The sequence below is a fragment of the Clytia hemisphaerica genome, unplaced genomic scaffold, assembly GCF_902728285.1.
Source record: "Clytia hemisphaerica strain Z4C2 unplaced genomic scaffold, Clytia hemisphaerica genome assembly, whole genome shotgun sequence".
Lineage (NCBI taxonomy): Eukaryota > Metazoa > Cnidaria > Hydrozoa > Leptothecata > Clytiidae > Clytia > Clytia hemisphaerica.
Window position 1 is genome coordinate 142619 of NW_027104412.1, and position 58198 is coordinate 200816.

Here is a 58198-nt window from a genome sequence, read left to right on the forward strand (position 1 = left end):
ACTTCATTTTAAAAATAACGAAGATGAAAAGTTACCGTCGATCCCGCGAGTAAAAGAAAGTATTCCGACTAGTCTACGAAAAGTGCGCTTGCACAGCGAATAGAATACCTCGCAAATTAATATATGTATAAAACTGACAAAATCCTTTCTTTTTTATGCTTAGGCGGCAATCACAAATATCTTCATTTCGCGTTGGTCTGTGAGGCGCTAAAAGGTAAAACGGCGTTAACTGAGGCAGCAGGAGGTCCAGTCACGTGTATGTTTTGCGTGGCTTCAGATTATGAAGTTTAAACACTGTAACCTTTGACACATAATGGCACGTGTAATGATAAACAAAGTTAAAATGCTGCGAATGCGCTAGAAATCGCTCACAAAAATCAGCAATAATAAAAATTTTGAGCAAAGGAAACGTCATCAAAACAAAAAGTTCGAAGAATTTACCGACTCAATTTTACTCAATTTTCAGGAGTCGGTCGGGCGACGCGAAAACGAAGATATTTGTGATTGTCGCCTAAGGTGACGTCACCATCGATCCTGACTTGACAATGGAGAACCAAATTTGGCAATGCATAATTATTACAAGCGGCCGAGAAAGTTTGTGTGACGCAAAAATTGCGCGATGAACTAAGCCCTAGAAAAACGCCCACTGAAAATTGAAACTAGGAATTTATTGAATATTTCACTAATAAAGTATCAAACTTTTTGTTTTTTGTAATTATTATAAATTCATAATTTTTAAATTACTATTTTTTTAAAGTCAAAGGACAATTTAAGAGAATTTAAGCTGATTGGGTGGATATTGGGCGGACGGGCGTTTTGCACGTTCCGAGATCAGAAATTAAACCAGAGTAAAAGACGGGGGCGTCTTAGTATGTAATATTAATTCATTATTATTTTATTTTCATTTTTCGCGAATGAAAAATGAATTTTTGATTTTTGAATTAAGGAAATATAATATAATATATTATATTTGATTGTCAATGCCAAAAGATATTTCTTTACTTTCCAATAATCTGCTGTGTTGCTTCGCCACTTACCCCCGGATTGTTTTAGTAGGCACTTCGGTCACGTAAATGAAAACACGCGTATATGTTGAAGCCGACTGTGGACTGACCGAAATTGCAATTACATAAATCATTGTGGAAGTGAACGCTTTAGACAAATGTTTGGGAAATCAAAAAGACAACTTTTGTGAGAATGTTGGAGTTTTGTTTATATGGCTGTTTGTGACGCACTGCTAATAACATGAAAACCACAATATGATTCTTTTGACTATATCTTTTTTTATTCCATATATCGGACGGAGGATCGAGAAAAAAATACCATTTAGATGCTAGAAATTTCCAACATGTTTCGGCCAGGGCCGTTTTCAAGGTATATTTCTAGCTAAAAAGATTCAGTTTTTTTAACAAAAAAAACAAAACATTTTGACGTCAAATAAACGCTTTTTTGTGACGTATATTTATGAGTCGTCTGTAAGTGATCTTTTTTTTTTATTCAATGATTGAAGCAATTAACTTTCAAGAAATCCAAACATGAATAGACCTTTTCGCCTTTCCATCCGCCATCTAATCTTGAATTGTATGCAAAAATACAGGAACGAAAAAGCCGTGGTTGGATTTAGTTGGAAAATATGCAAAACATATGCAAGTTTACACAAAGATTAAAAAGACAACAAAGCATCTTATAAATAAATTTTATAATCATTAGAACAATAAAAGATGGAATTTCTTAATCCAAAAAGAAATATTTACCGAACAACAAAAGCCTTTTAGAAATTTGTTCTTAAAGACATAGTATATTCTGTTTTCATGCCATTAAGAAATTCCACGAAGACGGAGTACACACATCAACTTTCAAAACACGCAAACGGAAAGCAGTAATTATGACGTCACACATTCAGCGGGTTCAGATCGATGTTTTGATTTGATCGTTTGGCGGTTCTATTCCCAGGAGAATAATTTACTGTCAGCCGAATAAGGATTATTTTTGTACCTTCGCGGGTGATTTTTCAGCTTGAGTTTATGTCTAATGTTATGGTTGTTTGAAGTGCTTGTTCTAAGAGATGGGCGAATTTGATTATTTCTAGTTTTCAAAAGAAGCAAATTTAATCTTTCTTCTACAAGATTACACTTTAATATAATGCCAATTATGCATGTAAGTTTTATATTAATACTTTCTTTTTCCATATATGTTTTGCATACTTTCTAAGAGAATTTCACCACGGCAATTCAGCCACCATAATTTTTGCATACAATTCAATATAGCAGATGGAAAGGCGAAAAGGTCTGTTGCATAGCTTTTATACTGTACCAAAAAATAGTACTGTAGCTTAGGCGGTTATCACAAATTTTGCGTCCTCGTTGGGTCTAAAAAGTGAGTTGGTCGGTCAGTTGGTCGGTTGTAAAAGTTTTTGGATTTTCTTTCCTCCATCATCCATTTTTGGAGTGTATTCTTGAAGGAAACTGCCAGCCAGCAAGCAGCCAAAACAACCGCGTGTTATGGGTGGTTTCAGATTATGACCTTTGAACACTGTGATCGTCGACCCAAAATGGCGCACATAATGATAAACAAAGTCAAAATGCTGCAGATGCGCTAGAAATCGCTCACAAAAAATTGGCAACATTAAAATTTTTGAACAAAGGAAACGTCATCAACAGAAAAAGTCAGACAAATTTACCGACTCATCGACTCAATTATATTCGTGATTGCTGCCTTAGAATCAGAAACAGTCAAATACCAGCTTTTTCTAATTTTTATTTAGTTACAGCCGTTCCTTTTATTGTTTTGATCTGAAATTTTCAGGAGAGGTAGCCAACCGTCCTTTCTAAGTACCGTCAACTGCTCTAACTTGGGACTATCTGTCAAAACATGGGACGGAAATTCGCCACCATTTCACCGAACCTCCAAAGTCATCTGATTTGAGTTAATGAACGGCGTATTAAAAAATACACAATTTCTCTTTCACTGAGTAGGCTTTTAAATCGAAATATGAAAAAAATCTGTAGTGAAACCCGATGGAGCGTATGATGTTACTCACGCAGCAAGTTACACACTCATTATTTGTTTATCCCATCGGGCAATAGGCGGTTAGGTGGCGGGCGTTCTCTAATTCTCCAATCGGCGTTCAGTCATTTTGAATGAAAACAAAAAGTTAAAAAGGGCACGCTATCAATGAAAGTTATTGTGACATGTTATGACAGAAAGTATGATTTATAAACTTGGTGGAGTTATCAAAACAAATTTGTTGTCAAAAAGATAGACCTTTTCATAAATTACGTCACGAACATCACTTGCCTCGTATTCAAACAATTACCATGGCGATTATGTCCCTTGAGACATTAAATGATTTTTTTATGAATAGGAAGTAGTTTCAATAAAATCTGCTGGGAGTTAATCACCATGGCAATAATCTCAAAATGAGGCAAGTGATGTTCGTAACGTAATTTATGAAAAGGTCTATTTAACAGTAAGTGAAAATACAGGCCAGATTATCAACAGTCCCATGTTTTGACTAATCGTCCCAAGTTAGAGCAGTTGGCGGTAAAATCTTAATTATAAGGGTAATTTGCACGAAATTGTTTTCCAAATATATTGAGCAGGCTGTAAGATAATTAAACTTTTTTTGGCCCAAAATTAGTGTAACTGGGTTGTTTTGTTGGAATAAGCAAAAAATTCCAGGTGATTATCTTGAATGGGAGTTTTTTTGGATTTTTCTCAAAATTTGTCCTGTATGCGACGGGGTTTAGCAATATATGTAGTTTTTAATGTTCAATGTGCCTTTCCTGACAAATTTACATATTATAATACCTTGTTATGCATTTTTCTGTAAGCATACTATTTAGGATTAATTCAGAAAGCCAAATTTTTACTAACATATATTTGGGTTGGATTCTAACATATACTGCCAGGACCCTTGGACCCTTGGACCCTTAGCAGGCTAAAATTAAGGAAAAATTGGAAAAATTTTGTGTATTTTACGACCCTGATTTTGGGACTAATTTGAGCAAATTTTTTGATGTTTTCCCATATACATCATAATTTTTACAAGCGCCTCTCATGCTTAGTTTTTTCAACTCGCTTCCTTCTTTATCTCTTACTTAGTTTTATCAATCCACTTCGTTTTTTTACGTGATTTCCACTAGTCTTTATAAGACTAATTTCATTCTGTGCTAACTAAATAAATAGAAACGTTAACTTTACTTTTCCAGCACTGTGACCAATTTTATCAATAAAGCCTTATCAATACAAAACAGCTTATCGGTGAAGAATCTACAGTTAGAAAACAAAAGTGATCATTTTCCCATCCCATGGAAGTTCACATATTTACACTACTTAGTCTTTACTGCCTTTCTTGGTTTTGTTCCTTTAATGTCTGGGGTTCTGGGATTCAGCCAAAATTTTGAAAGGAAAACAGTATTTCGAACCACTAGAAACACCCCTAATAGGCTAGGCTAGGCTAGGCTTTACCTCTTTTTTCTTTCCTATTTCAACAATACAATACTCACATGTTGACACGTAAGACACATTGACAGAAGTAATAGTTTATCAAAATCTGCAATAAATTGAAAGTGGTCTCTTCCACTCAGTGACTTCCTTAAGTTGCTACATTGGAAAATCTTTTTTAAATTTCAACCAATGAGATTGTTGCATACGATGATGACAACTGGCCCTAATTTTTGGCACTAATGGCCTTTCATTGACTTGGATGAAGAGCGATCGTATAACTTTATAATTGTTGATTCGAAGGGTTAATTTTTTTCTTATAATATATCTTTAGTTCTCAAAATATTTGGGGCTTTTACGAGTGTTTGCAATTGAAGAAAATAAAACAAATAAAATATTTTCCAGGGGGCAAATTTTCTCTTGTTTTCTTCATTTTTGCTAATCAGGAAAGCTCATGAAACTTGCTAACTTTAATATTGAGTTTGGCAAATCCTCAAGTTTGGCAAGCAATCATTTTTTGCCACTTACCGCTTTTCTCTTTAAACTTTTATTGGTTTCTTTTGTTCATTGCTTGCCTCATCGATGACTCACACATCATTTCTTGAAATGGAAACTCACAGATTTTACAAAGCTGACAATAGGAAATGAAGGTTTCAGAAAAAACAACATTAGAAATTGAGCAAAATATTGTGGAAAATTATAAACTCCAATTTTTTCCCTGCTGAAATTAATCAAATAAACAAATCCTTACCCAAAATATTGAACTGGCAGGACTACATCCATATAAAATAATTAGAAATTTAAGAAAATGAAATTATCATCTCCCATGGGGGTTTTGTATTCAAAAACAAACTTCAAAATAAAATTCTTAATGGCCTAGTTACTTAAAGTATAACTAATTTATATTATTTTATCTATGTTATAAAAGCAATTTCTTTAATGGCAGATGTTTACATTCTATTTTAGCGTCAGCTGACTGCAAGGCTTACCTGCAAAAAAAAACTTTTCTCAAAAATTTGAGCTTCCACATGAAAACGTTCACCAACATTCACCACTGATTCTCATAAAAACAGGATGACACAATTAAAGACCTTTTGTAAGACGCAATGTCATATTGAAGAGTTTTAAATTATTAAATCATGTTCAACATTTTGCCATCCTACAAAAGGTCTTCTAGGCTGCACTAATTCTAACATTTTTTACAGTCAAAAAGATTATTCCTAGCACTTTGATTTCAGACAATTATTTTTCACTTTATTAAAATCTGTTAAAATAGACATTATTTTTCTATTCCAATACCACTGGTTTCATGCATTGATGCAATCTCCTGCTGCATTTTTAGTAAATGAATTTACCTTATGAAAGATTGTACAAGATTTTTTAAATTCAATAGAGAGTCTTCATCTTAAGAACAGAAACACCACCAGAAAAATGTACATAATAAAGTGGTACAGCAAGATCTGTTCTTTACATTTATTTTTATTTTGGTAAATTATGTGATATATAAAATTAGACTTTTCAAACGTACTGACAATTTCTTTAACTTTTTGTGTTACAGGTAAACAATAAACAATTACAGGTAAACAATGCTTTAAATTATTGGAATAATATAAAAATGACTTCCATTATTCGATTCACACCTTTGTCAGGTGCACAAGATGAGAAACCATTGTGTTATCTCCTTCAAGTGGATGAATTCAGGTTTCTACTGGATTGTGGATGGGATGAAAATTTAGACTTGGAAGTGGTTGAAAATATACGAAAGTGAGTATGAATCAACTTTGTTATGCTTTGTTATGTTTAATTTTTTTCAGTAAGGCGACACCAATTTAATTTGTTGTTCTACGGGCCCAACCGACCTTATTTTGCTAAAATCAAAAAAATAATAATGAATTTCCACTAAAATATATTTCACACACTAGTTATTTGTAAGAATTAAATTTGAATAAATCTGAAAATTAATTCAAGAAAATTTAGAAAATGAAGCAAGCATTCCATACACTAAAATTTTATTATGATCTTCATCGAAGATAAAAAAGTGAACTTTTGAATATTTTCAGTACCTTACCAACCCTGATAAATAAAAAATTTATTCTTACTTTACCGACCGACCGACCCATATTTTTCTAACGATCTGCCCGTAGAAAACAAATTAAATTGGTCTCGCCTAACTTAACTTCGTCCGATTTCTATCCGTATAAAATTGTATTTTTATTTCTGATAAAAATGTTAATTCGAAATTCAAATTTTTACCGTTTTTAAAATACTCCTGGCACGAATGTTATTTAACTTAGCCCGTAACGTAATCATAAGTTTAAAAAATTCAATTTTAATTTGATTTCAGGCATTTGCATTCCATAGACGCTGTTTTATTATCACATCCAGACATATACCATGTTGGTGCACTACCTTATCTTGTTGGAAAATGTGGTCTGAATTGTCCTATTTATGCTACTATACCAGTTCATAAGATGGGTCAAATGTTTGTCTACGATTTTTACCAGGTATTGTGAAGCTTTATTTAGCTCTTTATACTTTTTTGTAATTTTGTTCGGGTACAGACAGATTTGAATTGTTTAGCTGTACTTTTGTTAAGTATAGATTACTGTAGTCCCTTTTTACTGGAAAAAAAATCTTTTGATCCACCACCCTGTGTTGACTAACTTCTTCCCTTGTCATTTATTTTTGTGGGGAAACAGTCTTTTAAGGCAAGATAGGGGTCTGTACGTTAATCAAATAGTTTCATTTTTCTATTATACTTGCTTCACTTCAGTCTCATCATAATTACAAAAACTTTGAACATTATACTCTTGATGACGTCGACGCAGCTTTTGACAAAATTGAGCAATTGAAATACTCACAACACGTCAGTTTGAAAGGTATGATTATGACCACCTTATAATTTTTTTTTTTTCATACTTCAAGCCCGTTTTCTAAATGACAACTTTGAGCAATCCCAAATAGTGAACAGTCAATGGCAACAGAGACACTCTACGGAAAAGAATTTTGAAATTTTGAAATATTGGGTCTGTTTACAGACAAAGTTTTTTTGGCAACTTCATTTTGTATAATGAAATTAATTTAGTGAGTTTTGAGAAAGAAACAAAAGTCTGACAAATAAAATTTTCTTTGAACTTTTGCTCAAGCTAAATAAAAAATCTTATGAAATAGCTATTATTCGTTGGGTCAAAAACCATTTTTGAGATCCTAGTGTGATTGGACTGCTTCTGGAGGTGCTATCAAACGGTGTAAAGGTCTTGACGCTCTTAGGTGCCTACACTGTGTTTCCTGTGCACTGTGTAGGGTCGTAACCATAGTCTTATGGGGAAAGCTTCATCTAGCAAGGGTAAGGGATTCAACTGAATAATTATTATTCTAGGGGTTACACTAAAAGAGTAAATCAGTTTTATTAACTATTTGCATGTTTTACATCTAAATATATTTATATAGTTTAAAGAATTCAACCTGTTTTTTTTGAGACAGTAGAGCATGTTTAAAACAAAGCTGGAAAATTCAGGAACAGTTTTGAAGTAGATGAAAACTTTACCAATGCTGTTTAAATAAATCAATCCTCTAGAAAACACCTCAATAATGAACAGGATTTGATAGGCTGATGATTAGACTGGGAGCTTAGCTATGTTCAATGCAATGGGAAATGCGATGTACAAGACTTTCCCCAAAACAATTGACACCGTAAATAAACCGATAAGGAGTTTTAACGTCGCCAAAGCTTTCTGGTTTCGTTCTTTAGCTCTCCAGTGAGGTGCATTTGCAAGCGCCTTTGAAATTCTATAGTAAAACAAGCCAGTCAAGGTGAAGGATAGAACAACAGTAATGGCCGTTGAAAAGTCAGAAATTATGAAATGGACAAGTTGGTGATCTTGGTTAAACATTGGTAAAATAATATGTCCATGGAAAGAATAAATGATGCCACAGAAATGCCAAATAAAATGTTGCTTCTTCCATTTAGCTTTTACCAAAGGTTGCACTTTACGTGTCTATTTTCCGACTCTTTGTTTTACTTTGAGCATGTTCTTTCTCACCGTGATAATGATTCACTAACCTTTTCTCTAAGTTCCAGTTGACGGCCTTCACAATAAGACTCTTTTTTGCTATCTTAAATTAATTCAAATTTGATTAAAAATTTGGTTTTTATTTACCTAATTACAATCGAATGAATATCGTTAGATTTGACGTCAAAGTATGATATATTAATAGATATTAATAGAAAATTAATTACTAGAAATACAATAAAAAGCGATATGTTTTCCTTTTGAACGGTTTTTAAGAGGAAATTTTCCAATAAGAACTGCATGTGGTATAAAGGAAAATAATTGTTTATTTTTCATCGATCAATATCAAGATGATATTTGGATATCTTCAAAAAAATATCGAGAAAAAAAGGTGAAGAAAAGAACAAAGAATCTGTTGTTGAGTCGCGGAATTTCATCAGACTTTCCATGTCAAAATTTATTATTTTGTTCTGAAAAAGAATTTGTTGAAAGAATTTTGTTTTCAGTTTGCTTGACTCAACTTGACTCAGAATCAACCAAACAGAATTTCTATCAAATACAAAAAAGTTGGTATTCTCTCATATCAAGCCATTAGTTATAGAGGAACATACTTATCAACGAATAAAGAATTAAACGTCTAAAAAGCTAAAAATGGTATTCAAGGTACCCAATAACACATTGAGAGACATTCTACAGAGCAGAAATGACGCACTGGATGTAGTTATCGTTCAGATGCATAAAGTCATCAGAGTTCTTGAAGTTTGCGTAGCGTTTGTTGGTCTTGTCGGCAATTTGATCATTCTTTACTTCTTTATTCAAACGAATCGAAGAAAAATGAGAAGAATGACTTCCTACCATTTCCTATTGATTCAATTGGCAATCATCGATTTTGTGATTTGTATCGGAGTTATTGGATCCTCCCGCTATTTATCTGATAGCTTTGGTGAAGTGTACAGTTCAGTGGTTATCAGCCTATTGAAGGTCTTCTCATTAGATTCCAACTTGGTATTGATCATAATCTCGTTCTTGAGATTTCTGACTTCCTTGGCTATATTTATACCGTTGTTTAATAATAATCACCAAGCTGACCAATTCACAGCTTTCGACTTGTCTACTGTAATTGTGACCATATTTTCCCTCACCTTGACTTGCTTGTTTTACTATAGAATTTCAAAAGCCCTTGCAAACGCACCTCACAGCAGAGCTAAAGAACGAAATCAGAAAGCTTTGGCGACGTTGAAACTCCTTATTGGTTTATTTATGGTGTCAATTGTTTTAGGGAAAGTTCTGTACATTGCTTTCTCGATTGCATTAGACAGAACAAATTTCACAGTCGATGCTATCGGCTATAAAACTCTTTCAATGCTGGAGAACTTTTCTAGAGGATTGATTTATTTGAACAGCGTTGGTAACGTTTTTATCTACCTCAAAACTGTTCCTGGATTTTCTCGATTCATTTTGAACAGATTCTTTTGCCGTAAAGAAAAACAATGAAAAGTCAGAAGAAATAAAAAAGGATGTCAAACTTCTTTTTTTTTTGTAACTAATGGAAATAATTATATTTATGTCTTACTCTATGTGTCATTGTGTGAACTTAACTTTATGAATCACTTTGCCCCGTCCCTCTCTTCTACTTCCTCCTTTCCTTCCCTCTTTTCTCCTCTCCTTTCTCCTCTATTTCAGTGTTTTGCTTACCTTATTGGAACTAATTTTTGCGGGAACTAATTTTCGCGGTCGAAAAAAATATCCGAAAAATTGCATTTCGCGGGTTTTAATTTTCGCAATTTTGCATTTTTTTGGACAAATTTTTTTCATTTTCCTGGGGATTTTTCAAATTTTTCGATAAAATTGGAAAAAATTGTGTTTCGCGGGAATTAATTTTCGCGGTTTTTAACTCCCAAAATTATTCGCGAGTTCAAATTTTTCGCGATTTTGACGAAAAACCGCGAAAAACGCTAAAATTAATTCCTGCGAAAATTAGTTCCAATAAGGTAAATCAAGGCTTGGAGTGAAAGACACAGGTTAGATTCCCTCTCCACCCCTGCGGTGCAAATAACCAAAACAATCATGTTCTCTTTTAGAGTTTGAGCATTTCTCCTTATCATGCGGGGTATATGATAACAGAAACAACCATTTTCTCTTTCTAAGGGAGTGGTTATGGGTTAAAAACACAACCCTTTACCTAGCACGTTACATTTCTTACCTAATGCAGCAAATAAACTAAAAATCAATGTTCTCTTGTCGGTTGTGTTGACGGGGTTGACTTGCAGACTAATATTAAATCTCAGTCACGGTTTCTTTTTAGGGCGTGGTCACGGGTTAAGCATCACCCCTTACCTTGCGGGACACATGATTGGTGGAACAATGTGGAAGATCATGAAAGAAGGGGAAGAAGATATTATTTATGCTGTCGATTTCAATCATAAAAAAGAAATGTAAGGTTTTCTCTTGCTTTACAGCTTAAGTACATAATATCTTATTTTGTAAATAAAATCTGTTGTCTTGCATGACTTTTTGATTGTTTCGACTGAACCCAAAGGGCCATAATAGTGGGTTTCTGTGTATGTGTTTTCGCTTTTGAGGACGGAAGATTGGCAGAAGCGATTTGGAACAACCCGCAGTTTTGACCCGCAAAATAAAAGACGATAAAAGAGCTTTCCGTCCTCCCCAGTTATTCGGGATCTAAGTAAATGAAAATCAAATCACCTCAGCCTGCAGAAAACAACACGTGCTTGAGTTTCACCAAGCCTCATACCGCAATAAGATCTTTAATCCTAACCAAAACCAAGACATTTTTATTGTATAATAGTAATAAGAATGTCTTGGATTTTACCATCTAAAATGAAGAATTCGTTACCCTGCCCCTTCGCAAGGGGCTACTATTGTATTTTTTTTCGTCTTCTTTTCAGACATTTGAATGGAGCAGTTTTAGAAACACTAAGTAGACCAGCTCTCTTGATCACCGATGCTTTCAACGCCGTTAAACAACAAGCCCGAAGGAGAGAACGTGATATACAACTCATGAGTATGTGGCCCCATTTCTCCATTGATATTGTCCGTCGTTTTATTTTCCTTAATATTGCGTGAAAAGACCAGATTTTCCGGTCAACTGTTACAGCTATGATAGCAATATCTTTGAAGGTTGACCTTTTTTTAGCCCCTTTTCAAAGCTTCGAATAACGAGTTTCCTTTTGTTATTTTTTTTTCAGATCAGATTTTGACGACAGTGCGGAAAGATGGGAACGTTCTCTTGGCTTGTGATACGGCTGGAAGGATATTGGAATTAACACAGTTGCTGGTAAGTAAGAGAGATTCTTATTAAATTTCAAGAAGCATTTCCCTTATTAACTCAACTGAATTTCATCATTTTCATTTTTGACTTTTGTTCATCTTGCAGCCGCCGGGAGTGAGCGAGTCTAGCCGCTTTTCTATATTCACGCTAGACTTTAGTTATTGAGATGGTGTACAACCACTACTCTCAGCTCTCAGTATACTTACTTTTTATATAACATTACTTCATCCGAGCTTACTTATTCGGTGAGTTAGGCTCGAACCCGGCCGAGCTACCCGCTCATTTTATAGGTGATCAAGATAACGGACGTTAATTTAACCGATCATCTCTAACTTTTAACGTCATCGAATGCAACCGAGTCATTCCCCTGTACAAACATCTACATTCAAACTTCAGATTTTTCTTTGATTTCAGGATCAACTGTGGCGTTCACAAGATTCCGGTCTTTCTGTTTACTCTCTAGTCGTCATGAACAATGTGGTTTACAATACCGTCGAATTCGCCAAAAGTCAGGTAATAATGATGTTTCTCAAAAATTTATACATCGAGTATAGTCGGGTTAAACTTTTCTATGTGACGATGTGCGGTTTGTTTTTGTTTAAAATTCTTGAAGGATCGATATGAAAAGGCTTATTCAAAGAATATATTGGAATTTCCTTTTTTGCAATTTTCGCTGAATTGTCAAACACGATTGGAGATCTTTGCTCAATTGAATCGCCTGGTGTTTAGGTTTTGGCTGGCCAAGGCCTCTACTGGCGGTTTCGTAACGTACCCCTTCCTCTGGAATGGCCATTTATACGAATAAAATATTTTTGTCTCATATAAATATGTTAAAACTTCTTCTCAGTCGCCAGCCACTGACTTACCTAGATTTTTCTAGATTTCTTCTTCACTTGCTCAACAAGTATAAGTTGTCTGAAAGCCGGTCTCCACTTTCGTGCTTTCTCTTAACCTTTTATGCCTGAAGAAAAGATTACGTCATAAAAAAGTTTCGTGTGAATAAAAAAAAAGTCGAAGGAAGTTCTACTTTTTTCATCCGTTACTTCAATTTCGACCAATGGAATTGCTTCATTTTTTCAACCGACCAACGACCTTACAAAAAGTCAAAAAGTTTTCGCTCACACTGCGCGGAAGTGGAGACCGGCCTTGAGGTACTTAACCAGCATGAAATAATGAAATCAATATATTTCGATTCATTTCCCAAGGTTGAATGGATGAGTGACAAGATGATCAAGAGTTTCGAAGCGACCAGGACAAACCCTTTCTCTTTTAAGTGAGTCAACTGACCCTCTCCGTTCTCAGTTTACGTTTTGTATTGTTTCAGAACATGCTTTTCTCATGGAAGCGGGCTTTGTCTATCTATTCGTTATTTTTTGTTCATATGTGTCCACAATGATAACCTTTAAGTCGGCTACCATGATAACACTTACTCAGGAAAATCCTAGAGGAAACAGGAAGTAGTGGAGTAATGGGAAAAAACAAATTTGAGCATGGGTTCCATATGGGGCGGTTCAAGGTTAATTGTTTGTTTGAGCACCCCTTTCGTTCGAGGGCGTAAAACCTTTCTCAGGGTTTTGAAAAAAGTATTGGCTTCAAAATATTCATTTTTTTTGTATTGGATTTATGATTTGTATGTACAATTGATGAACCATCCTTTTTTTATTGCAGGCATATTGTCCAATGTCATAGCATCAAAGAAGTTGAAGATGTCCCATCTCCCAAGGTATGATCAGTAAAGTAAAGGGACTTCGGAAATTAAATTTTGGACGTACACACGTTTTTCCTTTCTTGTGCTATTGTGCGTGTAAACAAAAAAAGCTCTCAAAATAAAATACGTTCCCTTGGTTACAAAAATAGATATTGTTACTCTCTCTAATTCTATCTTCAAGGGACTGTGACTTTTCCCCGAATTAGAAGATTCCAATTTTATAGATTATTTTAAACTAATTTGCAACTGAGGGGACCAAAGTTTTAGTTCGAATTACAGACAGATGCGAATTATAGAAATTCGAATTAGAGAGAAGGAGAGAGTTTACTGTATGAAAATGTTAATTAAACAAAAAACTCTACAAGTTCACCATGGTTGGTGACAACGAAGACTTTTGGGCATCTCGGGTTTTGCAGAACGGCTGGCACCTCATCTATAAAAGGGCGGTGATTTGAACCGACTTGTGTAAAGGCGAAGCCTGGAAGGGTCATGGAGTATATTGTGTGCGGTGTCCTAACCATGACCATCGTTTCGGCGTTTCCTCTACAAGTATGCTGGAACTCCTTGGAGAGGATAATGGCTGGCCCAAATGAGTGGACACCGTTCGGGCGAGAGCCTACAGAAAAGGAAAATGGGTTACCACTCCAAGTATGGACTTGATTCCTGACAGACACCACTAAGACTCTGGTCACGCCATTTCTGGTGCTAACGGAAAGACTTCGAAGATTGGTGAAGGATGGTCTACCAAATGAATTTTCCCACAAAAATTGTGCGTTGTTTTGGCCCAAACGGAAACGATAGAGTTGACCATTGTTGGCGATGGCGTAGAGATGTGTACCGGTCATGCCGACATCGAATCCTCCACTCACGATCTGGATAATGAATATAAAATTGTTGTTATATTTCTGAATACAAGTAGACTGGAGTCGTTTATAATGCGTGTGATACTAATAATACCAATACTAATAATAATACGGGATTTAGTTTGTATAAACTAAAAGACTAAAATTGTTCCATTCATTACTTTTTGCTTTATTTCTACTATATATGTATAAATTAGTCGTCTAGCTTGCTAGACTAGAATACAAGTTACACACTTTAAATTGAACTCTCACAGTTCAAATAGATATGAACTACAACTCTCAGAACATCGATTAGTGGCCGAAGTTTCGCTCCGAATACCCTTAAATTATTTACCAAATCGACAGAAAAATTCCAAATGTGAAAAAACAAATTAGCAGCTTACCCTGATTCCAGCACCATTAGGCCTGAAATGAGCTCTCCAACGCCAGCCACCAAAAAGTCCAGGGACCCATCTTAACTGGTATATCTCTCCATCGGTACCACGTGCAAACACTCGGTCCATGTTGTTACCTACGTGAGTAAATTAGTATTAGTAATGATATGACTTTGAGGGAAATTTGGGATTAATACCCCGAGTTTCATTTTGAAATACTTTGAAATAGCACGAACGAAGTGAGGGCTATTTCAATGTATTTCAAAATGATACGAGGGGTATTAATCCCAAATTTCACGAAAAATCATGTCATTCCTGGTTAATTGTATGACCGATTTTATTTAGCTAAGAACAAGTAACATGGAGAGTGCATCTCAAGTCCTCTCGATACGTTTTACGAGTCACATTTTTTTCTATGTTTTTTTACTCCTCTAGCTTGTTTGCAATGCTAGAGTTCCGCATTTTTGAGACGACCGTGCAACGAGTTTATCCCCTCGAAGTTCTTGATCTACAAACTAAGACTCCACCTTCATAATGTACCTACCTGGAGAAAACCAAGCAAGAAGCTGTATATATGTAAAATGAGAACCAAGTGAAATAAACAAAATAGTAAAATCAGTTCAAAGCCTTACAACTGATGTTATAGCCGTTATAGCATCCGTAACTTATGTAAACTACACTAAAGTAAAAACAAAAACTATAAATTTTGTAAAAAGTTTCCTCGAACTTTCGACGAAGTTCTTTCTCTCATTTTCATTTCCTGCTCATATATCAACACCAACAACATTCGAATTGAAAATCAAAACATTCGGTTGTCTCGCCGCCCAACTGCAACGTCTTCTTTTTTCTTTACGCGACACACCCGGAGCATAGCAGCAAGGAACTTAACTGAGGGGGGATAATACAAACTTTTCACAGGGGTATTACAAATTGAGCGGGGTATTACAGAATAATAACCCGCCGAAACATAAGGACGCGCAAGCTAAATAAAATAGGTCATACAATTATTATATAAATTGTTTCTGGCGTATACCGGTAGAATAATTTAGATAAATGTTCATTTTTCACATTGATATCCAAAGCACATTCTTAGGACGATGGAAAATCTATAATTTGTGGTTTTCCAATACTACTCAAACCTCTGGATTTTTTAACTGACGCCACAGTAGTAAAATTTTCGACTTTGTTTGAGCTTCTTAGAGGGTGTTGTATGTAGGTTTTTATCTGTGAGTAAGCTTTAATCAACAAAATTGATATTAGAATTAAGCGGGTAGTGATAGTTCTAAAGAGTCTTTATGTAGCGATCGTAGTGCAGTGGTAGAGCATCCGGCTACGATTCGCAAGGTTGATTCTGCTTGATTCTCAGCAATTAAGAGAAGGATCAAGGGTAAGTGGAGCAATCCAGGGAGAAAGAGTGGCGCCCTCCCCTACCTTCGGGTAGATAGCTATCGAAAGAGGAGCCTTCGGGTTGCCTCCGACTGCGGTCGCAGATTTACTTATACTTAAGAAATGTAAGCTAGAGTGAAAATTGTTTAAAATTTGTCACTACTTGCAAAAACCGGACTGTTCCTGTAGAAAACATTACGTCGTGAATATCATCTACAAGGTACAAGGCAGTAAGAAGCGCTATAAAAGTCTATCAATCGTCAAATTTCAGCCTTCTTACCTCTACTTGCTACACATTTGGTCGGATCCAGATTAACGCGTTGTCTGTTGAAATTCAATGGTCTGCCATGAAAAACCCAATTCCATTGTCCATTACCCCAATGTCTCTCCCACAATCGACCTGTCAATCAAATTGATCAGAAATATAGTTATCTAAACAGTTAGGTTACAACACGTGGCAAACAAAAGTTTGTGAAGCGTACATTACACTTGCAATTAACTGAGCTGTAGATCGTTTTAATATAGTGGACACGGACCGAAGAGCTGAATCATCTTGAAAAAAAATCTACGGTTTTCAGACCCAGTTAACTGTGGACCTTGGAAATACATGATATTATTATATACCCGAAAAATTATCTTGAATTCAATAGTCATAATATTTAAAGGAGTTATTGAAGGAAAAGTATATGTGTGAATTGATTTGTACCTTTTTTGGAAACAACAAACAACTTTCCATCCCTTATGACACAAGGAGTTGATTCCAGTTTATCGCCGCTCAAAAGCATGCCGGGTGGCACCCAATGATCTACCCAATGCCAAGAATTGCTTGACCAAATCCTTTCCCATAAATGTCCATTGAGCCCTACACCGAACAATTTTGTCGTACTCGATGGCATGGATGCCATTCCACTGATCAAGTTTTTAACACCGTGGTTGTATTTGTGCCAGCTCCCATAAGCGCTTCTTGTTGTGACCACGAAAAGCAGTGATAACAGGAGCAGTGATGTCTTCATTTTCAGTTTTGTGTTTTTTTTTTTTCGTTTGAGCTAGAATTTAATCTTAAAAGATTAAATTTTAGTTCCTTCGTTTGGCAATTGGATCGTATCACCTGGAAAGAAACCTCTACGCATGATAGTTCGTTTGAAGCCGAAACTAGATTTTTGCTGTTACACTAAAATTATTATGTTAACCTCAAATTTCGTGTTCATTGGCACCAAGATCCCACAAGTCTATCTGTCTAACTACAACTGTCCATAACAGATCTCTTAGCTCTGGTTGTTCAAACACGAGAGGTTTACAGTGAAGCTTCTAACTAGCGTTTTCAATTTTTGCGCTTTTCCACCATGAAAGTCAAAAGCCTCTTCACGCTAACATCGAGATCTTTGTACAAATTTAGTTGTCTCACTATTCATGATGTGCACCATTGCAATGTCTTCTAACATTACAACACAGACCCAACAGCTGATTGGTTGCAAGTGACATAATTTATGATATGCACCATTGCAATGTCTTCTGACATTACATCACGGACCCAACAGCTGATTGGTTGTAAGTGACGTAAAATAAGTCAATACATCACCTTCAACCAGTCAGCTGTTGGGTCTATGGTGTGATGTCGAAGACATTGTAGTGATGCGTATTATGAATTGCTGCCTTTTTCATCATTCATAATCTTAAAAGAATGACTACTAATTCCATCCATCTTCGATCTCTTTAACCATCACAATTCGAAGGTTGAAATTTGAATGTAAAGAAAATGTGTATCTGGACGCGTATTTATAGTTTTTTCTACGGAATGTCTCTGCATTATTACTTAGTGGTTTCTGATTTTATCCGGGCACTGGAGACAAGAGAAAAATTGAAAAATCATATTTGTAATTATGATGTAAAACATAATCCCACGTGCTCCTTCCTTGGAGCTTATCTCTAGACTTACGTTAAGTCTTATTAACATCCAATTGACGTCCAGTATGTGACGTTTCTTGTTTTTCTCGATTTTATCTTCCGCTTCGAGAAAAGCCCACTTTCAGCTCTTTTGAATTTGATAATCTTTACAATAATTATTCGAAAGTGTTTACACAGAATAATGTTTTCAAGAAATCTAGAGCCAGATTCTTGACAGTCAGTACACATTTTTTTCATAGGCAAACACAATCTACGGCTCAGGGTTGGAGTTTTGTACAGGATTTTTATTTAGTAGTCACCGAAATACTTTTTTGTACTTGTCTTTTGAACATAATTGATCAGAATCTATTCCGCGCCGTTTGTGTTTGGGATAAGATTTCATCCTTTCTTTAATTCGTTTATAGAAGGACACCATGAAATAATTTACTCTCAAATCACGTTCACCTTAAATTTTTTGGAAGTTTCAAGTAGTAAGGATTAGAAGGAGAATGAGTCTATGTCGTTGAAAATCCAAAATTAAATGAACACGGTTGCTTGTAAACAGAAATTATTGCTCTCACACCGAACGAGCAGTAGATTAGGCGTTTTCAAACAAACTTGCATCACGCGCATACCACTGAGGCACAGGCACTTTTTCTTTTTCAAGAGTGTACTTCTCTAACTTTAAGTTGAAACATATGATGGTTTGATCTCACTTGCTCTATCAGGGCGTTATACCTAACCATAAAAATGGTTTCTTAACTGTCTGCATAACTACTTTTGGCTATCTTCCAAAAATAGATAAAGAGTTTTGAAAATCTGAAAGTTTCGTTTCGGATTTCCTAAGGTAAGACAATACTCCCCCGTGACAACATGTTGCTCCTAATTACCTTCTAATTGCAGCTAATTAGTCCAATTAAAGATGCTACGAAACTGTGTCTCAGTAATGAGGCTCGACTCAAAACGCACTTAGCAAACCTACACATTGTACAGTTCGTTGATAAATCCACAATAATTAACTGCAAAAGATTATTATACAGTCTGGAGAAACAACAAGTGGGAGTTTTTAACAGATGCCTGAACTTTTTTCTTCGTCCTCACTTTCTTCATATAAAAAACTCATAAAAAGTTGTTGCCCCTCGAATAATTAGCGAGATTATGTATTTGCACTTTTCCGAGGACGGTAAAAGTGCTGATTTACATCGGCATCGTCCTCAGTTGGTCAAGATCTACCGTCTCCTTCGTTGAAAAACACACATACATAAATCGGTATTGAATCGGCAGCAAACGTGTTTTAAACTATCTAAAATTATGCAAAACTTGCTTAATGCAAGAAATCAGTAAAATAATTTGACTCAAATTTTCATCCTACCTTTTTCGTCTTAGGTTGTGTTAGCAAGTACAGCTGATTTGAACAGTGGTTTCTCACGTGAAATCTTTATCTCATGGGCACCGGACCCAAAGAACACCGTCATTTTTACTTACTCTACGGCCCCTGGCTCTTTGGCACGACAACTGATCGATAATCCTGACACGAAAAGTATCGAAATTGAGGTAACTACCTTATATAACTAATCAATTTTTTGACGCGGAAAAAATAAATGCGATAATTTATCAACGCGAAAGGCAGAGTTTTCGAAAAATTACCAAGGCTCAAATTTTGTCAAATGGTTGTAATCAAAGCGAGGTTAACCGATTCGCGTTAATAACTTGAGGAGTTATATAAGTGTAACAAGGTATTGAATTTCTTTCAACTCTTCAAACTCAGTGAAGTATTTTAGCGAGCGAAAAAAAAGAAAATATTTTTGACTGTTTGGCTAGGTTACATAGACCTCTGATTGATATAGGCCGGGGGTCGAAATTTTACTACGACATGAAATTTAAGTATCTCATGGCCGAAAAAGTGCTCGTCAAACGGGCTTATGCGGGCTTTTATGGAATTTGATGAAAAAAGACTTTGCTTAATTTTTAGACACTATTTACAGAACATTTTATGGACAACACATTCACCAGGAAGATGTTCAAAGGGGGGGTAATTGTGTGTATGGAAGGGAGTGAATTTGGAAATATATTTCCAATCTCAAACACGAGTCTCTCAAACATTTTTGGTGAGAGATTTTAAAAATTATTTGGGGTGTTTATTATGTAAGTAAAGATTATTTCTTTCTCGTCAGGTTAATAAAAAAGTGAAACTGGAAGGTGCTGAGTTGGCAGAATTCCTTGAGAACGAGAAAGAAAAAGCTCGATTGACACGGTTGACTCGAAAATCTCTCACCAGTGAAACGGGGTAAGTACCAAGAAAATGAATAAGTACAGTTAGATAATTGCTCTTCGAGTCCTTTTTATGGGATTTTACCATCTTTCTGCTTACACCTTTTTAAGTCAACCTTCCTGGCTGAAATGAGACGCCCGCTAGTGTAAAGATAGAAACTTAATAACTATGACGTGATGTCGTCCGAATTGTAAAATGATTCGCCGACTCAAATATACGTACGGCTGATTTTTTTATCATGTCATTCATTATGTTCATGACGTAATGTTTTGTATGGAAACACACCGGTTTTTCCCTGCCAGTAGTGGAAAGTTTAAGAAATTTAAGCTAGAAAAAATTGTTTGAAATTTTCCACTACTTGCAAAAGCCGGGGTGTTAACGTAATGAATATCATGAATCATGATATCATTTTTCCAGGGATAATGTATTCAAACAAGAAAGTGAAAGTGAAGACGAAGAGGAAAATGCGCTGGACTTGAAATCCAAATACGATCTTATGTTGACCGATGAAAAGGTTAGTAGTATCCTTCGTGGGGACAATATTTTATATAGCTTTTCTCGGCAAAAAAAGTGAAGGGCTAAATCTTCCTCCTCGCTCCCTGCTCCATGTTAGAGATATCCCTAGTTTTCTACCCAATGATATCTTAGTATTGAATGTGACGCTGCAATATAATAATGTTCATGTAAAAACGTAGTTCCCTTTCATATTATAGACCATGTTCACAAGTTACGGTACCGTTTCGCTCCAGTATAATTTTCGTTACGGATCGAGCGTGTTCATATTGGTTTCGGAACGTTTCGGAGCAGCAAAACGGAGCAGTTCCGTTCCGATGAAAAAAGTGTAGCAAAACCGTTTCGATCTGTTTTGCTTTGTAACGTCTTCTTTTTTTGACGTTTTGAATTTTGACGTTCACACATTGTTTTGGAACTGTTTCATTTCGGAACGATACGGAACCGTAACGTTTGAACATGGTCATAGACTAAAGTCCATCAAAAGCTTACGGAGAGGAAATATCATAAACATACCATAACAATTTTCTTTTTTTTTCAGCTTCGGTCGAAGAGTAGTTTCTTCAAGCAAGCCAAGATTTACCCGATGTTCCCTTATAAAGAAGATCGTCTGAAATGGGATGATTACGGAGAGGTTATACGGTAAGTACAGCGGCGAAAATGTCGTGAAAAGGGCTTACTTTCTTTGACATAGTGTTGGTTGGCCTAGGTAATGCAAAGTGAACTCAAAGATAAAACAGCGTAGAACTTATTTGCACATGATCTTGGCCGTTTCTCTCTTAAGACAATTTCTTGTGGAAATGGGTCTGGAGGGGGGTCTGCAGTGTGAAGTTTTCAGAGAAGATATACACATCAATCTAAACTAAACTCTGTTATCTTTATAAATCATCTAAGTCTATTGGCATGACAACAGCGTCGTCATTTTTTTATAATTAGAGATCAAATAAAAATCAAACCGTCACTACAAAACCACCTCTCAACAATCGACCTGATCTCCTGAGAAATAATCTGTCTGTTTTGAAATTCCCTTTTCTCACAATGTTCAACCACAAGAGAAGTGTCATTCAAAACTGTTTGATATGCTAATACTTCCAAACTGTGATCAGTATGTGGTCCGAAAGAAGTCGGTTATCATATGAACCCTCTCGACAAGGGATCCTCATAATTCAATGGGTGATGTTAGAAACCCCGACTTCAAAAGCCCTCTGGGATTGACTGCATTTTAGTTTCCTGGGAGTTATTTCCGCAAACCAGACCAGACCAGTTTTATTATTTACTTTTATCCTTGTTTTTTTTTAACTACAAGTAGTCGCGCGGCTGAGGTCGAAAAAAGTGGCTAGAAAATGATTTTCGTGATACACCTCTTAGATTCCACTTTTTTCGATGGAAACTCTCGAATTAGTATATGTAGATTCCAAAATCAAAAAGTTTCCACGATATTATCGTGCAAGTAACGAGTAATTGGCGATTTTTTGCGTTTCCAGGCAAAATTGCAAGGCCTGGAAATTCATGATTTTTAGGGGGTCTTCAAATTAAAAAAAGACCTATATCACATGATAGAGCTCTTCAAACTGAGCAAAAAAGTGTATTACACCAAAGTCCCAACTTCTCTAGATCAAAAGTTATGGGCCTATTTGTGGTAAAAAACTGATGGAAAACAGGGAATTTCCCCACAATCTGCATTAATTTATGCAAAATTAAACACCTTTTTGACCTCAAATAGGCCCATAACTTTTGATCTAGAGAAGTTGGGACTTTGGTGTAATACACTTTTTTGCTCAGTTTGAAGAGCTCTATCATGTGATATAGGTCTTTTTTTAATTTGAAGACCCCCTAAAAATCATGAATTTCCAGGCCTTGCAATTTTGCCTGGAAACGCAAAAAATCGCCAATTACTCGTTACTTGCACGATAATATCGTGGAAACTTTTTGATTTTGTAATCTACACATACTAATTCGCGAGTTTCCGTTGTTTTTTTTGGAATCTAAAATATGTATCACGAAATGAAACGTTTTTCGACCTCAGCCGCGCGACTAAAGTGTGATTTTTCAGAATATTACCGACATGCAATGCGGCCGATAAAAAGATTAGAGAAAGTTTTTAGTATAACCGCACTGAATCGGAGGGAAAAGTTATCTTTTTATCAGACAAGACTAGCCAGACCTTTATAAACGATTTATCTGCATTAATTAGAGGACGTTTTATATTCGAGAAATGACGGTAGATGACTAAAACTTCACGCATTCGATTATTTTTCGATATTCTTAGTTCGTACAAACCCAATTATTTCGGGAAGTCAGAAAATATATTTGTCTGTTTTAAAATTCCCCATCGCCATAATTCACAGCCACAAGGGAATGAGGACGCAAAAATGTTCTCGTTGCTACTAGAAAATCATATTATTTCAAACGTGGTCCAATAGAGGTCGGTTATCAAATAAACCTTCTCGCAAGGAGACTCCCATAATTCAATGGGTGATGCTAATCTGAAATACCCCGACTTCATAAGCCCGCTTAGGGATTGACTGCATTTTGGGATATGCTGTGTTGATAGGTCCAAGTATCTTTTTCTTATATAAATGCAATTGAGGAAAAGTATTCGACGAATTTTAATGTTTTCAAATTGCCTTGGACAAATTAGTATATGGAGTCTTTTGTGAGCTGTGCCTGAGTAGAATTGTTGGAGGAACTATCTTTATATCCTTGGGGAAAAGTTGCTCCTAAGAACTTTCAAAACTTTACAAATACAATACTTCAATTTATATCAATAAACTAAATAGATTAATTTTGCTATACAATTTCTACCATGTTTATCATGAAAAACCATCTTTAGCGGTCTTTAGAGTTTATTTTAAAATTTGTTCAGATGGAAAATTTTCAAAAGCATAAAACATTTAACAATCACTTCTGCAAAGTCAAAAATTCCTACCTCCGACTAATTTCTTAGCCACAAGTGAAGTCTCGATCAAAAGTGTTCACCTTGCTACATAACCCTCTTATAGCTCTAACTGTGGTCCGTCGTGAGTTGGTTATCAGGATACTTCTCGTTCAAGGTTCATCTGGACTTAAATGTCCAGGGGGTCGTCTATATCACCCAAAGTTAGACAAAGTTCGACTCTAAGCCCTCAGGGAAGGATCGACTACTCTTTTCACTCAGATCATCTACACGCTTGTTCTTTTACATGTTTTTTTTTTTCATAACAACTGTTACAAATTGTTTGTATGAAATTTGTCTGATTTCGATGATCGAAAAGTTTACAGTAAAACTTTGTAAAGTAAGGACTTCTTCGTTCTAGAATATCAGTAAGTTATTGGGTAGAAACAACAACAAATGTCTTCTCTCTAACATCAGCTCTCATGCTTCTTTTCTTTCCCATAACTTGCACTGATGATTGTGAATCATCATCAATGCAAGGCAGTAATAAATACAAATCTAACAAATCTCTAGAGGCGTAATGATAGCAAATTTTAACGCGATAAAATATAATATACAATAAAGAAAACTAATTGTCTTAAGAATAGATCCTTTCTTAGGGAATAATCGTGCGTACAAAGACTAATATAATCATGCCGTAAAATTGATATGAAATAAAGTATGAAATAAACCGAGTTCCGAGCTCAAAATCCATAAGCAACTTTTGGACGGAACTTAAGCCCTGAACCGAAAATTAGGCTTACTTATAAAGAATGTTTATAAGAATGCAGTCTATAATATTCATGAGAATTAGCCAAAAAATTAAAAATGTGCTAAACATATCTTCATCATAGAATTTTGCAACTGAACCTAAAATTACCTTTTATGGGCTTTACAACTGTGAGGTTGATGATGATGAATAGTAAACAATAATGAATAATGCAAAGGAGGTTGGGACTGAGCCAACACGATGTTAATGAACTGAAAAATTAATAGACATCAATAGAGTGGGACTCAGGCCCTCGAGCTCAGACCTCTGAATAGGGCGAGAGATTATGAGTGAGAAAAGGAAAGAAATCAAGGACTGGAAAAGGAGAACTTGAAGGAGAAGGACTTGAACAGAGACTATCGTTAATTACATGCCAGAGTTACTAATTTATTTGATGTCATTATATCTTACATTTCTTGATAATAATGTGACGAAGGGAAGTTAGGCGATTGGGATCACTCTTTAGTTATTGAGGGGACCTCTCAGATCACTTATCTGTTCCTTCGATCAGGGTATTCCTTATTGGGGATAAGTCTATGGACACGTAGTAAAGGTACGCTAATAGATTTCAATCAACATCAATTCTGTTTCTCCAATCAAGCAATAAATATCAAATAAGCGTAACATAAATAACATCAAATAGATTAGTAACTCTAGCATGTAATTAACAATAGTCTCTGTTCAAGTCCTTCTCCTTCAAGTTCTCCTTTTCCAGTCCTTGATTTCTTTCCTTTTCTCACTCATAATCTCTTGCCCTATTCAGAGGTCCGAGCTCGAGGGCCTGAGCCCCACTCTATTGATGTCTATTAATTTTTCAGTTCATTAACATCGTGTTGGCTCAGTCCCAACCTCCTTTGTATTATTCATTATTGTTTACTATTCATCATCATCAACCTCACACAACTATACTACAACCATTTTGCAATTAGGACTAGGAGGTAGTGTCAATTAGACTAACGTAACTGGGAAAAACCTCATTAACAAACAACAGTCTGTCTTATAAAGTCTTGATAACCACTAGAAGGTTTTGATGCAAAACTGTTCGATATGCTAATACTTCCAAACTGTGATCAGTATGTGGTCCGAAAGAGGTCGGTTATCATATGAACCCTCTCGATAAGGGATCCTCATAATTCAATGGGTGATGTTAGAAACCCCGACTTCAAAAGCCCTCTGGGATTGACTGCATTTTAGTTTCCTGGGAGTTATTTCCGCAAAGCAGACCAGACGAGTTTTTTATTTACATTTAACCTCGTTTCGTTTCCTTTAATGCGGCCAATACAAATTAGAGGAAATTTTTATATGCACTGAATTGGAGGGAAAATAATTAAAAATCAGACACGACTCGTCATAACTTTCAAAATAATTTATGTGCACTAATTAGAAGACGTATTATATTTCAGAAATGTGGGTAGATGACTAAAATTTCACGCATTCGATTATTTTTCGATATTCTTAGTTCGTACAAACCCAATTATTTCGGGAAGTCAGAAAATATTTTTGTCTGTTTTAAAATTCCCCATCGCCACAATTCAAAGCCACAAGGGAATGAGGACGCGAAAATGTTCTCGTTGCTACTAGAAAATCATATTATTTCAAACGTGGTCCCCCAATAGAGGTCGGTTATCAAATAAACCTTCTCGCAAGGAGACTCCCATAATTCAATGGGTGATGCTAATCTGAAATACCTCGACTTAATAAGACCGCTCAGGGATTGACTGCATTTTGGGACATGTTGTCTTGATAGGTCCAAGTATCATTTTCTTATATAAATGCAATTGAGGAAAAGTATTCTACAAATTTTAGTGTTTTCAAATTACTTTGGACAAATTTAGTATATTTTGGAGTCTTATGTGAATTGTGCCTTAGGAGTAGAATTGTTGGATATCAATGAGCTAATTAGATTAACTTTGCTATACAATCTCATGTTTATCATGAAAAACCATCTTTAGCGGTCTTTAGAGTTTATTTAAAATTTGTTCAGATGGAAAATTTTCAAAAGCATAAGGGATCTTCTCAAAAATAAATTCGCTTAAATAATCGAATTTAAGCGAAAAATTCGCTTAAATAATCGAAGTACTTCGATTATTTAACAATCGAAATTAAATTATTTAGTCACCTCAGTTCGATTATTTAGTCCCCTCAGTTCGATTATTTAGTCCCCTCGGTTCGACTATTTAATCTTATTATTCGATTAATTAATCCTTTTGATTCCAAAATATAATCGAATTTTTTCCAAAATATAGTCGAATATCGGTTATTTTTTCTTACGTAGATCGAAAACAGCGCAAACAAACCTTTGTCTACTGTGGATTTGAAAGACAGAAGAAAAAATATTTTCAAAAAGCCGTAGTCAAATCAACCAATGACTGCATAATTCTTCTTACCTTTAAGGATTTTTGATCTACCAAGGGGTATCATAAATTATGAAATGATAGAATAATCCTTTTGGGAATCACATTATCGCATCATCTTTAAGTTTCTTAATGTTTGGATAACAATTCCACGATCTCTCCACGATAAAGTACTTCTATCTTTTTCCATCTTTTTAATTTCCACACACTTCTGTTATCAACCTCTCAACACAGTTGCTTCTTATGTCTTTATTATTGTTTTTCGATTCGAAAATAGCACTTCATTGTTGTGTTCATGTTCAAATCAAAAAGGGCAAAACAAAAAAAAGATAAAAGGATAAAAGGGAGAGCGCTCACAAGATCAAGAATACGTCATTACGTCATATAAAAGCAGGAAGAAAACATTCTTTTGCTCTATTGTTCTGTTCGCAAACGTGACGTTTTTATTGGTCAATGCAACATTTTTTTCTTACAAGTTACGTCATGCTCTATTATTTTGTTTGCAAAAATGGATTCGAATTTTACATCCAGGTTTTTTTGAATGGCTAGATAAGGGCATACTGGAGAAGTGGGACGTGGGACGGTGGGACGCTCAGGTGGGACGCTCGAGTGGGACGCTCAGGTGGGACGCTAAGGTGGGACGGTAGTGGGACGCTAAGGTGGGACGGTAGTGGGACGCTCAAGTGGGACGGTAGTGGGACGCTAAGGTGGGACGGTAGTGGGACGTTAAAGTGGGACGGTAGTGGGACGCTAAGGTGGGACGCTAAAGTGGGACGCTAAAGTGGGACGGTAGTGGGACGCTAAGGTGGGACGGTAGTGGGACGCTAAAGTGGGACGGTAGTGGGACGCTAAGGTGGGACGGTAGTGGGACGCTCAAGTGGGACGGTAGTGGGACGCTAAGGTGGGACGGTAGTGGGACGTTAAAGTGGGACGGTAGTGGGACGCTAAGGTGGGACGGTAGTGGGACGCTAAGGTGGGACGGTAGTGGGACGCTCAATTGGGACGGTAGTGGGACGCTCTTTTATATGTATTTTGTCTTTTTCTTTTTATAATACAGTGAAGAGGGACAGGTCAAGTACTTATAAACAATACACAGATCGATCGAAATGTTTTTGACTTTTTTCACAGTGAATGGATTATAAAATAATAACATAATCAATTTGATCGAAGCTACAAAGACACAAAAAGCTAGTCAGTCAGATAAATCAATTTCTGGCTCCTCCTCTTGGCTCTTTTTGTGTAATTCAATTGTGTAATTTACAGAGCAATTTCAACAATTCTAACGCTCTTTTTAGCCTAGAGGCTAAATGTTTAAATCTGCGAGAACTGATTTTAAAGAGTATCATACAAAAAATGAACATTCCAATCACAGGGATTTTGTTGCACTGTCATCTAAAAAATGAAGTCGTTGCATTGTTTTTCGCGCGAGTTCTATTTTCTGCAAATCAAATTGCGTCACGCATTCGAAAGATTCGAAAATGTTGCAATCAAAACATTGAATTCATTTGTGAGTTTGGTTTTGAGAAGAAAACATTTTCTAAAAACTAAACCTAAAATATTGTGATCTTATTCATATTTTGAAAAGACTTTGAAAACAGAAAGTTATAAAATTTATTACATTGAGATATGGTTGTAAGAGGTATGTATGTATGGAAATGGAATGCTTTGTTTGCTTCAGTTTTCACTACTACAGACTTTCCTCCCTTCGAAATTCAGTTTTCGATGGGAGCCTTTATTTATCTAAACTTTGTTTTTATTAATGGTGATTCATTTTTGGATATCACAAACTCCCAAGGATAACCAGTAAGTTTTATTTATTTTGGAGGTAAAGAGAATGAGTAGATATGTGTCGGTGATTTGTAAAATAAAGGGATTCTTTTTCGAAATTGCGCTTCCATTGAAACGTGAAGTTAAAATTGACGTTACAGCATTTGAAAAAAGATATAACTTCAAGGCAAGAAAATCGGATTACAACCTGTACTTTTTTATATATCATTTTTTAGCATTTTTTATCCTCTTTCACTTGCGATGGGTGGGAAAATTGTCCAAAACAAACAGCCGAATTTAACCGAAAACCATTTTACCGAAATTCGGTATTTTTGAGAGGATCCCTAAGATATAAGCGAAAAAGGATTAATTAATAGAATACAAGGATTAAATAATCGAATAACTACCGTCCCACTTGAGCGTCCCACCTGAGCGTCCCACTACCGTCCCACTTGAGCGTCCCACTACCGTCCCACTTTAGCGTCCCACTACCGTCCCACTTGAGCGTCCCACTACCGTCCCACTTGAGCGTCCCACTACCGTCCCACCTTAGCGTCCCACTTGAGCGTCCCACTACCGTCCCACTTTAGCGTCCCACTACCGTCCCACCTTAGCGTCCCACTACCGTCCCACGTCCCCTTGAGCGTCCCACTACGTACCGTCCCACTTTGAGCGTCCCACTACCGTCCCACTTAGCGTCCCACTACCGTCCCACTTAGCGCCCACACCGTCCCACTTGCGTCCCACTATACCGTCCCACCGTAGCGTCCCACTTGAGCGTCCCACTACCGTCCCACTTTAGCGTCCCACTACCGTCCCACCTTAGCGTCCCACTACCGTCCCACCTTAGCGTCCCACTACCGTCCCACTTGAGCGTCCCACCTGAGCGTCCCACTCGAGCGTCCCACCTGAGCGTCCCACCGTCCCACGTCCCACTTCTCCAGTATGCCCTAGATAAGAGATCGAATCATCGCGCAGAATTGATGTTGCACTTTTCAACTTTTTGTCATCTAAAAAATGAAGTCGTTGCATTGCTTTGCCAATCAAATTGCGTCACGCATTCGAAAGATTCGAAAATGTTGCAATCAAAACATTGAATTCATTTGTGAGTTTGGTTTTGAGAAGAAAACTTTTTCTAAAAATTAAACCTAAAATATTGTGATCTTATTCATGTTTTGAAAAGACTTTGAAAACAGAAAGTTATAAAATTTATTACATTGAGATGTGGTTGTAAGACGTATGTATGTATGGAAATGGAATGCTTTGTTTGCTTCAGTTTTCACTACAGACTTTCCTCCCTTCGAAATTCAGTTTTCGATGGGAGCCTTTATTTATCTAAACTTTGTTTTTATTAATGGTGATTCATTTTTTGATATCAAAAACTCCCAAGGATAACCAGTAAGTTTTATTTATTTTGGAGGTAAAAAATGCTAAAGAGAATGAGTAGATATGTGTCGGTGATTTGTAAAATAAAGGGATTTCTTTTTCGAAATTGCGCTTCCATTGAAACGTGAAGTTTTACGTTACAGCATTTGAAAAAAAGATATAACTTCAAGGCAAAAGATTACAACCTGTACTTTTTTATATATCATTTTTTAGCATTTTTTATCCTCTTTCACATGCGATGGGTGGGAAAATTGTCCAAAACAAACAGCCGAATTTAACCGAAAACCATTTTACCGAAATTCGGTATTTTTGAGAGGATCCCTGTAAGATGTAAGGACCTATAAGCGAAAAAGGATTAATCAATCGAATACAAGGATTAAATAATCGAATAAAGGAGATTAAATAATCGAATATAGGAGATTAAATAGTCGAAGCTATTCGACTAAACGACGGCAGCTATTCGATTAAATAGTCGAATCATTAATCGAACTTAATAATCGAAAATCGATTATATTTTTGAGAAGATCCCTAAAATATTAGACAATTACCTCTACAAAGTGGAAAACTCCTACTTCTGACTAATCTCTTAAAGCCATTAAAAAAAATTAAGTTACTTGGCTAATCAGTCATAGCTCTGAAACTCAGTATGAACTAAGAAACAACAAAAAATGCCTAGAAATCAGACATATTTTGCCTAAACTTGCATCAAAATACCTAACAGATGTATTTTATTACCTGATTTGAGGTATTTTGGACATAAAATGAGGTAAAAAAAATTAAAAATCTGGGAGTCCCCAAGCAATTTTGGCTCAAAATCCATAAGTAACTTTTGGACTGAAATCCGGAAAATCCTTATCAACTCCAGCCTTGAAATGAAAATTAGGCTTACTTATAAAAAATCTGTATAAGAATGAAGTCAATAATATTCATGAGAATCGGCCAAAAAATTGAGATATGTATAACATGTTGAATTAAGAAATCCCTTGAGAATAGATGTATTTTTCTGAAAAATTTGAGAACTTCTATGGTGAAAAGGAATAGCAATATTCTGATAAAAAAGCGTGTATTAGATATGAACGATGATATAAAATTTTGCAGAACTGAAATGCATGTCATGAGCTCGGATTACCCGTAAGACATTGTTTAGTTTGGAGCTTTTTTCAAAGAAATTCTTTGACTTTCAGAAACTTTCAGGTCATAAGAACACACTGGTTTATGTCAAATAGTGTGTCACTATGAGTTTTGCGAAGCAGCGCATTGATTGTTTTATAAATCCGTCTTTATCAGTCTTGAAGATTTAATTATAAAATTGTTCAGATGGAATTTGTATAAAGTATAAAACATTTAAAAATCACCTTTGCCAATTCGAGAATTCCTACTTCCAACTTATTTCTTAGCCACTAGTGAAGTTTCGATCAAAAGTGTTCTCCTTGCTACCTAACCCTCTTGTAGTTTTAAAATGTGGTCCGTTGTGAGTTGGTTATCAGGATACTTTTCGTTCAAGGTTCATCTGGGCTCAAATGTTCAGGGGGTCGTCTATATCACCCAAAGTTAGACAAAGTCCGACTCTAAGCCCTCAGGGAGGGATCGACTACTCTTTTCACTCAGATCATGTACACGCCCCTGTCTCAGTGAAGATTTTAGCAGCCAGTGGCAAAGAAATTAGGAGCTAAGCAATAATCTCAGAAAAACGTCAGGTGTTGATAGATTGGCAAATCAAGTTTTGTTGCTTTCTCCTTAAATTTCAATGAAGATTCTTACATTAGTACACGTTTTTTTATAAGAACAAACTACCGGGTGCGCCACAAAAAAGTTTCTCTCTTTGAAACTGATTTTCTCAAAGTCTAAAAATTTAAAACTAACCAATCCTTTTTCATTGGGAAGAAGAAAGATAAACTTAAATTTTGATGGGTCATTTATTAAATTCGATTCATTAGATCAAAGGTTATGCTCAATTGAATAAAAGAGTTACTTTCGGAAAGGGCTCAAAAATGTTAAAAATTGACTTATCAAATTAAACAGCAGCATAATTACATGATACATCAGTATTCTCGTTGCAGTCATTAAAAAGGAAAAGACTCGATAACCCAAATTTATCTGGTCGCTGGTTGTGGTCGCCGGCCGTGGTCGTCATTTCTGGTCGACGTCTAGAAACTCCCCAGAACTCAGCTAAGAAAATAACAAAGTTATAGACAAAACAAAAAAGAGTGCACACTTATCGTGAACTTTAAAGCATCAAGTAAAGGTTTAGGTAATATTTCGCTCAGTTCGCAAAATCCTGTTTACGCTGGAGAATTTAGGCCACGTGAAAATTTAAGGGCACATGAAAAAGGGGCATACCATTCTCGAAAAGTTGTACGAGACTTTTTTGATTTTTCTGTGATTTTTTTGTGATTTTTGCCAATTTTCACGTGATTTTGGATTTTGGATTAAATAGTAAATGTGAATAATTTAGAGCACGTGAAAAAAAATTGGGCACGAGGAAAAAAATAGGGCACGTGAAAAATTAGGGCACGTGAAAAAATTAGCGCATGTGAAAAATTCAGGGCACTTGAGCCACTAGGGCACTTGAGCCACTAGGGCACTTGAGCCACTAGGGCACTTGAGCCACTAGGGCACTAGAGACACGTAAAAAAAGTTAAGGCACCAGGGCACGCGAGGCACGTGATTTAGCAGACTCAATAAATACAAATCTAACAAATCTCTAGAGTCTAGAATGGATCCTATAACCATTTTGTAATTATGGTTAAATGAGGTAGTGTTAAGACTAACGTAACTGGGAAAAACCTTTAGTAAAAATTTTTAGTATAACCGCACTGAATCGGAGGGAAAATTATTTTTTTATCAGACAAGACTAGCCAGACCTTTATAAATGATTTATCTGCATTAATTAGAGGACGTATTATATTCGAGAAATGACGGTAGATGACTAAAACTTCACGCATTCGATTATTTTTCGATATTCTTAGTTCGTACAAATCCAATTATTTCGGGAAGTCAGAAAATATTTTTGTCTATTTTAAAATTCCCCATCACCACAATTCACAACCACAAGGGAATGATGACGCGAAAAAATTTTCTCGTTGCTATTAGAAAATCATATTATTTCAAACGTGGTCCCCCAATAGAGGTCGGTTATCAAATAAACCTTCTCGCAAGGAGACTCCCATAATTCAATGGGTGATGCTAATCTGAAATACCTCGACTTCATAAGCCCGCTTAGGGATTGACTGCATTTTAATCGTGTTATCTTGATAGGTCCAAGTATCTTTTTCTTTTATAAATGCAATTGAGGAAAAGTGTTCTACAAATTTTAGTGTTTTCAAATTACCTTGGACAAATTTAGTATATTTTGGAGTCTTATGTGAGTTGTGCCTTAGGAGTAGAATTGTTGGATATCAATGGACTAATTAGATTAAATTTTGCTATACAATGTCTACCATGTTTATAATGAAAAACCATCTTTAGCGGTCTTTAGAGTTTATTTTAAAATTTGTTCAGATGGACAATTTTCAAAAGCATAAAACATTAAACAATTACCTCTGCAAAGTGGAAAACTCCTACTTCTAACTAATCTCTTAAAGCCATTAAAAAAAAATTAAGTAACTTGGCTAATCAGTCATATCTCTGAAACTCAGTATGAACTAAGAAACAACAAAAAATGCCTAGACATCAGACATATTTTGCCTAAACTTGCATCAAAATACCTAACAGGTGTATTTTATTACCTGATTTGAGGTATTTTGGGCATAAAATGAGGTAAAAAAATTAAAATTCTGGGAGTCGCCAAGCAATTTTGGCTCAAAATCCATAAGTAACTTTTGGATTGAAATCTGGAAAATCCTTATCAACTCCAGTCTTGAACCGAAAATTAGGCTTGCTTATTAAAAAATGTGTATAAGAATTAAGTCTATAATATTCATGAGAATCGCCCAAAAAATTTAGATATGTATAACATGTTAAATTAAGAAACCTTTAGAATAGATGTATTTTTCTGAAATAGTTGAGAACTTCTATGGTGAAATGGTAAAGCAATATTCTGATAAAAAAGCGTGTATTAGATATGAGCGATGATGTAAAATTTTGTAGAACTGAAATGCATGTCATGAACTCGGATTCCCCGTAAGACATTGTTTAATTCGGAGCTTTTTTCAAAGAAATTCTTTGACTTTCAGAAACTTTTCGGGGTCTGGCTGTGACTTCTTTATGTTTTATAGACAGTCAGGTCATAAGAACACACTTTATGTCAAATAGTGTGTCACTATGAGTTTTGCGAAGCAGTGCATTGATTGTTTTATAAATCCGTCTTTATCAATCTTGAAGATTTAATTATAAAATTGTTCAGATGGAATTTTTATAAAGTATAAAACATTTAAAAATCACCTTTGCAAATTCGAGAATTCCTACTTCCAACTTATTTCTTAGCCACTAGTGAAGTTTTGATCAAAAGTGTTCTCCTTGCTACCTAACCCTCTTGTAATTCTAAAATGTGGTCCGTTGTGAGTTGGTTATCAGGATACTTCTCGTTCAAGGTTCATCTGGACTCAAATGTTCAGGGGGTCGTCTATATCACCCAAAGTTAGACAAAGTCCGACTCTAAGCCCTCAAGGAGGGATCGACTACTCTTTTCACTCAGATCATGTAGTACACACCCCTGTTTCACACCCCTGTCTCAGTGAAGATTTTGGCAGCCAGTGGCAAAGGAATTAGGAGCTAAGCAATAGTCTCAGAAAAACGTCAGGTGTTGATAGGTTGGCAAATCAAGTTTTGTAGCTTTCTCCTTAAATTTCAATGAAGATTCTTACATTAGTACACGTTTTTTTATAAGAACAAACTATATAAGAACATAAGGCTTCGATGGCCAAAATGCTAAGAACATGTTAAGAACATTTTTAGGCTTAAAACTAAAAAAGTTTAACATCCAAAGGCTTCAAATTTTTTGGATGTTCTTATAAAAAACGTAGTGTCATTCCAGTGTAATGTTGAGAGTAATGACAGAGCAGTGGTTTAGATTTGTGCGCAGTAAATAATAAGTAAATATTCTTCGAATTGTGAAATGTTTTATTGCAGCAAGGAAGACTATTGTCAATTGGGCAATACCACAAAAGCCCATTACAATACTCAAGATAAGCTTTTTTATTCTGCGAATTTTAGTAAATCGTTTGTAGTCTCAGCTGTAAACATGATCCATTAGGTTTCTCTTTGATCAGAGAATCGATTTCATCCTCGTTTGGCCTTCAAATCCAGTACTCCCTTTCGCCTTTCAGACCGGAAGACTACATGATCACAGAGACCATGATGTTAGACCAACCAGAAGTTCCAGAAGAAAATGATGAAATGAAATTACAACAAACACTTGAAGATATGAAGGAAGAAATGGAATTACTAGGTATTGTACACCGCAAGTTCTTGTTAAGACAGTGGGTCTTCATTACTCGAACACGTACGGAGAACTTGTACTAACTGAAAGATCGAGTTATGGAGACTGTTTTATAAGAATTTTGAACGACGTGTTCGAATCAAATAAACTACTTTCGAACAATAAAAAGGTTCAACTCCGGCTTCGCTTTCCCAGTATCATTTGACTCATCAGATCGCCTGCTAAATTATCAGTGTTGTGATTCCTACTCCCGGGAGGGGGCACTCAAGGTAAACGACCTACCAGACATGCAGCCCTTAAGGGTATATTTTCCAAGTTTCCCAAAGTGCACTGTAAGGGTCGAAATCAGCAAAAATCTGACCATATTTTGCCTGAAAAGAGTAAATAATGCCCCGCAAGGGTTGATTTTTTGCTCAATTCTGCTCAAATTTTGCAAAATTTTCTCTGTACTGTGAGGGTCCGATTTCAAAGGCCTAATGTTGGGCCGCATGTATGGTCGTTTTTGAATCGAGTACCCCCCTCCCCGGTTCCCTACTCTTTCAAAGGGGAAGGTAAGGTATTTTCCTATAGCTACTGAAGGGATCGTTTCCACTTATAATTGCTGATTAAAAGGTCGACAATTGGCCGTGGATTTTTACTCTGAACCAAATTCATAACAAGCTGAATCACTAGATTTTGATCAACATTTTTCTTGAAATTTTCTAGAGATCAAAGAGCCACCAACGAAATGTATTTCACAGACTATACAATTGGATATCAGGTATATGCATTGTACTATTATTCTTCTTGGAAGTCCTGTTTGCCCTGCTCTTCTACTTCAACTAAGAAAAAGCCAATCTCGTCTCGTCTTTTATTCAGGTGGAAAAAAAAGCAGGGCGGCATGGGCCGTGGCGTTCTTAGGTACCACAGGACTGAAAAATCGAGCGACCTCATATGATGCCAGTGGTTACTTAGTGGGTTAACGCCGCGGTCGCCCTGTGAGGGGACTGGTAAGGAAATTACACGAGAGAGATTTTTCTCTGATTCTTATGAAAATATAGGGTACCGTGGTGTTGACACGATAAATGACCTCGCTTTAGTTGAGCTTGCTCGAACAGTTTGCGCTCAACCGCATAGACTCGGGTAGAGTTTCTTACATGGAGCCTGGTCGTGTTTTTTTTATTGTTATTACCTAAAGGTGCCCTGCTCAGAAAAAAATCGTTGTGATTACAAGCCGACTACACACTAAGGTTGACAGGTGTATTATAGCTCTTTCTTGAAAATCTTAATATAATTCTATTATTTTCTTTTTCACAGGTGTACGTTAGCATATATCGATTTCGAAGGTCGAAGTGACGGTGAATCGGTCAAACGTATTTTGTCACTGGTCAAACCACGTCAATTGGTAGGTCGCCATCCGTCAAAAAAAATTACTAGAAATGTCTAAACTCGCTAAATTTCAATCCTTCATTTCGCCATCAGTTGTGCGGTCCTTTTGGAGAATTTTGACACTTCGTTTAGGGTTCACTAAAATGGAACAAAAGGGTATTCGAGTCGTTATAATTCAATAATCAGGGGATAACCAGTTAATCGTTCGAATTATGAAAAGTTGTAGACAGGCAAACTGGATGTTTTTTTGAGTGACCAGAAAAACTGTTTGAATTATAAAGGTGGCTTGACTCCCTCCTTGGAGTGGTTTAACACGCCACTTGTTTTGAGGCGGCAGTAGCATGAAGATATAAAATCCGGCTACGGTGCTCAAGGCTGGGGGTTTAACCCTTGCTGGGTCATACTGAAGTTCTCACAATGGTATTTAATGTCTCTCTGCTTGATGCTCAGTAGCAGAAAATACGAACCAAGGAAAAGTGAAACAATCTAGGGAAAATGAGTGGCACCTCATTCAGCCATGTGCTAAGGAAAAGAGAGCTTTCGGGTCAACCTTACTTACTTTTTTTTACATTCTATAGATTCTGGTGCACGCTACAGAGCAGGCGACACGGACGTTAGCAGATCATTGTCGGAACAGTAACAATATGACCATCTCTAACATTTACACACCCGTTGTCAACGAAACGGTCGACGCCACAAGAGAAAGTCATATTTATCAGGTAAGAACAACGCATCAGAGACTGGAATGGGCATCTGAACCTTGTTTTATCAAGCTGGAAACTTTCATACTTTCGGCTAACATTTTTAGACACAGAACAAATTCCTCCAGGCAAGGATCGGTTTCCTTTTTTAAATGTCGAATCCAGTCTTTATTTGAGAGTTTGGTGGGTTAGATAATAGATTGATTTTTTTTCTCCTTCATGTTAAATCCTAATTTTTAATTTTGCTCAAAAAATTGACTTTTTGATAATATTCCAGTTGCAAATATCTTTTCAACAAGTACGAAATTGCTGATTGGCTCGACTTATATCAGAAGTTGCAACCTTTTTGAATTTCCAAGACGTGTGGCCGGTGTTAGATTTTGAAAAACGCACGGCTTAAAGAAATCTTAAACTCAACGCAATTTTCGATTGCCCTTGCACGTACCAAAATCTTTTTAGTTAAAAAGACATTTGAAGTTCAAAAATCATCCGTAGGCGTTTGGGTGGTATAGATTTCATACGCCCCCTTTCTCCCGTTTCCAGGTCAAACTAAAAGACGCTTTGGTGAGCTCGTTGAAGTTCTCAACAGCTCAAGACATTGAATTGGCATGGGTTGATGGTCAACTGGTCATGGAAGAGAGGGGTGAAAAATTCGACAAAATGGAAACAGATTTTCAAAAGAAAGAAGTTGTTCCAGTCCTCGAACAAATGCCTCAAGAACTGGTAAGTGAAAGCCTGGATCCGAATGTCATTTAAAGATAGACTTTCCATTGGAAAAACGCGCTACGGTTCATAGTTCGAACACCCCCCGTCTTTCTTAAGGGGGTGACACCTTCCGAAAGATAAAACAAGATATAGAAAGGGGTAGCAGCGAGAAGGGATTATTATCGGATCACACCTATGCACTATATACTTTCGAAAATGTGGTTCAAAACCCTTGGAGGATAAGCGTTTTTAAAGGTTTGGGGATGCCAAGAAGGGGGGGGGGTCAGACTCCTTTCCGCACTATGCAGTCGAAGTTTTAGTTTTAGACGTTCGAATTTGAATCGACAAGAATCTTACACCGACTCTGACTGATTTAAATGGCGACAAATTATCCAATTAAGTATAGAATCTGCCAGATTTGATAGATATTTATAAGCCCATGTTGTGATCGCTTTTATTACTATCATCACGAAATGGGCTTCCCCAGAAAAAAACATACCCCTTCTTTAGAGGTCCAACAGCTTTGTAACATATCCCATGGAAGTCCAACTGAAAATTCTCTATACCTCCTGGAATTCCAGGCATTAGGTTTTTAAAACTCCTTTAGAATATTTAATTTTTCAGGATATAACTTATCCCCTGAAATTATGGTTACCTTATCGGCCCTTTTTACGCCGGCCCTTATTGGCGTTATTTTTGGGCTCGTGGCGTAATAAGGGCCGGCGTAATTATTGATTTTGATTTGATTTTTTTTTTTTTACCATTTTTTCTTAATTTAAAGGATTTTAGGTATGAAAAAAGGATGAAAACTATCCATTTTTACTCTATATCCAAAACTTCACGAAAATCAATGATTTTCAATGGGATTTTCAACAGTTTAATACTGAAAGATGACACTTTAATCAGTTTTAATTTAAATTTTAGTAAAAAGGGCCAATAAGGTATTTATACTTTCATAATTCAAGCACACTTCGAACCTCCTTGGAATGGAAATGGACCTCATCGACAGAATATACATTTTTGGACCTACCTGGAGGTCCTATAAATTAACCTTTGTCCGTCCGTCCGTTCGTTAGTTACCAGCTTTTCTCGAGATTGGCTCATTAGTTTTTTTCTGATTTTTTGCACAATGATGCAAAATGGCAATGCCGTAAATGTGACGGAGCCCGATTTTTGAAAAAAAAATATTTCCGGTCGTTAGGGCCGGAAATGTCCCGGAAATGGCGGTTTTTTGGGATTTTCTCGAGATTTTCTCGTTAGTTTTTTCTGATTTTTTGTGCATAGACGCGCGTTAACTGCCGAAAAGACGTTGAAAACCGTTTTCCGAAAAAAAAGATTTTCCGGCCTGTAGAACCGGAAATGTGAAATGTGCCAGAAATCGCCGTTTTTACGTATTTCCGTGACACTTTTTCAACTTTTTTGATCGTTTCTTTACAGAAAAAGGTTCTCTATGGTGATACCCAAAACTTTGCATCATTTAATTTCCAATAAAATCATCTGTTCAATCCGGAACTCCTTAAAAATCGCCGGAATGGCCGAAAACCGGTGTAAAACGAATGTCCTTCATTTTTTCGAGTTATACATGACAGATGTTCATGATTTTTTGCACAGTGATCCAAAATGACAATGCCCAAAAAATGACGGAGCCGTATTTTCAAAAAAAGATTTATTTAGGCAAATCTGGGATTTTTGGACTTTATGCAAAATTGCCTCATTAGTTTTTTCTAATTTTTTGCACAAAGATAGAGGGCAAGGTTCTCTAAAAAGTTAAGCCATTTTTCCTGAAAAAAATTTTTGGCCGTAAAAATCGGATTTTCGTATTTGGGGAAATTCCCTTTTGCCATTTTCAGGGAAAATAAGCATTTCTTGCGATTGGCTTAATATTTTTTTTTGATTTTTTGCACAATGATGTAAAATGGCAATGCCTAAAATATGACGGAGCCCAATTTTCGAAAGAAACTTTTTTTGGGGCAAATTTGGAAAATTGTAAATATTAAATTATTATTTTTACTCCTCTGTCCCAACCCATTCTTCCATGAACAATCGATGATATAACCTCTGACTGATTGTTGTTTATTTTTTCCTATGAAACTAAATCATCAGGTGTATCCAGAAATCTTTGAAAATTTCTTCATTTACAGACTATACTCTGGATTTTCTTATTATAGACCAGCTCCTGAGTGCGGGGTAGCACCACCTAGAGGGGTCCTAAGTTACAATACGATTTTCGTGTTGGTTAACATCTCTAGTTTATGGAATGGAAAGGTAAATAGCGTTTTAAGGGGGCTTTTGGTCTCCAGAGGGTCTGAAGTAGGTAGGGGGTCCTAAAGCGCCAGGGTAAGGAATTACTATGGAGAAGCCGTTTTCCTCTCAACAACATCAGCCAATATCTTTTGAACTAGCAAAGGAAATGACTCGAAATTTTGCAGAAATACTCAAAATAAGTAGTAGAAGTATTTGAAAAAAAAAAATTTTCGAAAAAAAATTTCCGGGGGTTTGCCTGAAGAAAAACAGGCAAAAAACAGCCATTTTTACCTAATTTTGGCCTGTTTTGACCATTTGAACCAAATTGAAAACTTCAAAATGTTAAAAAAACTCCATAAAAATATGAAAAACGTTGGAATCTATCAAGATCATGAAAAGATTTCAGTTTATGACGTCATTATTGGCACTTTTTAGGCTTTCAGGGGGTAAAAATTGCTATTTTTGCCTATTTTCACCTATTTTCATCATTTAAACCCATTGAGGAGCCAATAAATCGTCGAAAACTCCATTTATATATAGAACACGTTGGACTCTATCAAAATCATGAAGTAATTTCAGTTTGTGAGGTCATTATTGGCACTTTTTAGGGTTTCAGGGGGTAAAAATTGCTATTTTTGCTCATTTTTCACCTATTTTGATCATTTAAACCCATTAAGGAGCACATAAATGCTCAAAAAGTGTTCAAATAAGTGGAAAATTTTGGACTTCAGCTATATCATAAAAAGGTTCAGTTTGTGACGTCATCACTATCACTTCTTAAGCATTTCAGGGGGTAAAAATTGCTGTTTTTGTCTATGATTAACAATCCATATAGAAACAAGTAACAAAAAATAACAAAAAAGATGGTAATTAATCTAAAATTCTTCGTCATCATCGTCAGATGGTTCATAACTGTCCTCCTCAGGGTTGTCATCATTATCTGTGTATCCTTCATGAAGGAGTATGTCCTCGACATCATTTGGAAACACTTCGTCTACCCATTTAATACTACCATCCTCATTCCAACCCTGAAGAGTGATATCAGGATAATCTACTATATTCTCCAACGAACATTTCCATACTTTAGCCACATAGTTAGCTCTTAGTATGTGGAGCTTAAGAACAGATTTGCAGGGTGGTAAGTTTGCTAGGTCGACAATTTTTCCTTCTTTTTTGCATTTTTTTCGAAGATCTTCTTTCGCACTTTGTCAATGTTTGATTCCTTGTAACCATACAGCTTACATACGAAACTTTCCAGTTGGTCGCCGACATCCTCCGATAACTTTCACCAAGTGCTGCAAACGCGTCAAGAAACTGGCTGTTTTCTTTCATCACATTGAAACATGTTGCCTTGCCCTTTTGGAAAAACGATGAGACATAGTCATTCCCCGTAAAAGAATGGAATCCGATCAGAGAACTTTTGATTTGTTGAGAGATGGGGATCTTGTTGAGGTTAATCGTATTGCGGTTTTTCCCAACTCCATAATCCAAACACAATCTCGGAGATGAAGATCCCCGAAACGTACGAAGATTTATTCAACAAATTATTAGCCACTTTTCCGAAGAATAATAAACGAGTTGACATAGTCGGAGACACGTACAAGTCAGTCTCAATCAAAGATGGGGAGCGAGACAAACGAGGTTCAAGTGATATGATTATGGTGAAGTCGTCAAAAACAAGAATAGAAAGCAATTTTAACAACTTGCCACCGTCGTTAGCTACACACTTGTCCTCAAACCAGGAAGAAGCAGACACAAAGGTACTACTAGATTAGATAAAGCTATTTTTCATATTTCTAGGTAGTCATGCATGCTCACGATGCTATCAAATCGACAAAGGGCTCCGTCCTGATTCGGTCACCTTCCGGTGATACAGATATTTTTGTAATCGCCGTTGCCCTTGTATCTTCATCTCCGAGACTGTGTTTGGGTTATGGAGTTGGGAAAAACCGCAATACGATTAACCTCAACAATAACCCCATCTCTCAACAAATCAAAAGCTCTCTGATCAGATTCCATTCTTTTACGGGGAATGGCTATGTCTCATCGTTTTTCCGAAAGGGCAAGGCAACGTGTTTCAATGTGATGAAAGAAAACAGCCAGTTTCTTGACGCGTTTGCAGCACTTGGTGAAAGTTATCGGAGGATGTCGGCGACCAACTGGAAAGTTTCGTATGTAAGCTGTATGGTTACAAGGAATCAAACATTGACAAAGTGCGAAAGAAGATCTTCGAAAAAAATGCAAAAAAGAAGGAAAAATTGTCGACCTAGCAAACTTACCACCCTGCAAATCTGTTCTTAAGCTCCACATACTAAGAGCTAACTATGTGGCTGAAGTATGGAAATGTTCGTTGGAGAATATAATAGATTATCCTGATATCACTCTTCATGGTTGGAATGAGGATGGTAGTATTAAATGGGTAGACGAAGTGTTTCCAAATGATGTCGAGGACATACTCCTTCATGAAGGATACACAGATAATGATGACAACCCTGAGGAGGACAGTTATGAACCATCTGACGATGATGACGAAGAATTTTAGATTAATTACCATCTTTTTTGTTATTTTTTGTTACTTGTTTCTATATGGATTGTTAATCATAGACAAAAACAGCAATTTTTACCCCCTGAAATGCTTAAGAAGTGATAGTGATGACGTCACAAACTGAACCTTTTTATGATATAGCTGAAGTCCAAAATTTTCCACTTATTTGAACACTTTTTGAGCATTTATGTGCTCCTTAATGGGTTTAAATGATCAAAATAGGTGAAAAATGAGCAAAAATAGCAATTTTTACCCCCTGAAACCCTAAAAAGTGTCAATAATGACGTCACAAACTGAAATTACTTCATGATTTTGATAGAGTCCAACGTGTTCTATATATAAATGGAGTTTTCGACGATTTATGGGCTCCTTAATGGGTTTAAATGATCAAAATAGATGAAAAATGAGCAAAAATAGCAATTTTTACCCCCTGAAACCCTAAAAAGTGCCAATAATGACGTCACAAACTGAAATTACTTCATGATTTTGATAGAGTCCAATGTCTTCTATATATAAATGGAGTTTTCGACGATTTATGGGCTCCTCAATGGGTTTAAATGATGAAAATAGGTGAAAATAGGCAAAAATAGCAATTTTTACCCCCTGAAAGCCTAAAAAGTGCCAATAATGACGTCATAAACTGAAATCTTTTCATGATCTTGATAGATTCCAACGTTTTTCATATTTTTATGGAGTTTTTTTAACATTTTGAAGTTTTCAATTTGGTTCAAATGGTCAAAACAGGCCAAAATTAGGTAAAAATAATGGCTGTTTTTTGCCTGTTTTTCTTCAGGCAAACCCTCGGAAATTTTTTTTCGAAAAATTTTTTTTTTCAAATACTTCTACTACTTATTTTGAGTATTTCTGCAAAATTTCGAGTCATTTCCTTTGCTAGTTCAAAAGATATTGGCTGATGTTGTTGAGAGGAAAACGGCTTCTCCATAGTAATTCCTTACCCTGGCGCTTTAGGACCCCCTACTTCAGACCCTCTGGAGACCAAAAGCCCCCTTAAAACGCTATTTACCTTTCCATTCCATAAACTAGAGATGTTAACCAACACGAAAATCGTATTGTAACTTAGGACCCCTCTAGGTGGTGCTACCCCGCACTCAGGAGCTGGTCTATTATACTTGCCTTTCTTTCCTATTTTCATCTGATTATTTTCATCAGGTAGGTTCATTCAGCATGTTGCTTGTTTTCCTGGAAAAAGCTGGTTTTTTTAATCCAATCATTTTAACTCGTTTTTCAAGGTACCCGGACATTCATCCGTATTTATTGGCGAACCACGTCTCAGTGATTTCAAACAAGTCCTTACCAGGAACGGCATTCAGGTAACAATAAAGCTTTAAGTGATTCTGTCATTGTTTCTCTTGGAAATAAAACTGCTATTAGCCAATAGAATTCAGATAATCTGTCATTTACTCGATTTTAAATAGATTTTCATTTCATTTCCAAGTCTTCATTATCTGAAAGCTGTTTATTGAGGCGTAGTGGTAATAGGCGTAGTGTAGTGGTAATCGTTCTCGCCGTCCGTGTGGGTGGACTGAGTTTAATTCCCACTATACTACGATTCGCATACCATATGAGGGGAATTGGGTACAATAACTCTTATACAAGAGTGTGCCGGACATGCGGTGCGTGGAAGAACACAACCCGTTCTACGCTCGCGACGAACACCATGCTCTCCCGTTGTAGTTCGAGTGTCATTACTATGTATCATGGTTCTGTGTGTCGCGTGCATAGAACTGGCAGTTCCTGGACAGCGCTAAAACGTTCCTACTTAAAAATGATGAATTCCTACTTCGTAAAGTAAACGGTAGGATTTCTTCTCCCGGTGGGGAGGGCTCCTATCATATCACTTTTGATTGTTTTTTTTCACCGTGAGCTGAGCATTAAATCAACTCACTCTAATTATATCAATTTAATTGTTTAAAAATGTTACAGGCTGAATTTGCTGGTGGTGCGTTAATATGTAACAATGTTGTGGCAGTCAAAAGGGTATGTTTTTTTTGTCTCCTTACAAACTATTGAACTAAGAAACAACAGGAATGGCAATCATGGAATTCAGTATTGTTTATTAAGCAGATATTCAATAGGTAAAGTTTGTTATTGAGATTTATTAACCCGAGGGATAACAAATCCAATAACCAACGAAAACCTATTGAATATATGTTTTATTATATACCTAAAGGCAAAAACAAAACATAAATTATATAAATAGTCGAACGATTCACATAAAACACTCCCATAATCGAACGTTCGAGTGTTTTTTCTTTTTTAATGATTTTCTTAATTACTTTGAGTCATAAAATTTGTTCATGAAATCGACAATAGATTTATTTTAATAAATTTCTGTTGATAAACAACAAGAGCGACAAAAAATCAAACTTTGAAAGCAAAATTTGAAAAAAAATTCTACCGTGGTATAATAGCCATTGTATATAAGGAATTATTCAATGGCTGTTTTTGCCTACAGGTATATAATAATATCCATTATCAAACTGACTGGTATCTGGAAGATGAAAGCTTTTGAAAAATTAAAAATTTCAGTAATTTTTCAGGGAAAATTAACCATGTATTTCTGTCGAAAATCAGGGGAGCTCAGGGAACAAGACTGATTCCTGGTTTATGTCTGAACCCTGAAATTTCAATTTCGAAAATTTTCAAAAGTAAAGGATGTAAGAAAGGGGAAAGAAAAACGAGGTGTCTTTTTTCGTGTAGGCGAAAAGTCTCCAAAAGTTTTGAATTTCATTCCACGATGGATACACAAAGAATGTTTTTGAAGTAAATATGGACGATTTTGGTTTGTTTCCTTTTCTCTGAAAGTCCCTTTCAAGCGAACTGTAACCTGAACTGAAAAAGGGATTACTCAATACTTTTTAACCATTATATCAATGTGTGATGATTTTGAAATGTTATTCTTTACGTGTTTGGCTTATCTGCCAATGGCACTTCTTTTTCTTTCAAGTTTATCACGCCTTGCTTGCTTGTTTGTGAAGAAAATCTTTCTCAATCGGTTAATTGGGTCAGCTTTCCATTTTAATTTTTCATTTTTGGTTAGTTTAGTTTAGTTAGATCTGTAGCAGTAAAACCGTCTGCATGTTCATAATAATAAAATCAAACTGTTATAAACTCCTAAGGCCTCGTTCCCAAAATATTTAAGAATGATTTAAAAAAGCATTCAAAGGCTTTGCGGATTCTAGAACATACAATTTCTTAGAGAATAAAATCAAAATACTCTCAAAATACAGAAAATATGAACATCTTTTTAAGAACATTTTAAGCTGAAAACGAAAAAATTTAAAAACATCCAATGCCCCCCCCCCCCCTCGTAACGTCTCATATATTGCCTGAATCCTGCGGGTGTTTCTTTCTTATCAGGAGTTTTGATAGGAATCGATCGTGCTTGAAGTAAAGGCATTTAATTTGGATATCATGCCTGTTTTTTTGCAGAGGTGTCACCTAAAAATCATAACTTTTTCTCTAAGAACCCTCCTCGCAAATTAAACATTCTGCATCTCATGTTTTCCCCATGTTTTCGGATTCAGTCAATCTGGTCCTTAAATTTGACATTAAAGAAACCACAGAACAATCAGGATTCTTTAATTAAAAACAAAAGAGAAAAAAGGCAGTAATCTTCATTAACGAAAAACAAAGTTAATTTGTTTTTCGTTATTGATCGCCTTTGGTGAGCTTTTTTATATCAAGAGACGTCGAACTGTAATTAAATTGGACTTTAATTTTCGTTTTTTTATTTTGAAAACCAAAGCAATTTGCTTCTCCATTGTTTAGAGTTTTTTTTGCAAGAATTGAAGGAATTTTGTTTTGTGGGCTGGATAATTATAGCGGAACTTTGATATTATCCATTTAAAGACAAAGTTATTATTTTCTTTTTACCAACGAATAGTATTTCCTTCAATTTCCATAGTTTGCTTTACTTCTTCGAAGATTCTTTTGAATCTAAATTTAACTAGGATTCTGTTGAGATGTACCGTAAAAGTGGTACCGCAATTTTTCACCAAATCAAATTAAAAAATTCAACCTCGGAAACTAAGATGTCTAGTCTTCTTTTTTCCGGTAAAAATCTAATTTTACCCATTTCGGACGAAGCTTTCCCACTATTTAGTGTTTTTTATGGCCGACGAAAAATTTCTTTTACAAGATACCAAGAGCAGACCACCTTTCTTTGCAGAGATTCAAATTTTTTAAGAACCAGGAATTTTTGGCCTCTTGTATCTTATGACTCTATCTTATCAATTTGTTCGGGCAGTATGATGGAAGGAGGAGATTTTAAGAACAAGTTAAGAACATTTTAAGGTTTGGCGGACCCTAAAACACCCGATTTCTTAGAAGCATGGACAACAATACTCACAAAGTGGCCAAAATAAGAACATGCTAAGAATATTTTTAGGCTGTTGAGAACATCTGAAGGCTTCAAAAATTTTGGATGTTCTTTAAAAAAATGTGTATAGTATACTTCTGGTGATCGTTAAGGAGTTTTAACAAGCGAATGGAAGCAATGAAACAGAAAGACCTTTTACAATTTAAAGTTTTTAAGGGAATAGGCGAATAGGCTTTAAAGGATTTTAGACAGGCCATGAACAATGTATTTATACAGTCTTAAATCTATTCAATCGAAATTATTCTTCTAACAAGGTATAACCCACAGAAAAAATCAAATTGTGTCAAATCGTGTAGACAGCCATTTTTTAGGCAAACTTTGATTTGTCACTTAATATCTTTTCATACTTTGCATGCATGCTATTTTTGATAGGAACTTGACCAAAAAGCTTACTATTATTGCTCCGGCCTAGGAGCCTTAAATTCTCTCTCGTCCGACGACGACGGTCAAGACATTTTTTGTTTGTTTATCTAATCCGATGATCTATTCCGATTTAATAAAAACGGATTATCTGGATTTCGATAATATTGTGATTTGATTCGCGGAAAGTATTTAGAAAAAGATGGCTGCCGAAAGTGGGCTAGCTGACTGTGGGCAAATCTCAGTGAAAAATTGATCATTTTCATCATTATTCATTATGTTTTGGACATGATTTATGAGAAGTTTGATGCATACTGGTTCTCTTACAATGTGGAAAGACTTTGGAGAAATTTTGGCCATGAATCGTCAGCTGATCTAACTTCTCTTCTAGACGCACAAAACCATAAAACTCTGTAGTAAGTAACTTGGAAATGAAACTTTCAAACACACAGCCATTGGAATTCAAAAGAGAATACTAAAATTACAACATTACAGTGCAAATTTGAAAACGATCTGAGTAATTTTTATGGTGTTATGTGTATGGCTGAAAATGATCCTGTTTTGTACTGGCGATCGACCGTTCCTTTTGATTTTTCAAACCCGACACAGATTTTTTACAAACATATCACTATGAGAATTCAATAAATGATACTAAAACACAATTCCTGTGTAAATTTGAACAAGATTGGAGAAATCTTCATAGTGTTATGGCTGAAAATGATCGTTTTTGGACTTTGTCGTAATTTCATCGCGACTGGTGACCGTTCCTTTTGATTTTTCAAACCCAACACAGATTTTTTACAAACATATCACTATGAGAATTCAGTAAAGGATACTAAAACACAATTCCTGTGGAAATTTGAACAAGATTGGAGAAATTTTCACAGTGTTATGGTTGAAAATGATCGTTTTGGACTTTGTCGTAATTTCATCGTGGCTGGCAACCGTTCCTTTTGATTTTTTAAACCCGACACAGATTTTTTACAAACATATCACTATAAGAATTCAGTAAAGGATACTAAAACACAATTCCTGAGTAAGATTGGAGAAATAGACCTTTTTTCAAAGAGGCCACCCTGTTGAATAATTATGTAGTCCAGCAGAAAAACAATGATAAAACCATGCATAATTATTACAATATGCATGATACAGTAATTATGCATGGCTCTATCATTGTTTTTATGGCTGGACTACATAATTATTCAACAGGACGTCCTCTTTGAAAAAAGGTCTATTTTCACAGTGTTATGGCTGAAAATGATTGTTTTGGACTTTGTCGTAATTTCATCGCGGCTGGCGACCGTTCCTTTTGATTTTTCAAACCCGACACAGATTTTTTACAAACATATCACTATAAGAATTCAGTAAAGGATATTAAAACACAATTCCTGTGTAAATTTTAACAAGATCAGAGAAATTTTCACAGTGTTATAACTGAAAATGATATTTTTTGGACTTTGTCGTAATTTCATTGGCTGGGGCGACCGTTCCTTTTGAAGATTTTTCAAACCCGAAACAGGTTTTTTCATTCACACTATTGTACCATTTTATTTGGTTTATCCTACTCTCCTCCAAGTATTTTCCCAACAGAAAAAATAATGCTTAGCTACTAAAAGCCGTGGCCTTTAATTTAGGCTATTTTTCTCTTCAAAATTTTATCCGGACAATCAAATCAACGGCGCATCATGGCTTCACTATTCAGGTTTATATATACTTTTTTATAAAGACTTTAATACTAATTGACTTTAACATATTTATACAATTACTTATTTTATTATAATCATGCAATAAATATCATCCATTTATTTATATTTTTATAACTATCTTATATTTTATTTTACAATTTTAGTAGGTCCACATCAGTATTTTACTGCATTGTATATTTTACAAAACTTAGACCTTCTTTACCAAATAAATTAATAATAATAATAATAATATTGGGAAGTTTAGAATAAAAAAATTTATAAGAACTTGGAAATTTTGACTCCCAAAACGTTTATCTCCTTTAGCTCCAATTTTGAACTTTTTAGTCGAGGATGAGTGGGGGGGGGGGGGGGGTTGGTTCTTTAGGCAAGAAAGTGCGTGTGTAATCACTTAGAAGAGCTAAACTTTCAGCTGGTTCATTTATATTCGTTAAGATTATTTCTCATAGTCGCTCTGCAATAGAATTATTACTTTGCTTTCTGATCTGTTCTGATTAGTAGTTTGTGGGCAACGTTCTAACACAACTAACTCAACAAACTCATCTTTCACATCTTTTAATCTCTTAAGCCGGAGCTTCCAGCGCAGCTGGTTTATTAAACTTATTTTCTTGTCCCCCCAAAAAAAATTTTAAAAATATTTTTCCATTTTTCTGTGTTTTTGCTTTGTCGACACTATTTTGCGTTGCTTTTCTAAGCAGTTTTTTTTCTCAAAGATTTCCCATGCATTCCCGTGGTCGTGAAAAACAGAAAAACAGAAACCAAAATCTCTGTGCAAACAGGAATCAACCCTTTTAAGTTTTATTAAAACTGTTATCATATTTACTTGCCGAGTGTTTCCAAATAGCTCATCAAGGTACTCAAAAATAATCACCGGAAAACCAAATGACTTGGTAATTATTTTTAAATAAATGACATATCTTCAGTCACGCCCCCTTTTCAGTTTGACTTACGAAGGAAGCTTGCTTGCTTATTAAAAACTTTTTAACCCTTTAATTTCTCACCAGAAAAGCTTCCAATTCACTTGTATTCTGGAAATCTTTTAAGAAGATACAACTACCAGAGATATTCTACTGTCTGGAAAGCTCAAATACTGTAACGATATTGGACGTTTCTTGACCCTAACTCTTGGCAGATCATTTAAGAACATTGTTACTGTATTTATAGTGTAGGCGAGGAAAAGAGCCATCCAAAGATACCATGGCTGATAACTTAAACTTGCCTTCCTGTCTCGAAATCCACAAAGGAGCTTTTAAAGAAATTGCTGAGTGTTAAACAAGTCCCATTTAAAACAACTAAATTTACAGTAACCTCTTGAACAAAACTGTCTCTGTTTTGTTGAGTACTAATGAAAATAACTCTCCATGGATAACAATTTTGATTCTTTTTTTTCAGAACGAAACTGGTAAAATCACATTGGAAGGGGGACTGTGTCCGGAATATTACCAGATACGTGAGCTACTGTACGAACAATACGCCATTGTTTGATGAATCTCCCATCATGCATCATTGTGGTTATTTGGAGGGAGCTGGTGTTGTTTACCACTAAGAGGCTACCAGGGCTAACAGTGACATCGAGGAAATCCAAGCATACTGGTGGTGGTTGATAGAACACCGCATTATACTGACTTTGACATCTTTAATTTTGCATCTTTATGGAAAAAAGCGAGTAGATACTTCGAGTTGCTTCGGTAAATGCCTCATTTTCGGAGTAGAATGGTAAATAAGGTTGTTGTTTTTTGGGGCGTGTAGCGTACCATCGGTATTAAACAACCGTTTCAAAAGGATAATCAGATGGTCGGATATCGTCGGTGCATAGATTCCTTTTATAGTCCTATAATAAAAACTTCCAATTCTTTTTGCCTAACTATATTCCAAAATCGAGTCGCAGAATCTACAAAACTGCAGATAGTTATGTGATTTAAGGAGCAGGAATCTGTTAGCGGATGCCAGCAGCCTAGTAATTTTTTTACTTCAGCAAGAAATCCATAGAATTCCAACGTAAGAACAGTGTACGAAACCATTTTCAGAAGTTTTAGAGTCTAGAGAAATTTTCATATCTCGTAAAAGTTTTTGGAGGGTTTTACTCAAAAACACAGTGGATTTTTGCCTGACAAAATCTCCAACAATCTGATCATCCCTTTGAATACTTTTTATATGTTTATTTTATAAAATTTGCCCAAAAGGATAAAAAAAGGTAATCTTGTAAATATTTTATGACGCACGCTTCCAACGAAGGTGTATAAAGAAGAATGGAGGTCATTTTTGGTATGTCAACTCCCTAAATTTCAAAAAAACCCACTTTGATAAATTAGAGGTACACTTCCCGCCTTAGATTTCCGATATTTTAGAGACTTCTCCCTGAATTTTTGCCTATTTTACAGAGACCCCCTAGATTTTTCTCGGAGCGTCAACATTGGGTTTTCAGGTATAACGCAAGGGAAAGGTTAGATTATTTGGACCAATCGACGTCTCTCTTACCGTTAATTTTGTTTCAATTCCTGATTAGGAAATTACATTCTTGGATCGTAGAGACTTTCGTACTCCACTGGATCTTCCCTTAGGAAGACACTGACATTGCCTATTTCAATCTATGGTACATCAAATGTTGCCTTCTAACACTACTCTATATATTTCGAAATCTTACCTAATAAAAAATCTTGAATAAAAAAGAAACAAACAATCACGAAGCCAAATGGTACATCAACACAATTGTTATGAACAGCTTTGTAGAAGAACTTCAAACATTGTGGACAGTACCAGTCAAAACGCCTTGCTACCACTCACGGTAAATTATGTCAAAGTAACGTTATGAATTTTGACTGAATGCAAAGAAACATTCTGAAACAAATCACGGAAATGGGGTGGAAGAAGTAAATATTTTCTGAATTTTTACAGGAAGGGAATTTTCAGATCTATATTAGTTCTAAATCTCACCTGAATGAATATAATGCATTTATCATTTTTTCCTGAAGTGTGAGCAAAATAATTTCAGCCTAAAATTTCCCCATATTTGGTTGAGGCGGGAGTACTATATCATTTTAAAAGTAATTTAAACTTTCTCTTTTCTTTGATAGGGAATTTTGGTCATCATACAGGAACGGCTTGACAATGCAATGGTCATGAAAATGCATGTATCTCATTACTAGCAGGTATTTATTTTAAACGACGTTCATAATTTTTTGATTTTTAGAGTGAACTTATTTCTCTGGTTTGCCAAATCACACCAAAGTGTCCCTTTAGGAATAAGATTTGAAACCATTTGACCTTAATCAAACTACTCTTCCGAATTACGAATTTCCTTTCGGGATTGAGCTTTAGTCTGACACTTTGTACGCTTAATTCACGTTAAATTTTAGTCAGTTTCACCATCGCGAACAGTTTTTATTGCGAGCCATAGAACTTTAAAATTGTCTAGTTGAATTCGAAGATCTCTTGATTATTTTATTTCCATTTTTTATGTTCATGTACAGAAAGAAGTTGGACCTCAAAATGACGATCTTCTTCAAAAATCTTCACGTAAAAAGTAAGAAAATCTTTGTCAAGGGATTGTGTACGGTCTTTCAAGCTCCTTACAATTAGAAAATTTTTGGGTTGCCAATTGCAATTGGGGTAGCCAAAATTTATGAAAAGTATAGCATACTAGAACCTTTTAACAGTCATTTAAAGAAATCGGGTTTAAATTTTCTCCGTAAGTTGTAAAACGTACTAAAATCTACTTCTGTTTACTGAGTGCGCGGGCACCATCTTGTCTTCCTTCCTCTCACACTTTGAAAAATTAAGGTTGGTCTAAAAAGCAGGGTAGCGAAATTGGCTAGGTTGTGGGGTACGCCTTTTTTGCCAAAATTTGAAGCCTAGTGCTTTAAATTGTGAAAATACATCAACAGAAATCAGTTTAAATTTGCTCAATAAATAACTGTCATTTTTGTAAAAAAGTGCTAAAATCTACTTCTATTTATCTCACACTCTGAAAAATTACAGACCTGACCATTTTTATGATTAAAGGTACGGAGTATTTTTGAATCCCCAATATTCTAACAGATAAGAGACTCAAAGGAAAATCAGAACAATAGGTAATTTCATAACATCAAAGGATAATTTACCTTACATAGTAGCTTAGGGATTCACACCAAGGAAATTACATTTTATAATTATGCAGTATGTAACCAGAAGGTTCTAATATGTGTTAAGTTAAATCTTTGAATATTATCTGCATCATAATAGTTAAAATATTTTTTTAGAAGTTTTATTAGTTTATTTTTATTTAGCTCCAATGAGGATTATCATCTAAAAAGTTTTCATATTTTCACTCTGGTCCGTGAAATACATAGCTACACCACACCCTAACCCAATTGGCTACCCCAATTATTAGCTACACATTTTTTATAAGAACAAACTATATAAGAACATAAGGCTTCGATGGCCAAAATGTTAAGAACACGTTAAGAATATTTAAGGCTTTGCGGACTCTAAACCAACGAATTTCTTAGGAAAATGGACAATAATACACGTTTTTTATAAGAACATCCAAAATTTTTGAAGCCTTCGGATGTTCTTAACTTTTTGACTTTTAAGCCTAAAAATGTCCTTAACATGTTCTTATTTTCACCATTTTGTGAGTATTTTTAACCATTTTCATAAGAAATAGGGTGTTTTTGAGTCCACAAAGCCTTAAAACGTTTTTAACTTGTTCTTAACATTTAGGCCAGCGAAGCCTTATGTTCTTATATAATTTGTTCTTATAAGAAAACGTGTACTCAAAAATTGGCGAAAATTTGAACATGTAGAACATTTTTAGGCTTAAAATTCAAAAAGGTAAAGAACATCCCAAGGCTTTAAACAATTTTGGATGTTCTTATAAAAAAAACGTGTGCCCTGCTTTTTAGACCAACCCAAAATTCTTTGTCATGTCTAGAATTTCTTCACCGTATATTTTCTTACGATGCTGATAAACTCATAAACCTCGAGAAAGGGCTTTATAAAGATGAAAAGATATGTTTTATTACATATTTTCTGATCTCTTCATTTTGATAAAAATTTTGTTTTTAATTTTTCTATATAATTTGGTCTGAAAAATAGGACGTACGTTTTTGTTGGTGGTTTTAAAGTAGCTTATGACATGCCTGATCACTTTAAATCTCTCTATTTTTCTTTTCTTTTTTTATCAAAGTTTTCATCATTGCTCTTTTATAGAGTATGCGAACGCATATCATATAGTAATTTCTACCCTGTATTTCGATCGATAACGGGTGTGATATTTGCTTTCAAATTAGCTTGTAATTTACCCTGCCTAAGAAATGAAGAGCCCCGTTAAAAGCTTTGTTCATACCTAAAGTGGTTTTTCTGAAAAACCCAGCGGTACACGTTTTTTTATAAGCACAAACTATATAAGATCATAATGTCATTATTGGCTTCGATGGCCAAAAGTCGAGAACATTTTAAGGCTTTTTGGACTCGAAAACACCCGATTCTTTTGCAAAATGGGTCAAAATGATCACAAAATGGAGAAAATAAGAACATTTTTAGTCTTAAGATCCAGTTAAGTTAAGAACATCCGAAGAAGGCTTCAAAAATTATGGATGTTCTCATAAAAAACGTGTATGCCCTCTTCAATTTGGTACCATACCACTTAGATTTCCTAAAGCCAGGACCGAAATCAAGTCTTTATTTTCCTCGTCTGAATCGCAGACATCTACAAAACTGCAGGCAGTATAAAATAGTAACAAAATTATAACAAACGTTGGGCTTATATTTTCAATTTTCAATTCAACGAACCCCCGGCTTTCGTCAAATCGAACAATCGAAAATTCGAATTTTTAATCACGTGACGTTTTGTTTTATTTTTGGCAGTGAAGATCAAAACAAAACATTCGAAAATTCACGTGCTCGCGAAGAATGGTGAGAAAATTAGATTTTTGAATCTACTATGATTTCTGTATGTTTATATTTTAATCGATTGAAACTTTTGAAGAGGGCTAAGGCTAAGCAGGAAAAAGAGCTTGACACTTTTTTTAATGGGTCTCGTGTTTTTAACATCTCTTCTTGTCTCTCAGTCTAATGTTTTTCACACAAAATGACAGACTTCCGTTGTATAAAAAATAGTGTCAGAAAGTAAGATAAAGTCGGCCGCTCTCTTCATTTTTTTTCAGTCAAATTTTCAATCCTTTCTCGGCATACAGTATGTAATTATAATAACGCTATTTAATAGATGTGAAGAATTTATTTTATTCACTATCTGTGATCTTTTGGATATCTGAAAAAGAAAACTGTGTAATTAGGTTTTGATTTAGGAAATTAGATCGATTATCACCTGTTGTTCGTCTAATTAACCCAACTTAATAGTGTCTTTCCCTTTTGGGATTGTTTTTGTTAATTTTTATGATTTTTCTTCCTTTTTATCTATATCTTCACTTCATCTTAGTAATATTTCTTCTATAGTTTACTACAGTATCCTAATTTGCGAAATTCCTTGATCTACCGCCCTCAGGTTGGATTAACGAATTAACTGTGGACCACGAGAGAATTCTAAAATTATCCCACGTAATCATTCTTCATTCTTCATTAAACAGTTCAGTATATTATATGGATAAAGAATTTATTTTTAAGAATTATTTAGATTTTTTTGCCCTTAAATAGTTGTGTTATACAACTTTGGGGTCGTTTCTTTTGATTCGCACCCCCGGGGAGGGCACTCAAGGACTCAAGTCAATGTGACCGACCTACCGTACGTGCAGCCCTTTTACAAGGTTCCCAGAGCAGAGTGCACTGTAAGGGTCGAAATGAGCAAAGATGAGAAAAAGTGCACTTTAAGGGTGTAAAAGTTGGAAAATTTGACCATATTTTGCCTGAAAATGGTCCTCTACGCTGTAAGGGTCCGATTTCAAAGGCCCAATTTTGGGCCGCACATACGTTCGTTTATGAATCGAATGCCCCCGGTTTCGCACTCTATTTTTCTAATTATTATCCTTTCTTGTATACCTGAAATTCAGTCTTTCCAGGATCTGAGATGATTTTTTATGAAATTGTTCTCACCCAAATAGAGTTGATACATTTTCGCTTCCTATAATATTCGTATTACAGTTGACGCTCTCTAATTCGATCTTCAAGGGGAATTGGATTTTCATCGAAGAAGGGAGCTTATCGAAGAAGAGAGCGTCGTTTATGAGAGTTTCCTGTTGACGGAGACTTTAAATTTCATCGAATAAGGGAGCCTATCGAATAGTAGAACGTCGAATTAGAGAGCGTCAACTGTATATTAGATCCCATAAACCTTCCATGCAAACTGAAAGTTCAGATACAGTAAAAAAGATCACCTAAAATTACTAATGAAAAAGTTTGCATGATATTTCAGTGTATACTGTGTAATGAAAGAAGGAATGGACAAATAAATAAATGCATTGCGATTGATGAGAATTTTTGTTCTTGACGTTTGTGTTTTTGATTCTTTTTTTATCATCCTAAACATAGATCATTTGGAGAGATAAGAAGTATATTCTTTTCCTCTCATCCCCCATTGACAAAAAGAAGTCAGCTTTTCAATACATGTATTAAAAGTCTTTACATTTTGTTTAGATTTATATTTATTGAGATAGGAAGGAAGGAATGTCTTTAGAGATACCTTCTCCTTTTTTAAAAAGCGATGCCTCCTCTTTAAAGAACTACTTCTTCTTTTAAAACAAATTTTTTATCGAATTTTGATCTTTTATTATTTTTCTTGACAACCAACTTGACGATCAAAGCTGACGTCTTCTTTAAAAAAAACTTTTTCATTCCACTTTGGTTTTTTATTGACTTTTTATACAAGGAAAAAAAAAGAACAAAGAGGACTCCTTTTACATTTTGAAATAACACATTAATAAAGATCAATTCTTTTTTAAAAGCGTGTAAATTACTGACCGTAAACAATAGAGTCAGCAAACGCAGTAGGGACGTTGATTTTGTGTCATTTTGATGTCAGCTTTTTGATCATGAGATCAAGACTACTATGAGAAAAGAAAAAAAAAGAGAAAGGAATTATATTTCAGAGAGTTTTGAGGTTTTTCATCTTTTTATATTAGTATCGCTTCATCTCATTTTTTTCTGATTTCATGAAAAGAAATTGAGAACTATTTTTTGACAACTTTTGAATAGTCAACTACTCAAAACAATAACATTACATTTTCAAGAGATACGAACGAAAAAAAAAATCATGTATTTTGATTTGCTTTACTTGAGGCCCCACTTAATTCCAAAATAAAGAGCTATACGAGACAAAAGAGGTATTAAGTTACTAAGAAACATCCCATCGCACGTCCTTAAAATGTCCGAGTCGAGGACGTCGAGTGTCTTTTTCATTTTTGTGCTGATTCTCTGTAATAAAGAAGCTTTTTGGTTAGATTTATTTTCAAAACAATTCGTAACTGGTAAAACATTTATCTTGTGCATATTTGCTTGACCCTTCCCATATTTTTATAAGAAATCCAAAAATATTCTTCCATTTTAGAAATTGAAAGTTCCGAATCTGAGTACAAGAGATTGTTTTTGCGAGTAGTGAGTGCCCTTCAGGTTTCAATATAAGCCAATAGGTACTGTTGGGGTGTAAGTGATTCAGGGCGTGGCTCCCCGAATTTGTTTGATTTTTCGTAGAATGTTTCTTATTGGACAAACACTGTCTTCAAGACATATAATCAAGAAAAAGAAAGTTACTTTTCCAGCCAAATGATAAGAAAACCTGATCGAATTTTCTACATATATAAATAAAAAAGTTTGAATGATGAAAGTTTTCATTGTCTTTTGTGGACACACAGTCGTCATTTACTTAGGCCTCTTCCCAATTTGGCTTAACTTTCTTCTCAAATTCTCGCCATCGATATTTT

General features: G+C 35.5%; 2 protein-coding genes and 1 long non-coding RNA gene across 3 annotated transcripts; 2 read left to right on the forward strand and 1 right to left on the reverse strand.

Annotated features, from left to right (window-relative positions):
- The first annotated feature begins 5998 nt into the window (after positions 1-5998).
- Positions 5999-51670, forward strand: LOC136820229 (cleavage and polyadenylation specificity factor subunit 2-like). The gene is made up of 21 exons (XM_067076416.1): positions 5999-6210; positions 6791-6950; positions 7220-7325; positions 10765-10894; positions 11369-11484; positions 11669-11757; positions 12166-12264; positions 12957-13024; positions 13420-13474; positions 19353-19520; positions 20141-20253; positions 20656-20752; positions 21290-21390; positions 35206-35327; positions 36024-36078; positions 36615-36702; positions 37265-37405; positions 37931-38110; positions 44132-44212; positions 44826-44879; positions 50739-51670. The coding sequence occupies exons 1-21, from the start codon at positions 6062-6064 to the stop codon at positions 50829-50831; spliced, it is 2265 nt and encodes a 754-aa protein (XP_066932517.1). The 5' UTR covers positions 5999-6061; the 3' UTR covers positions 50832-51670.
- On the reverse strand, positions 13470-17135 carry LOC136820230 (uncharacterized). The gene is made up of 4 exons (XM_067076417.1): positions 16789-17135; positions 16363-16482; positions 14706-14833; positions 13470-14331 (listed from the first exon to the last, which is right to left on the reverse strand). The coding sequence occupies exons 1-4, from the start codon at positions 17093-17095 to the stop codon at positions 13804-13806; spliced, it is 1083 nt and encodes a 360-aa protein (XP_066932518.1). The 5' UTR covers positions 17096-17135; the 3' UTR covers positions 13470-13803.
- A 349-nt stretch (positions 51671-52019) lies between the features above and the next one.
- LOC136820231 (uncharacterized) lies at positions 52020-55242 on the forward strand. The gene is made up of 4 exons (XR_010848540.1): positions 52020-52131; positions 52421-52495; positions 52817-52869; positions 55194-55242. It is a non-coding gene; the product is annotated as an uncharacterized lncRNA (long non-coding RNA).
- The last annotated feature ends 2956 nt before the right edge of the window (positions 55243-58198 follow it).

What these genes read in the sequence shown, in the direction of transcription:
- LOC136820229 (XM_067076416.1), top strand. Translation starts at nt 6,062, where the DNA reads ATGACTTCCATTATTCGATTCACACCTTTGTCAGGTGCACAAGATGAG. An exon ending in GTGGTTGAAAATATACGAAA is followed by an intron (nt 6,211 to 6,790) that starts GTGAGTATGAAT and finishes ATTTGATTTCAG; the next exon opens with GCATTTGCATTCCATAGACG. An exon ending in ACAAACCCTTTCTCTTTTAA is followed by an intron (nt 13,025 to 13,419) that starts GTGAGTCAACTG and finishes TTTTTATTGCAG; the next exon opens with GCATATTGTCCAATGTCATA.
- LOC136820230 (XM_067076417.1), bottom strand. Translation starts at nt 17,095, where the DNA reads ATGAAGACATCACTGCTCCTGTTATCACTGCTTTTCGTGGTCACAACA. An exon ending in GTTTGTTGTTTCCAAAAAAG is followed by an intron (nt 16,483 to 16,788) that starts GTACAAATCAAT and finishes TTTGATTGACAG; the next exon opens with GTCGATTGTGGGAGAGACAT. An exon ending in CTAATGGTGCTGGAATCAGG is followed by an intron (nt 14,332 to 14,705) that starts GTAAGCTGCTAA and finishes TTCATTATCCAG; the next exon opens with ATCGTGAGTGGAGGATTCGA.